General features: G+C 40.5%; 3 protein-coding genes across 5 annotated transcripts in view; 1 reads left to right on the top strand and 2 right to left on the bottom strand.

Moving 5' to 3' along the window:
* LOC147144129 (uncharacterized) overlaps positions 1-2267 on the bottom strand; it is an 8025-nt gene extending 5758 nt beyond the window's left edge. Inside the window, exons 1-2 of one of the 2 annotated variants that reach the window (XM_086039162.1) lie at positions 2015-2267; positions 1267-1351 (exon numbers count right to left, since the gene is read on the bottom strand). In XM_086039162.1, the coding sequence (XP_085895288.1) occupies positions 1267-1327 (61 nt within the window). In that variant the 5' untranslated portion in view covers positions 1328-1351; positions 2015-2267. Of the gene's footprint in view, positions 1-1266; positions 1352-1482; positions 1504-2014 lie in introns of those variants that run through there. The other variant, XM_086039163.1, reaches the window with a different exon arrangement.
* Positions 2268-8999: 6732 nt separating this feature from the next.
* On the top strand, positions 9000-29702 carry hpn (hepsin). Of its 2 annotated transcripts, XM_086038653.1 has the most exons (13): positions 9000-9391; positions 9846-9972; positions 14957-15064; positions 15176-15217; positions 15697-15826; positions 15891-16007; positions 16238-16278; positions 16398-16563; positions 24534-24724; positions 25219-25314; positions 25415-25557; positions 27531-27695; positions 27777-29702. In XM_086038653.1, exons 2-13 carry the CDS (start codon positions 9936-9938, stop codon positions 27819-27821), a joined length of 1281 nt encoding a protein of 426 aa, XP_085894779.1. In that variant the 5' UTR covers positions 9000-9391; positions 9846-9935; the 3' UTR covers positions 27822-29702. The 2 variants fall into 2 exon arrangements, with proteins under 2 accessions (XP_085894779.1, XP_085894780.1); XM_086038654.1 differs by lacking the exons at positions 9000-9391; positions 9846-9972 and adding an exon at positions 10052-10272.
* Positions 29703-32999: 3297 nt separating this feature from the next.
* LOC147144131 (B-cell receptor CD22) lies at positions 33000-52501 on the bottom strand. Its single transcript, XM_086038362.1, is given in 18 exon segments — positions 33000-33308; positions 33592-33758; positions 33796-33882; positions 34024-34072; positions 36876-36957; positions 41841-41972; positions 42084-42233; positions 43583-43746; positions 44014-44119; positions 46804-46950; positions 47452-47574; positions 48444-48580; positions 48685-48805; positions 48942-49087; positions 50062-50173; positions 51328-51426; positions 52290-52349; positions 52449-52501. Coding segments are annotated over 17 exon segments (1977 nt in total). The 5' UTR covers positions 52339-52349; positions 52449-52501; the 3' UTR covers positions 33000-33202.
* Between the last annotated feature and the right edge of the window lie 19588 nt (positions 52502-72089).

The following is a 72089-nucleotide window of genomic DNA, read 5'->3' on the forward strand; positions in this document are numbered from 1 at the left end:
GGCTAAAAAGGGATGAATTAACACTTATTCCACAAACGCAATATTTATCAGAATGCCCCGTTTCAAATAGTGGGCCTGCTGGGAATATATTCTTGAAAAAAATATGTTTGGGTTGACTTCTGCTTTAAAGCTAACTTACCATGCACGTGTGAAAAAGTACTTGCCCCCTTTTCCTTATTAAATCATCAATTTACTGTGGCTAATCAAATTTTTATTAGTTAATTCTCACTGAGCGCACCCGACCCTGGTTAACTTCAGGCCTGTTCAATGAAGAAATGACCTAAATAGAACCTGTCTGACAGAATGAAGTCGGCCAAAAGATCTCAAAAAGCTGCAACAAAATGCCTTGATCCAAAGAAACTCAGGGAAAAAAAGAGTAATTGACAGTTGTAAAAGTAAAAGTGAAAGTAATTGACAGCAATCAATCTTGAAAGTGTTATAAAAGTGATCCGTGAAGCTTTAGGACTCCAGCGAATCACGGTGAGAGCCACTATCCACAAATTGAGAAAGTTTGAAACAGTGGTGAACCTTCCCAGGCGTGGCCAGCCTATAGAAATGACCCCAAAAGCACAGCGACAACTCAGCCAGGCCACAAAAGAACCCAGGGCAATTAAAGAACTGCAGGCCTCCCTCGCCTCAGGTGAGTGCTCGTGACTCAACAATGAGGAAGAGGAAAGAGGCATCATGACAGCAGAGTTCCAAGGCGAAAACCACCGCTGATCAAAAGAACAATAAGGCTTGCCTTACTTTTGCAAAACAAATCTGAATTATTCCAAAGACTTTTGGGAGAATATCCTATGGGCTGGCAAAATGAAAGTCGAGCTTTTTGGAAGGGAGATGTTTCGTTACGTCTGGTGTAAATATAACACAGCATTTCAGAAAAAGAACGTCATCCCAAACAGTCAACCATGGTGGTGGTATTGTGATGCTCAGGGGATGCTTGACTATTTCAGGACCTGGATGACTTCCTGTGATTGATGGGATTAAAGCAATTCTGCAAGGAAGAGTGGGCCAAATGATCTCCACAGACATGTGAAAGACTCATTGCCAGTGATAGAAAGCGCTTGATTTCAGTTGCCCTATTTTAAAACGGCATTTTGTGATTACTTGTGTTGTCGTTGCTAAATATTTAAATTTTAATGATGGGAAATATTTAAGTGTAACAAACAGGCAAAACAATATGAAATCAGGAAATGGGGCAAATGCTTTTTCACATTACGGTAAAAACTCAAGCTTTGAAAGTAAAAAAAACAAACAAACACATACCTGATGAGGGTGTGAAGATTTGGATCAAGGTCAGCAGAAACACGGTGATGTTCTTCCTCATCCTTTGTGTATTTTAACTTTCGATCTGTTGAAATGTGGACATGGCAACTTCGGATTACAATGTCAACAACAGACAATATTACATAGTCCCGCCATGCAGTAATGTAAAAAAAAAAAAAAATCATGAAATAATGCAAAAGTGAAAATAAATGTTACCAGAATGATCTTTTTGCCCTGTACTGTCCATCCATGAAGCCATCCATTTGCAATACTTGTTCTGTTCTGTTCCTATCCCAGCTGACTTTGGGCAAAGGGCGGACTACACTCTGGACTACCCTCTGTATTTCATTGATTTATTTGTTTATTTATTTATTTATTTATTTATTTATTTATTTATTTATTTATGTAAGTAACGTTTTCTTAAGGCACCTGAGAACAACCATTGCTTTATAGAGCCACTCCTGAGTGTTTCAGCAATAGTATGTGAATATTATGGCTGGTGGAACCCTGAACACTTGCTTTGACCACATATTTACCCGCTGCTGCTTATGGAACTGGTCTTATTTATGCATATATTAAAGTTGCTTTCTGGTCATCAAGATGAACTATAAACAAAAACAGGTTTATTTCCACTTGAAGTAAGTTCCTTAGGAATTGATATTTTCAAATAAGAACTTTCCAGCCTAACTTCATGTAAACCTGTTCAAGATTAGGAAGAAAAGGAAGCATTTAATAAAACACAACCAACCTTTATTTTCCAGTCGAACACGTCTCAACTGATGATCCCTACACTGTTTCAGAAAAACATCAAAAATTCTTTCTAAAGCTGGAAATCTAATGAATAGGGAGAAATTATAAATTACTGTATATCAAACAACTTCATCCTCTTTCTTCTTCTTTCAGGTAAAGGACAGACGATGTCTGTGAGAAACGAAAGCCTCTGATTCAAATGAAGCAGTTCTGCAGTGGAGGGAAAAAAAAAGCAAACAGGTTGAGCTGCATGGCTTAAAGTGGCTGCTTATTGGTAGTGATTTAGATTCTTTTGCTTTTGAGAACCACTGCCCACACAGGCAATAACAATAGCGCGAGAGAGTGTAAACATGCAGTGGTGACTTTGGCATCATGACGTCTCATAATTCCTGTAGACAGCCCTTGCCAATTCTATTTCCTTTAAAGAGTTCTCGTTCTTTTTTTTAATTGGGCATAATTTCTTATGGTTACCCCAATTAATTTAAACATTTTATTTAGTTCTTAAAGACGCTCAGACTGCTAACACTGCAAGACCTCAAGTTGATAGATTGCAAAAAAAGGTCAAACAGCTATGCTGCCCCCTTGAGTTGGATCAACACATGCACATCATTTCTTTTAATTTTATTTATAGACACCTATTTGCGCACTAAATGATTTGTACATTTTGTGCATTTACAGATTTATTGAACCCTGGAGCCAAACCAAAAACCTTTGAGTGGGGTGGACAGGGTGACCCAAGGACTCACTGGGGTTGGGCGGCAAAAAGATGTAGACTGCACACCTCGCAACTCAGAGATTGTCACGCTAGAAGATGAACATGGCTGAGAGAGAAGTCCTTTATTATTTCATCCACAATCAGGGTTTAATGAAATAAAATGCACGCATATATGAACCTTGCCCAACTCGTTCGGAATACAAGCAGGAACAAATCTTAGTAAAAAGCAAAATTTAGCTGAGCTTAAGGGGAAATCAACCCAAACATATTTTTTTCAAGAATGTGTTCCCAGCAGGCCCACTAGTTGAAACACGACATTCTGATTACCGGTAATATTGCGTTTGTGGAATATGAGTTTAGCAGCAAAATCCACCCCTTTTTAGCCAAACAGGGGGCGGCCATTTTGTTACTTCTGCCGACTGAAAATGACATCACAACTGCTTAGGGCTCAGGTAATGACCAATCACGGCTCAGCTTTAGAAAACAGGTGAGCTATGATTGATCAAAGTGTAAGTAGTATTTCATGAAATCAGAAACTTTCTTCCTGATTTTGCAAAGTGAATTAAAATTGAAATCTTGAATAATGTTCAGATAACATTTTTGATCAGTGGCACTAACCTCAAGTGTAACTAAACTACTGTTCAATGCATTTTCTCTTTTGGTTTCTTAAAATATGGCACAGAGTGAAAAGCTGTATTCTTCTACAATAACTATACGCATCCACTCTCATCAAATGTCTTAGAGGAGGTAAAAATAGGAATGTTGAATGCTGAGAATGAAGTCTTGATGTCCAAAAGCATTTTGTAAACAAGTGTCCTGTTGTTGGGAGTCACTGTCCTTCTGGTTTTCATCCTCACTCTTGCTCTGCTCAGTATCTGTTGGTCGTGCCTTATCATAACTTGGGAACTTGAGAATTTACATCAACAAGACCCTGTTCTCTCACTGCTTGTTTAATTGGCTCTTTCCGGACATGATGAATACATAATACAGGGCCGGGCAATTTATATGCTGGAGGGGGCCACCATTTTTCATCAGTGCTACCGGAGGGCCATATAGGACCACGTTCTTCCTAACTAATGTATCATAAAAATGCTATTTTAAATATGGACAAAATACGTGGATAACATGCAAAATATGTTCTCTTCAATATATTAATGTTTTTCTTTTCTTTCTTTTTTAAAAATAATATATGGCCATATGATAATTTTTTTTATAAAAAGTCCATATGAAATGTATATGCTATATCCGAATTATATGTAGATCCTATATGCAGCAAAACAACCATATAAAAAATGCATAAAATGTATGTACTTTTAAAATGATGTATGCCATATATGCCCAATGCGATACCAAAAGTCTTTTTCATTTGCATTTTTCTCACATTTGTATTACAATACAATAAAATACAATTTGCTCTTAAAAATATATGCAGGATAGGTTCACAATATGACCAGATTCACAATTTATTGTAATCACATAGAGCCCTATTTTCATGCCAAAGCACAGTCTGTGCGCATGGGTGGAATGTTCTTTCTTCTAGTATTTTCCTAGTTTGTACTAATTTGCACAGGTAGAATTGGGTGTACTTAAAGCGGAAGTCAACGCAAACATTTTTTGCTTGACTTCCTCTTTAAGTGCAAGAACTCATTTTGTACACTTTCTCACAAAAATAACTCCCTCTAAATTTTAATACTATTGAGGTACTGCATATAATTCCAAACCAGCAAGAAAATATTAGGCCCACTCACTTTGTAGTACAGGGCAGTATAAGATCCAGTGAAAGCACAACTAAGACATGTTTGCCATCTAGTGGCGGTAGGTGATATTACTACTAAAGTACAGTCAACCCCTGTATATTCACAGTCGGTCACTCATGGATTTGCATTCACATTTTTTTCTGTGATTTTGCCCCCATTCTCTCCCCTGTTCCCCTTTTCCGCTTGTAAAACATATAATGAATCTTCATCGTTTTTTCTTTTTTTTTGGGAGGGGGGTTATTAAAAAAAAAAAGATAATAATCAAGGGGCCACTCAGAGTGTGGCTGCAAACAATATGAAAACTATCATTTATGGTCTCTTGTGAGGTTCTGCTGGAATTGGGAAGGTCTTGCAGAGTCCCCTGTCAGAGGGAGTTTTAATTCCCCCACGGTAGAACTTTACCATCTCCCGGAAAAGACCGGGGTAATGGAGTTTAAGTGGACCATGTTCCGTGCCTCCAATGTTGTGGTGGCCAACTGGAGCTGTGGCCGTAAGCTGGTTGATGGCAGTTGTGGCGGCAAACCTCCAAACCGTTTGTGGACACCAGCGGTAAGAGATGCAATCAAGCTGAAGAAGGATCGCTGGCCAAGTGGAACTCAGCTTTGGTGGCCTCCGTGACAAAAACTCGGGCATGGGAGGAGTTTGATGAGGCCGTGGAAAATGACTTCCGGATGGCATTGAGGAAATTCTTGTCCACCATCCGGTGTTTCAGGAGGTGGAGATGGGGGTGTTGCTAACCTTGACTCGGGAAGCTGTGAGTCAGTGGGCACAATACTTCGAAGACCTCCTCAATTCAAGTCTGGACACTCTGAGGTGAGTTCTCCTATCCATGGGGTTGACGTCACTGTGGTCGATAAAAAGCTTCTCGGCCCTGGTCCTGGTTGACACGTGGGGGTCCAGAGAGTGTGTTCCAATCACAGGAGGCCCACACTCCTCAGTCTCCCTAAGGTCTATTCAGGGGTGCTGGATGAAGGGTCTGTCGGAAAGTTGAATCTTAGATGCTGGGGGCTCATTGTGGTTTTTGTCCCGGCCGTGGAACAGTCGACCAGCTCTATACACTTGGCTCGAGGGTGCAGAGTTTGCCCAACCAGTCTATATATATTTTGTGGTCTTGGAGAAGGCGTTTGAGGGAGTTCTGTGGCGGATGTCACCAGTGTCAAAGTTGCTGGAAGAATTCTATTTATATATCTACATGCAGCCAATGCGCTGAGGGGATACAGTTATATGGCATCAGTATTGAACCCCTGCTTTTTGCAAATGATATGGTACTGTTGGCTTCATCAAGCCACAATCTCCAACTCTCAAAGCAGGAGTTGGGATCAAAATCAGCACCTCCAAATCTGGAACCATGGTCCTCAGTAAGACAATGGTGGACTGCCTTCACCAGGTCGGGGGAAAAGGTCCTGCTTCAACAGGTGGAGTCCAAGTATGTTGGGGTACTGTTCACGAGCGAGGAGAGGATGGAGTGGGAGCTCGATAGGCGTATCGCTGCAACGTCTGCTGTAATGTGCACTGTATCGGTCTGTCGTGGTGAAGAAGAAGCTGAGCTGAATGGTGAAGTTTTCTATTTCACTGGCCAATCTACAAAAACAACAAAAAACAAGCTGGTCTATACTTCTTTGTTTTTTGAGCAGGGTTCACAGTAAGAGCATCCTCCAAAATTTGATGTCACACACGTTGCATTCATACTGCCAAGGAACATTTTTTATTCATAAATATACAATTTATAAATATAAATTTATTCAAAAAATATGTTCCAAGCAGGCCCAGTAGTTGAAACACGGCATTGTGATTAATGTTGTTTTTGTGGAATATGAGTTAAGCAGCAAAATCCACCCCTTTTTAGCCATCTCAGGGGGTGGGGTGGGTGGTTGTATGTCCATTTTGTCACTTGTGTCAACTGAAAATGACATCACAACTGTTCAGGGCTCAGGTAACGACCAATCACAGCTCAGCTGCAGAAAACAGGTCAGCCGTGATTGGTCGTTACCTGAGCTCTGAGCGTTTGTTGATGTCATTTTCAGTTGACACAAGTGACGAAATAGCCACCCCCTGAGATGGCTGAAAAGGGGTGGATTAATTCTTATTCCACAAACGCAATATTTATCAGAATCCCTTGTTTCAACTAGTGGGCTTGCATAGAACATATTCTTGAAAAGTAATATGTTTGGGTTGATTTCCTCTTTAAATATAAACACAAAGAACAGAAAACATATACATATACTATATCCATCCTACAATGCTGTATTGTAATACAGTAGTCCTCTCACTGGTTGCTTTCACCCTCCCTATCCTGGCCACCATCATCATCTTCCTGGCCATAGACAGAGATGGGAAATCCAGGTCCAGAAAGTAAAGGCCCTGGTACAGTTTGGCTTGAGCCACAGGTGCTTCTAATCAACTGAGCTCGTTTACCTGCCGGTTGAGTAGAAGCAGCTGTAACTAAAGCCAAACTGTGGCAGAGTTTTTATTTTCTGGACCTGGATTTCCCATCTCTGGCCATAGATTTTGATCCACATTGCAGTGGATATTTTCCGTTGCAATGAAACAGTGCAAATGACTCAACCCATCTCCTACACTGATTCCCTGTGATGTCCCCGCCCGCAGCATACTTTGCATGGAGCAATACACTCTCCACCTGGAAGCGGGAAAAAAAAAAAATCCTCAATCGGATCGACTAAAGGAGAGTACGTTTGAAGTAACTCCATTCCATGAACATTTATCAAATGTTTCAAGGAATTCATATATGGTGTTCATGATATTAGGTTCTTGACTAATTTTGACAATTGAACAGACTATTGTGCATATGATCACTTACACAATGAAATCATGCTGACATGTTTCGGACAGCATTAGACTGAAAATCAACAAATACGTTTAGATCAGCAAGATGTTTTTTGGATTGAAAAATGTGCTAAACATGGGTTTATTGTACTAACTGTAGGGTACTTGTACATAACAATTTGCAAAGATGCACTGAGACACTTGAGACATATACAAAGACATTTGCAATTTGATTCAATTAATGAAAAATGTAATTCTGTTTTGAACAATTTCAAGGTGATTTGGGGATGTGTCCACCATGTTATCTTGAGAATGTCATTTCTGTTTCAAGAAATGTGCCAAACCAAGAAAAGAGAAAAACTGTAATTATATTTTCATTTCATTTCATATACTTTATGGTTAACCAAAGGGAAATGTGTCATGGACACTCAACAGTTTACAGTCACCAGCATAATCAGTTAGCTTAGTGGTTTACTAATCTTGAACCGCTGCTTCCCGGTTCTGAGGATTTGGGTTCACATCTTGGCTCGAGTTACCTATGTTGAGTTTCAATATCAATATTTATTTGCATCCATTTGGCTGGGTTCCCCCTAAAATTGGTTTAGTAAAATGTTTTTGTCATTTGTATTTACAGTATTTTGTATTAATTTTTTAAAGTAAATAATTATTTTATTCATAGTAATATACAGAAATTCATCCATCCATCCATCCATCCATCCATCCATCCATCCATCCATCCATTATCCTATCCGCTGGGAGCCCATCCCAGCCGTCTTTGGGGAGTAGACGGGGTACACCCTGAACTGGTTTCCAGCTAATTGCAGGGCATGCAAAGATAAACATACATCCACGCACACAATCATACCGAGGGACAATTTAGAGTGTTCAATCAACCTAACCATGCATGTTTTTGGAGTGTGGGAGGAAACCAGAGTCCCCGGATAAAACCCACGCAGGCACGGGGAGAACATGCAAACTCCACACACAGGAAGGCCGGGGCCGAATTTGAACCCACGACCTCATACTGTAAGGTGGACGTCGTTACGTCCAACAAGTCGACCACCGTGCTGCCTCTATACAGAAATTAATGATTAAAATATTAATAAAATAAATGATTTAACCCATGTATTTATTTTATGTACCTAATTCATGCTAATTAAAGGAATTATGCATATATGAATAAAACGTTATTGTTTAGTATTACTTCTATTGTTTTTCTCCTGTTTACTAAATTCATTGTTTGAGTTATACTTGTTACAACTATGTATGCAATATGTAATTTATTGTATCTAATTTACTGTATCTAATTGAAAAAATTGTAATTTTTTTTATTGTAAATAATAAAATAAATATTAAAATAAACACTTATTTTTAATAATACCTGTACATTAATAGTACAATAATAGTGCTATAATAATAATAATAATAATAATTGTTTAATTTTATATTACCATTCTTAAATTTCATTTTGTTGCATAATTAGTCAATTATGATCGTGACATTAATTCTAAAAAAAATCACTTAAAAACAAAGGAAAAAATGACTATAAACTAATACTCTAATATTAAAATAAACGATTTTCCATTTTTTACATCCACAAAGACCTAACTTCCGAACGAACTGGCCCATCCATCCGTTTTAAAACTCAAATGTGTTTCGGTTTATCCACTTGAGGTCTAGACGATCGTGTATGCACAATGCACTCAAGTCCAGTCACAACGTCACCTACGCCCCTCCTCTTCTCCCCCTCACAGGACGACCACTTAGCACGACAAAACTTCCACTAAATTCGTCCAAATCCCCTTTTCGTTGTATCTAGTCTTTCAGATGGTGTTGCACTTTATATTGATAGCTGACGCGGGTCGTTTCGGTTGATAGAAAGTGTAACAAACACCAGCAAAAACCCGACCAACAAAATATTTTATAAGCGCTTTGTTGGGGTCAGTAACCTGCGAAGAAACCCAAATGCACAAACTGAGGAAAAACTTTGCATACTGGGATTTATTGTGTTGACAACGCTAAAATATATATTTTTTTTCTTTTACACCATTGGACTAAGGCAAACTCCGGTTTAGTTCTGAAGGAACCTACCAGTACACCTGCTTTCATAACAGACAAGGTGAGCGTAAAAGATGGATTTTGATTTAATGAGCTGAGCTGTTTGTGAAGAAACAATTAACCAAGCGCTAGTGTTTGTTGAAGGTTTAGCCATTTTGTTCATTCCAAACGTAAATGTGTGTTAGTGTTGTCAGTTAAAATATTTTCTACAGTCCATAATGAAATGGCAAAGTATTTACAAATGCAGACATAATGCAGGAATATGTCTGTGTTGTGTGTAGCTAAATTCAACAACTATGATAATAATAGTAGAACTATCTATCTATCTATCTATCTATCTATCTATCTATCTATCTATCTATCTATCTATCTATCTATCTATCTATCTATCTATCTATCTATCTATCTATCTATCTATCTATCCATCCACATACACATGTATAAGTTGCAAAAATTGGATTGCTATGTATGGTTAAGTTTGCCACTTGTGACATCAGACCTATCTATCTTTTTAGTGGAGTTGGTGCCACAAGAAATCAAAGGAGTCAATAAGGAACACAGGAAAAGGACGTCTTTAGTTGTTTTCCCCATCCTATTTGACACAGATGTATGCTGAAAAAATTGTAAAAGAGGGGAAGATGGGTAAATGCAACACACACACACACACACACACACACACACACGCGCGCGCTCATATTAAAATGTGGTTATGGTCATGACTGCTGCATGTTGTCTGCTATGGACAGTGAGCAGACGTCGGTTCATTTGACTATTGTTAACTATTAACAGATTTGTTCCAAGCTGACTGCTTTACCTCTATTTGTCAATTCAACATCCCAGACAAGATAAATGATCTATTGCCATCTGTTTGGTCAATCCTCAAAGAATGGCAGGAAATCAGCATTTGTGGCCTTTCCATGCATTACTGAGGAGATGCTCAAAGTGAGTGCCACCTTTCAGTTTCTTGTGCAGTATTTGCAGTCGCAGCTTTGGGCAGTTCCCTATCTAGTTGAAAAGTGGTGCACAATCTGGGCCTTGCTGGTTGTTGTGCGTGAAAAGAATATTCAGCCACTGGGCTGTATTGTATGCAACCATGTTTCTATGCAATGTGAGCGCTGACATCGTCTCCTGCTGATTATTATTTTTCAAACCACTATCTTTGCTGTCAGGAAGCAAGCTGTCTTTAGTGCGGACACATCAGGGCCTCATTTCCTATTTAAACTGGAGTGAAGTTATGTTGAATTTATCTAAGCATTGTTTTTGGATAAGCTAAACCGAAAGAACACAAATGAATTAAAAAAGAGGATTTGGATTTCCAGTTTGTTTTAGAATCTGTTTCCCAAAGTGCAAATGTCAGTAACAGGTCAAAAGGATATTCACTGCTGTATTGTTTCTCATGAAACTGAATAAACATCAAGCTACCCTAAACTTTATGGCACATTTTCAGTGTCAAGAATGAAACTGATCATTGCTCACGTGATTATTGAAAAGAATTTCCCATGCCGTTGCATTTCTGTTAATTTTGGAAATGGCAATTCTGGCAGGGACACAAATACATCAAGTGGAATCATTTCAACATAACCCAGAATGTATCTATAGTATGGAAGCTCCAATAAAGCAGAAAATAACCTGGCAACTCAAAGAATTAATGGGTCCCTCATAAAAAAAAGACTCACAGAAGTGCTCTCAGGTAGAGCTGGACAATAGAGTCGTTGTTCTCACTAGGCTGTGATTGCTTAGAGAGATGCCCTGAGGGAAAGAAAGGGGAAAAGAATGTTTAGCATCACAGTCGTTTTTGTCCCTTTTGGACACCACTGAAGCGCTCAGGGGCAGAATAGCGAAGATGATACTCAGGGCCCATGAGTGACAGGGGCCCTCAAAAATAGTACGTTCAATATGAAATTTAAATTGTGGGGCTCGGAATGATGTGTTATTACTCTGACCCAAAGTCCTTGGGGCTCTGCCAAGCTGCCAAGCTGGAATTGGATAGTTATCTGGTCTCTTGCGACTATGCTATTTGCTTATGACCTTTCTACAAAGTTAAGTGGAAGCTGATAAAGTATTTTTTGTTAAAAACCCTGTAAAGTGATTTCAGTGACTTGTATCTAATGCTACGTTTACACCAAACGCGAATGAAGCGCTCCGAGTCGCTTGATTTGCTCACGTTTGACCCCGGGAAATTTGAAACCTGAAATGCTGCAGCCGCTCATTCGCTCACAGAGGCGAGGGGAGGGGCTTTGCTTGGTAGTAGACTACTACAGCATTTTTCAACATCACAATCAAATGCCCGACACACTATGCTAATGCTAACAATATTGCTGTCTTGGTAAAGTTCAAGAACTGTAAAAAAAAAAGCAGCCGAGTGGACAGGACGCCATTTGGCTGTGTGTGAGACGCAGTATGCCCGATGCTGATTGGCTGCCGCAGAATGCCCGATGCTGATTGGCTGTCGCAGTATCCCCGATGCTGATTGGCTGACGCAGTATGACCGATGCAGATTGGCTGCTGCGAGGCGGAGTGGCAAAAAAAGTTGACTTGATTGATACGCGACGAATGGGACAAATGGACGGATTTTTGGTGCTTCGCTCCGCGTCCCACCACTCCAAACGCATCATTCGCACTGCCCGGCGCGCAACCGCGCCCGCCCCCGCGAACTACATTGACTCCAACACAAACGCGCCGCCAGAAACGCATCATCCGCATTTGGTGTGAACGTAGCATAAGTGCATTAAATATGTTTGAAGTGCTGAAAACATGCGCAATGACTGAAAGCAATTTAGGACTGAATTGTTGTGCTATAGCGTTGAACTATTTTTCGCCATTTCAATTGTCTAGATTTTTTGGGGCGGGGCTAAAACGGGACCAAATATGCACTTTCTGGCTCTCTGGCATGAGTGGGCCTTCCCCCACTTCTTTAGGACTGAGCGAATTCATTCATCAGTGGCTGTCCTGCCCAATTGCAAATTACTTTGTAATAAAACAACTCATTTGTAATACTACAGCATGCCGTTAGCCATGCTAAAAAAGTGCATCTTACCTGAAATGTTATGTGTTTTATGTTAATTGGGCTACAATGCCTCTGTTGTGTGGACCACGCGTGGAGAAAAGAGCAAGGCGGTGGTGAATTGGACGGACCTACCGGGCCACGAGCCAGCTAGCCAGCTAGTGGTACTCATGTACTGGCAACGGGCCCATCCAATACTTACACTGATATAAAAATCAAGCTACGTTGATGTTTGATCCACGGCGCAGATGAGTTTGCCGATGAAAATATAGCCTCCAGTACTGTCAACTCATTGGAAGGAAAGTGACCATTTGTTGTTCTAAAAGTCACGTTGTCAAATGACAACATCACCTTAATACCGGTATAACTACATTTATGTTCATCGGGGGCAATTCTGCATTTGTGTCTAGCCAAAACAATTCAAACTTTGCTTGGTTTCGTCTTTCATAGGCTGTATTTGTCAAACATGCACAACTCGTGGCATGGTGAAAATCAACTGAGCATGATTTTACATGTGAATAATGTCATTACCAATATCACTGTTGCTCTATGTAGATAAAAATTCTGATAAAGATGAAGTGCCATGATATGAAACGAAATGAGGGATGCTGTATGCAATCATCAATTGGCGAAAGTGGTCAATATATTGTCAGCTAACATAAAATATTCAGCAAGGTTTGCACTTTTTCAGTAAAAAGTCCATGTCAGTAATGGCACAATATCTTTAAAGATGTTCCCAGCAGGCCCACTCGTTTCAAGTCATCTCTGTGGGCGGCCATTTTGTCACTTCTGTCGACTGAAAATGGCATCACAAATGCTCAGGGCTCAGTTAGCGACCAATCAGATCACCTGTTGTGTTAAATAGCGTTGTGTGGCTTAGGTTTTTTTTTGGCTTGTTTGTTTGTAGTATTTTTTCTCTGTGGGAGACGGTCCAAATGGCTCCAGTTGTTTAAAGGGACACTTGGAGGAGCTTAACATTGGCACTTATATATAGGTTTGCATGTAAAAATGACATCAGTACTAAAATGCCCACCTCAAAAGACTCTGTAGTGATTTAAGGGCTTTTTTTGTGATTAGGTTTACGACAAATTTCCCCGCCCCTTTTTGGGGCGTGGCATATGTTATGTTTTCGGTCTCAGCTGTCCACGTCACGGGAGGTAGCCAAGCGTGGTAATATTGCTCGCTTTGTCAGTTCTGTTGTCTAAAATGGTGACCGATCGCCACCAAAATGCAAATGCACATTACTACTCTTGTCCACTTCAACCTGTGAAAGTATAAAAGTGTTCTGCACAATAGTTTGGATTTATTGACATAAAACATGATCTCATCATAATCACCTCCACAAAATCAAAAATACTGCGACAATCGCTTCTCCACTTACACAGGCTGAAGCGGATAAGAGCATGAATGCGCACACGAACCCCGGCTGATTTATATTTCGGACATTTAGCGACGCTAAACTCGTGTCAACTCTCAGGAGGCAGACGGCGACCGGCACCGGGCAAGCAATCAGGCAAGCATGGATCTTTATTTCCCCTCCCCCACTTCCCTCTTCGGCTAACAGTAGAATAACGGTACAGCTAATAGCAACAATTAGCTTCAGGCCGTTAAAACAAAAGGCGTTAGCACAACAAAATTAGCTCCTTACTGTCCGCGCAGCGTGTGGAGGTGATCATGAGCCTGTGTCTTCATGTGGCGGGGTTGCCTCCCAAGCAGTCGCACGCGTTGTCCGACACCGCTTGCAGCCGCCAGCAAGCGTCAATGTTCAGCAAACAAAACGTTCCAGCAAGGAGGCTGACTGCACAGCCGAGTGTGGCCGCATTGGTGTTGTCGGTCGAAAAACTGTGGCCATTCCTCATCCAAATAAATGTGCACGTCCACTCATTCCCACTTCAGTCTCTGTAAATATCCTGACTGTTGTTCAATGCCTCGCTCGTCCTAACCGTGATCAGCAAAGAAGCTGTGTTTTTTTTTTTTTTAAACAAAAAGCAGTGTGCGCTCATCCCAGCATAAATCTATGTAGCTCATGCTCACTTCCACATTTCCTCATTCTCATAAATCAGCCACGGAGAGATTAATCCTTTTGATATGTTGAAGTGGTCATTAGTAAGGATGTCCACATAAATTTTGGTGCCAATTGATCACAGTTTTTGGAGGTTATAAGCAATGAATATACAATGATTTCCAATGGAGATTTTGTAATCGGTCCCTCCAGTGACTGCGACCGAACAAGGATAGATCGGTAGGGGGCGCGGACATTCTCCTCATTAACAAGAGGCGTTATTCATGGAGTCACTTATTTCCTAATTTCTCCCAAATTTTATTGATAAAATAGAAAATGAAGACTCTTTCCATTTTCCTGATCAAAAAAAATATAAAATGAACTTATACATCCCGGCCCAAACTTCATTTAAGGTGATTGAGCCCTGCTTTAGACTATTGATCATTTATTCTCACCATGTGCCAAAACTTAGCTTGTAGTCTCTTCCAGGTCTTCTGAATTCATTTCTAGTTCCACTAAAACTTGCATATTGGTGTATAATTACAACATTATTTCGAGTGTTTTTAGTTTAGTTTGCATCTCTGCTGGTCAGACGTACACTCATTGATGTGTGTGTGCAGGGAACAGGGGGATCTCTCTCACCTGCGTGTTAACCCCTTGCCGCCTGATCGGTGTGTGTATGATTCTAATGACCTTGGGAGCCGTTGGAGCAGCAATCTGGGTCATAGGTCAGATACGTACTCAAAAACGCACAGTATAAAATACTCACATAATCAACACATTTGAAAAACAAGATGCGCTTCTTCAATTAATATACGGTTTTCTTGTCTCCCCTGTAGTCACATATTGCACTGTGGTGGAAGACAAAGGATACTACGAGGGTAACTTTTTTCAAAACACACTGCTTTGCATGCCGTGACCACCTACAACATTTTGACCAATTCCACACTACAGGACATCCAGTACAAGAACTGTATCAAAAATTCTGCTCACTTTTGATTGGCAGACAGGGGTGTTCGTTTTGCAATGTTACAATGCTATTGTTGTTGTAGCGTTGTGCAGTACAGTTCTACACCACTTCAAACTAGAGCCACAATAATACACGTATTGTTGAATTAATACCGGTATTACAAAGTCCAACCTGAGCATTATTATGTTTGGGAAGGCCCAATTTTTAATACAGTTCTTGTATTGAAGAGCGTTATATTGTGCAAGTGGTCAAAATGTTGTGGCTGGTTGCATATGTTCATCATCACACACACACAAAAAATGCTTCAGACCAAATAAATTACATTTAAGGGCAAAAACCTTTGAGTATCACTGTCGAATCCGACTAAGATGTTGATCTAATCACAAACAGTCCAAGTAAATTCTGCTGACCAACATCTCCGAGTCTTCGACTCCACTCAGAAGAGATGGCGTCAAGTGTGTTCCTCCCCGGCCAATGAGCTTCTGGCTCGTGTCAGCTGTGAGGAAGTGGGCTTTGTCAGGTTAGACTTATCTTAAAAGGTCCATCGTATGACCAACACAAAAACTAATGTGTCTTTCTTACAGTGTGGTGAATTACTCCATCACGTCTGTGCAAGATGTCGGCAGTGATGGCGGGTTTTTCTGTGTCAGAACAGAAGAGCTGAGATATGGCAAGAAAATCAAAGACTCTTTGTTCCCATGGTAACTACACTGACGTTTCAATTTAATCATGCAAGATGTGTAAAAACAGTTAAAACTTTCACCATGTTCTTTCACCCATCGTGGTCAAACCTTTCTCATGATAGGTTGAATACATACACTCCGGCTGGTTGTCCTTTTGAAACAGTTTTCTCTTGACTTAGATTCCATTGTACTTTAAATTCTGATTAGCTAGGTTGTTCTTCTCTTATCAAGTGTCCCTTATGTTCCAGCGACTGTGAGAGCAAGGAGGTTCTCACATTGTTGTGCCAAGGTAGGATGTTATCTTTATCTTTCCACACTTACATTCACCTTTGTTTTCCTTTCACCATCAGTATGTTGAACTATCCCACAAACATTTCATCCAGAAATCAATTCCCTCTCCCTCACCAGACTGTGGCAGGCGTAGTTTTGCCGAAGACCGCATGGTCGGTGGCGTGGAAGCGAGGCAGGGCATGTGGCCTTGGCAGGTCAGCTTGCAGTACGATGGCGTTCATCAGTGTGGAGGTTCTATCATCTCAGACCGCTGGGTTGTCTCTGCAGCTCACTGCTTCCCCAAGTAAGAGCTTCATTTTATGCATGAAATTAAGATCAGCGCTTATTTGCACGGGTGGCAAAAGTTCTCACATTCTGTGCTTAAGAAGTAGCCTACACAAACTCAAATGACTGGCAAAAGTAGAAATACGAATTCAAGAGTTTCACTTAAGTAAACGTAAAACCAGGCGTAGATGAAATAGGGTTTGGTGGGTTGTGCAAACCCACGGGCCCTCTTGTGGTCAAACCTTTGAGTCGGGGGGATATGAGTGCACCTACCCAGTTTGAACTGATCCATGCGCCTATTGAATGTTCAGCTGCTCAGATGGCAACCGTTATTTTTTGGGGAAAAAGCAAAGTAGAGGACATTTACAAGTGCAAAGATAAAAGAAAAGAAAAAAGAAAAGACAGAAACCACCAGAAATGGACATGTGTGGTGCAGATAAACGGAGGGCAAACAAAAAGTTAATTGATGATACGGCCAAATGTACAAAACTGACACAGCCACAGCAGGAAAAAAGCACCTTCTGCCTCATAGAATTCAAACTGGGATGGTTACAATTTTCTTAAGGTTCTCTCTCTCTCGTGTGCTTGTTTGAAGCTGATACGACAAACGCCCTCGGAGGAGATAATGTTTGAAAACAAGCGACTTTTTTTTTTTAACCAAATGTAGGTTTTATGATATCCAAACCTACATTTAGGTATTTAGGCTTTTGTCTGTCCCTGTAATTGTCCCTAACTGGGTCCACGGAGCCGCCTGTATGCACAACACTGTAGAGCAGGGGTGTGAAACTCATTTTTGTCGCGGGCCACATTGTAGTCATAGATTCCCTCGGAGGGCAAAACTTTTCAAACCATATACATGTTTAATCACCTCCTCATTTTATTACATATACAGTACAAAATAAATTGATGGATAACTAGTTTTGAAATCCGAAGTCAAGAATAATAGTTTGTACAAGTCACTGTAACAACGTAACAAGAAAATGTTTGCAATATTTGTCATTATTTATTTGATCTGACAATTTTACATTTTGGAACAGATTTCATCAGGCGTTATGGAAGTTGATATGCTTTATTTGCTTTCGCGGGCCACATAAAAAGATGTGGCGGGCCAGATCTGGCCCCCGGGCCTTGAGTTCGACACCAGTGCTGTAGAGTCTTTTTTTTTTTTTTCCATGTGCGCTCCCTGCAGTACTCACAGGTATAGTCTGCCCTCTAGTGGTTCAACGCATGTAATACCATGGATTACGCCACTGGACGCCCATTTCACTGACGGTGGATCACAATTTTTTTTTTTGTTAACTGTTAACATTTAGTACACACCTTATCCCTTGACATGCAAAGTATGTCCTTGTCTGAGACATCTCTAGAAGACAATCTCTTCAAGCCATCATCCATGCTCATGCAAGTGCCGCCGTACACTTAAAGCTACGACCTGGAAGTGGAAGTCTTTCGTTCTCCTAAAATAATCTTGTGTTATTTTGCAAAACTTATTTTATTACAAAATAACGCAATGAAAACAAAAAACTTACAACCCAAAAGTTTTGCAATAAAACACAATAGTATTGCGTTATAAAGCAGACCTTATGTAAGGACGGAAGCACTTAAAAGGACGAGGACAGATGGCGTCGGAGGACTATTATTTTTAATAATAAGGACAGAGGGACGACGACGGAAGGGTGCCCAGGACGCGGACGTAGGACGGACCGGCAAATTAAAAGAAAGTGCCCATCTCTGCTAATTAGTGTGTGTAAATTGGTGAATCAAAGGCATTCATTTTGTGCACTTTGTAGGTTGTCATCTTTTAAAGTTGAGTGACATTGCCATGTATTAGTTTACGGGGGCGCTGCCACATCAAATATGGCAGACACTCTCACGATCAGAAAAGGACCCTATGTATGGACTCTATGCCAGAAAAGGACTCTGCTGTTGCTGAATCCTTGTGCTGTCAAAATGACAACTTTACAGGAAGTAAAAAAAAAAAAACACCAGCTTGTTTGAGTTCCCAGGCACCGCTTCGTTCAAGTTGTATTATACATTATATTGCTCTTGCATGCTCATGTCAACATCTAAAAGAATACATTCAATTGCTAATTTAATGCTGGTATTGATTAAGATACAAACACGAAGCTCGCGGCAGCCGGGTACTTCAAAGTCTGCAATCATGTGAAGCCCCCACCGTGCAAAAAGCCTTTGAAAATGTCACTTGAGCAAACGTCTGCCCTAAAACAGTTTCACTAAACGCCTTCTTAAAGGTCTAAAGCCATGAGTGATGCAAAAAATAAAACAATGAGCCAACTAGAAACCCTGTCTTTTAAGTGTATATTAAAATGAAACAGAGACCTCCACAATGGTTCTTCTGCAACGAAGCATCGCAGGGACCGATTTTAAACAAACAAGCCAACTTAATCCAGTGAACCTAAAAAAAAAAAAAAACACACCCAGATCTTTCTACCCTTATTAAAGCCTGGAGAGCGCATATGTCATTTTCTTTTTTTAAATCCAATTCTCTGTCTCTTAACCAATGAAATGCATCAGAATATACACGTGACGGTGTCGTGAGCCTACGGAGGATTCTCCGGAATTCTTTCGAGTCATTATGGCGGACGCCGTCGATCGCGGGAGCTCTGAAATGAGTAGCCTAACGACAGTGATACAGACGACACGCTTGTGGACTTTTAACCAGTAGGACCAGTCAAACGTGATATGTTGGTTAAAATATATGCTTGTAGACAATGACAATATTGACGTCTGTGTAACAGAATGGAGGATGGTAATTACCACTCGATTTTTTAAAATTAAAGATAGCGCTTCTCTTGCACTGACTTTATTTTTACATCTTCAATTGAAACAGTAAATAATAATAAACTCGGGCCTGTGTGAAAGCCACATGTCTAAGGTCTTAAATTCTTTTGGAATTATGTTTTTGTCTGCTACAGGGGCAGAGATATTCATTATTTTGTAGGTGTTGAATTTCTGGGAAAACCTTTCAAGGGTAAGTCCAAAGATGACCTTAGGTTTTGGGGAGCTGTTGAGACGGGCTTTTCATGCTTTAATCGGTTAAATAGAGGCGACAATTACGCAGCAAAAACACAGCAACCACAGAACGAGGGAACTGAAAAGTAGTTTTGCCACACTTGTGCAACCTTATCAAACATAAGTTGTGTTCAAGAGTGGCAGTGTGTTTGGATTTGTGTATTTGCTATTATCACCGCTTTAAATTGGCTAAAATTGCGTAAAAATTACAGACGACTGACCATTAGTTTTGATTTGTGATAAAAAAATTTAAAAAAAGAACTTGACCATAATTGTCCATACGAGGTTTCCGCCGGACAGCGACACTATGTATGGACTCAATGGGCCATATTTTGGTAGACTGGCAAGCGTCTGCTTGGCGTAAAAACAGGCGTAACTTGATTTGCGTGCCAGCGAAAATCAAGTCTATCTTGTTTTTGGCGCCTGTCTGGGCATTTTGCCGCACGAAGCAGCATTGCCTCTGATGCACGTGCTAATTTGGTGACAGAAAGTAGTCTGCACTTGGCATAAAAAGGTATGCATCTCTAATTGCACGTCACAAACATGGCAGACTATATCATCCGAAAGGTGACATATTACAGTTTACATGCCAATGTCAAGCACGAACTCCAGCTAGTCTAATTTCAGTGTCTTCAATGTCAACCATGGTGTACTCAGGCGTGCGCTCCGTACCGCCCTGATTTTTATGCAATTAGAGATGCAGCGAGGATTGGCAGGAAAAACACTACGTTCCACCCCACAATGGTGCACAAAGGTGCAAATGCCCCGTTACACCGATTTTTAACACCGCAGTCTAGCAAAATACCAAAACAACAAAAACTAAACTTGCACTAGACTTGCGCCCAGAACAAAAATAGGGCCCTATGTATCTATGCCTATCTTAAATAACGATCGCTCTTTTAAATGGTATAGTTCAAGATTACAGTCTCCATGGTGTATCACTTTATTAGCGTCTCAATTAAATGCAGAACCGACATCAAGTATTTGACCAGCTCTTGGTGAGTTAAACTGTCAAGCTAACCTAGTGAGCTTAGGTTCACAGACCTATCTTATATGCGTCAGATAGAGCTGGGGATTTTACCAAAAATTTGCGGTCCGTTTATCGCCTACCGCCTACAGCTGGGGTACCCTTCCGCTGTCCGTCTATCCGCCTTTTTGTCCGGTCGGAAAAAATAGTAATCGCCTATAGGCCGGCCGACCTATAATTTCAAACAGGTTTCTGTTAGCGTTTCTGACTACCAACTTCGACAAACTACCACTCCTTGAAACCAAAAATGTGTTGTGACTGGTTGTGACAATGTTTTGGGTTGGGTCCTTGACATGGTCATTTGCTATGGTCCTTTATGTGGTCGCTTTTATTTTGTCATATCCACCTTATTCCTGAGGGCTCTCATGGGCAAACGATTATGTGAGCGACTTCCAGTAAGAATCCCGGTGAAAAATTTAGCTATTTGTTACAGTGGGCTTTGTTTCACGGCGCAGTTTATTTGAACGTTTTTTCTCACCCCCTTTTCTAAGCGATCATAAGGCCCTATTGCTTTGAAAAATATCTTGCACGGCTTGGGAACTTGTTGTACTGTTGGTGATTGTATGAATAAGCAGAAGAAGTTGAATCTGTGACTACAAGTACAATGTTTTGAACTGGCTGCCCGGACGAGGACAAGAGAATGTTGTTGCGCTTAAGTTTCTAGCGCCTTCCCGGGGATGAGGATCACAGAAAATAATAGTGTGAAGTTTTCGTTTTAAAAGACCACACCACACACCACATCAACCTGTGCTCCTTTTCATTTTGTTGAGAAAGAGCAGAGCGCTGCAACAACAATAAACGAAGAGGAAAATAACGAATATCAAAAATAATTGGGAGGTAAGGGAAAAATGGGTTGTCTAATAGATGAGCGTGAGAAGGTATAAGAATGACTAGGAGTGTAGGTGGCAGACTTTATGAAGAGTACAAAGTTTGCTAGCATTCATTACAACATTTGTATGCACCAACCAGACTTACGTTTGATCAGAGGAGTCCCACGCGAGGAGCAGGTGGAAGGACCTTCACTCGTTTGCAGATGAAAAAAAGCGGAAAAAGGAAAAAGAAAAAGCAGGCAGCTGGAAGTGGGACATTGGTTGGGTTCTTGTGTGGCCCTACCGCTGCGCGGTCTCGGGCTCCACCAGGACCACCTGCAGAGCTCCCCAGAGGCGGATTTCGATTCGCCTGACACATATGCGTGGTGGTGGAGATTGAGAACCCAGGTTTATCCGCTTTTGCAGGTTGACCACTGGAGGTTTCTGGGCGGACTTGGCGTGCGTGGGAGCGCAATCAAAAATCCAGCCTAAAGATCAAAAAAATGTTGAAGGGATCGAGAGAGAGACTTGTTGAGTCGCCAGGAGAGGGTGAGCTGATGAGAGAGAGCGAGTTGGCAAAAGGCGACACATCTGATTCAAATGATCCGCACATCACCCAGCTTTGCACAAGCCTGATAACAATTGTGATCATTTGTATCAAATGTGTTCAAGTAGGGAGAGATGGAAAACGGGCTGGATAGAGGCTCTTGAGGACCGGACTTGAGCACCCCTGTGTTACAAGTGTTCTGAAGCATTTGACCCAAAGGTGACTTTGCTTCCTGCTTGCGTAGTGTGTAGACACATTGTTTAGCTCCTGCTTTGCTTGCATTCTTTTTGCTGATAACTGCTTTGTTTTTTGTCTCTCTGGACTTCTCCTGGATACTTTTTATATCTGCGTGGCTGTATTACGTTTTTGTTTTTAATACAGCTGGCGGGATTATTTTTACAACATTTTTCATTGCCTCTTCACGATAACGTCAGCACGGCCTGCTAATTAGAACAAGACTGCTAGTAGCAACAAGGCTAGAAGCAAGATGCCTCCTGTCTCCACAGAAGACTACCACAAACTTCTTCAGAAGATGGCAGTGCTGGAGGCAAAAATGCATCGCCTCGAAGTGTTTGTGGAGCGAATGGAAAATCAGGCAATGAGACCACGCTACCAGCCTGTCCAAACAGTGGACATGAGCATGCTAACAGACAGCTAGCTCCATCCACCAGCCCTCCCTGGAATTTGCAGGAAGCAAAGCCAAAAGTTGAGGAGTTTTTGCCCAACAGCCAGACCTGACCTCGAACAAATTGTTTTCATTCAAATGGTCGCATCAACACCAAGAAATCAGTCTTGGACTTCGGCAAGAAAAAGGAAAACCATCTTATGGACAATGAAAACAAAACGCAGGCATTGAACTGAGAAACAGGTTTGCCCTACTGTCATCTGACCAGCAAGCTTTGGTGGATCACAGCACCAATGAAAGGTACAAAAGTGGACCCTCTCACCATGAGAGATCAGCTACTGGGCCACAAACACTGATAATAGGCGACAAAGCCTTATTTGGCGTCAAATGACTATGCAGCAGAAAGCACACAAAGGTTCTGTGTTTTGCTAATGACATGGTTTCTGGTATTTCTGAAAAGGTCAAGAAGATTGCTGTAGAGCATTTGACTATCAGATTGGTCATAATTCACACAGGAGCATTTGATGTGCTGAAAAACCAATCAGAGATATTGAATCAAGACTTTGTTGATCTTCTACAAAAAATGCAATCTCTGAGCGCAGAAGTACTTTTAAGTGGATCCCTCCCTACAGTCCGGCAAGGGGATGAACGCTTCAGCCGGATAATGTCGCTGTTAAGATGGCTGAGAAGCATCTGTGCTTCTCATTCTGTGAATTTTATTGACAATTTTTCAACTTTTTTGGGTAACGCCATCATCTTTTCCAACGCAATGGGATCTATCTTAATAAGCAGGGGATCAAATTACTGACTTCCAACGTTGTCCAAAGTGTGCGTCACGGGGCGCCACGTTCCCAAAACAAAGGCCATGTTTATCCGCAACAACAGATAAGACGAGATTCTGCTTCGACTCCGAAGGACCCTCAAGCACACATTGAAGCTCAATCCCCCACACCCCTCCCTCCAGAACAGACTGATTTTAAGGCCACACCCACTGCTGGGCTCAACCCAAACTTTGGAGCCATCTTCACACTGCCAAACACCACTACTGGACTGACCCCTGCACAGTACATCGCCCCCGAATGGCGACTCAGCTCTGACTACCCAAAACCCGTTGTAAGCATGTCGCAAGTTCTAAAAATAGCAACCGATTCTCAGTCGAGTCAAGTCATATGACTTGAGTCCTCTATTTCCGGAAAGTATCTGTTTTCAAATGTAGGTAGTAAAAGTAAAGTAAAAGGCCATCAGAAAAATAAATGCTCAAGTAAAAATGTAGAACACAGATACAAGAAAAATCTCTCAAAGTGGAGATCAACACAAACACTTTTTTTTTCAACAATATGTTCCCAGCAGGCTCACTAGTTGAAACATGGCAAGATGTGAAAGATGAGTTAAGCAGCAGATTCCACCCGTTTTTAGCCATCCCACGGGGCGGCCATTTTGTCATTTCTGTCAACTGAAAATGACATCACAACTACTCAGCGCTCAGGTAACGACCAATCACGGCTCAGCTTCAGAAAACAGGTCAGCCGTGATTGGTCGTTACCTGAGCCCTGAGCAGATATCATTTTCAGTCGACAGAAGTAACAAAATGGCCGCCCCCAGAGATGGCCAAAACGGGTGGATTAACTCTTACGTAATATTTATCAGAATGCATTGTTTCAACTAATGGGCTTGCATAGAAAATATTGTTGTAAAAAATATGTTTGGGTTGACTTCCTCTTTAAGTAACATTTTTCTTTACTTAATTACTTTCCACCCCTTCTGAGATTTAATAAGAACGCATTCACCATCGTTACCAAAGAATGACAATGACAAAATAATCACTGTTCACAAGCAGAATTCTCCAACAACTATATGTTGGATCGCAAAGATTGTGTTAAGTGTTCTATAAAATACAAAACATTTTTTATTTGTAAATGTCTTTTTTTTGTCCCTCTCTTTTTACTAGGCGCAACGGCTTTATTCGTCACTGGCGTGTGCTGATGGGCTCCATCTACAACAAACCAGCCAATGCCAACGTGGCGGAAGTGAAAACCATCGTTTACCACGGCAACTACCTGCCCTTTGTGGTCAATAACATCGACGATTACAGCAGCGACATTGCTGTACTGGCCCTCGCTAAGCCTATCACCTTCAATGGTAGGACATAGTGTGGAAGAGAGGAGCCATGCAAGCATTGTCTTTCTCATAGACATGTCTGTTTCATAGGACAAGAGCGAGGTCAAGGAACAAAGGCACACACAATTACCATTAATCACTTAGTGTAGAATCATTTACAGTTTAAGTATTGGGCTCATAGAGTTGTCCCAGTCCCTTAGATAGAGCTATTAACCAGCACTCATTAAAAGCGGAAACCAAAACAGATTCATCTGTGTGGCACTGGTGAGTGTTTTGCTTGGCAGTTTAAAATTTTCCTCGTTTGTTGATCAGCATTGAAGCGTTTGTGTGCTCTCAAAACTGCATTTCAGCTTGATCGTTTGTCCCATCAAGTGTTCGCCTTTATAATGCCATTTTGATATGAGGGACAGAATGTAGGTGAATGTCCACAAACTGAACCTGCTTTATTCCATATTTACGTTGTGTGGCGTGCATGATAACATAAACACTATATGGTTTTTTTCTGCTATTTGTAGAATATATCCAACCCATTTGCCTGCCAGCGCACGGCCAAAGAATGAGAGACGGACAGATAGGCACGGTAATAGGCTGGGGGAGCTTAGGAGACTCTGGTGAGTTTTTGGGGTCACAGTATACTGTTTATGCTGATGTGAAAAAGTACATTATCATTGTGTTACTTATAATAAGACTCTATGCCTACTGTACTTCAAGGTCAACAAACAGACGTTCTGCATGAGGTGAATGTCCCCGTCATCAGTGACGCTATGTGTAATGCGCCTGATTATTACTACAACCAGATCAGCGGCACAATGTTCTGTGCCGGCTTTGAGAAAGGAGGTGCGGATGCCTGCCAGGTCAGTGTGTCCACTAATGTCTGTGTTCATGTGGCTATATTGTCGAGGTGCCGTTAGGGGCCAAAATTACCATACCAATAAACTTAACACACACCCAAAAATGTATCAGACTCACCAAAAAAACTAACACACAACACAAAACCTCTCACATCTACTGAAATATATCTCACATATAATAATAAAACTCTCTCCCACCTAAATAACTCTCACACTCTATAAAACCTCACATACACACACACACACACACACACACACTCATCGAAAAAGCATCTCACATGTAGCAAACTCTTTCAGGAACAAAAACCTCACACACACAAATCCTCTTAAGCTCACAAGAAAGAACAAACACATATGACAAAAAACACACTCACCAAAACCTCTCAAAAATTTCTCACACTCACGCACACAAGAAACCTCTCACTCTAACCAAAAACAACTCACACAAAAGAAAATCTGTGATGCTCACTAATAACTCTGACGAAAAAAAACCCAACTCAAACTCCCACATATTCTACCACGTTCCCCGACAAGCCTGTCACTCACCCCAAAAAACTCTCACAGGAAGCAAAATGACCTGTGATGCTCACTAATAACTCTGACAAAAAAAAAACCCAACTCAAACTCCCACATATTCTACCACGTTCCCCGACAAGCCTGTCACTCACCCCAAAAAACTCTCACAGGAAGCAAAATGACCTCTGACTGTTACAAAAAACCTCTCACGCACACAAAAACCCTCACACTCAAACTTGTCACAAAATCCTTCTCACTAACTGAAAACATCACACAAACCAATAAACCTCTCACACACACACAAACGCTCAAACATTGAAAAACTCACCTCACCCAAAAACTCCCACAAATCTCTCTCTTGCTCTCTCTCACACTCACAAATTACCAAAAATCTTACTAAAGCAAAAAAAGACAACCAAAAACTCCTCCAAAACTCCTGTGAGACCTCTTTTGTTTGTCTAACTTAGTATTTTTTATTTTTGTTTTTTATGTGTGTGGGAGTTTTTGGGTGCGCATGAGATGTTTTGCCATACATACTGTTGCATCATTCTTCTTGTCAGATATTCTGCATGCTATTGGCAGAGCTGGGCATTCTGCCTATGTGACGGACCAGTCCGCCTATCCTACTATGACTGACGCCAATTTTGTAGGCGATAAATAATAGACGGGAAACTAAAACAAAATAGTTGGACTAAGCATAGTCGGAAGCCCGTTTTTTCCCGTCTATGTAACTGTCTATTTTCTTCGTTGTTGGCGGCGGCATCAGCTTCTTCTTCGTTGTAGTCGTCTTCTCTTCTTTTTTAAGATGACGAAGAAGAAGATGCTCTGTCACTGGAAGTAACAATGGCAAGTGAAACTTTCGATTTCGACATCAACAAGGACCTTTGGATAAAATGCAACCTGGAATTCTAGTTAAAGTAAGCTGTTTGAAGACAAACTTTAACAAACACTAACATTTTATTTGCCGATGTTTCGTCGTCCCTGTGCTTAATCCGTCGTGCTTCTTGGGTGGCTTAGCGCACTTTGCTCACAACTTTTCAACACCGCTGTTTACTAGCCGCTATCCGGCTCGACTAACGTTGTTCAAAAATGCCATTCATTTATTAGTGTGGACGAGACTGGTGAGATACAGCAAGGGAAATGCCGGGTGACGTTGCAATGATGCAATAATGATAAATCCACCCATGCTGTCATTTGTCGACCTTGCACCGGGATCCGTTTTTTTGTTTTTTTTTTGTCAAAGTTGCTAGTTGGAAAAGGTAATGAAATTCCGTGTAAAATGATAGTTGGACCGGCCTATAGACAATTAAGATTTATCCTGCCGGACAAAATGGTGGCTAAACGGCGGAAGGCGATAAACGGACCGCAAATATTGAGTAAAATGCCCAGCTCTGGCTATTGGTTTTCCTCAATTGCTCAATGTTTTTCTATCAATGTGTCTATTCATTTGGTGGCGTCAGGGAGATAGTGGTGGCCCCTTTATGGCAGAGGACCGCATGTCCAAAACCAGCCGATACCGTTTGCTGGGGGTGGTGAGCTGGGGAATAGGATGTGCCACGGCGAAGAAGCCTGGCGTTTACACAACGGTGTCCCGATTTCTGCCATGGTTATCTAATGCCATGAGGGTAAGCTACCTTATATGTGGCCGGTTGAACTGTTTTGCACCCGATGCTCATATCTTGTTTTTGTTTTGTTTGGGCTTGCAGACCTATAACAACTCACCAGGGATTCACAAAATGGCACGGACATGACTTTTGCACCCATGTTTCTGTGCTCGCTTCTCTCACAAAAGAGTGATAGTAAATATGAGTGTTTTTGAAGTCCTCATCTTTGAGTTTCTGATTGTTTTTCCTTCTGAGTTTCTTGCTTCTTGTGCTCCTTTTTTCTGTATTCTGAATTTGTTTAGTGCAACAGCCAAAAGTACAAAGGCAGCCTGACAGAGAGGTATCCTCGGCTGCCATTGTCCAAGTGCACATCGATCATTATCCATCCAAGGATAATCCTCACGAGGGGCGCGGTCGTGCTGCGACCTATCCCAGCTGTCTCTGGGCAGCAGGTGGGGTACACCCCGAACTGGTTGCCAGCCAATCACAGACCTTGATTATTATGTTGATCGCAGTTTTAACTTTTAGTGACAGATGGTCATCAAACTGCATCTTTTTGTGATGAAAAGGGCTGTGAGTGGCTGTGAATTGATTTGTTATAAATCCGTATTTTCTTGGCCCTTTGTCAAGCTACGTGTTGGAGATCCTGGCTGCAGAGGCAATCATTTTTCATTTCATTTCATTTCTTATGTTCCGTGGAGTACACTGTAGATTGGGCTGATTTTCTGAAACTAGGATTGTTGATTGCTTGTGATAATCCCACAGAAGCATTTTTATGAGACCCTGCAGTAGCGTGATATCATATTAAAAAGAGGAAAAATGCAACATTTGTGATACACAAAGGCTCACATTCACTCTAAGAAATGAAGGTTCTACATCCAAATGCGGTTCTTTGACATGTATGCAAAAGGATATTAGCACTCATTCTCAGTGGTTCCATAAAGAACCAAACATTATTCAGGAGTTCTATACTTTATGGCACCAAATGAGAACGAAATGGTCCTTGAGTTCGAGTGCAAAACAAATACATGGTGCTAAGATTCATGCATGCTATATAGAACTATTCCCTTTGTAAACGACCAGTCATGATGAATCCTTTAATAAAAAAAATTCAAAAAACAGTGGTGCGCTATATTATAAGTTAAGTTAAGAAGGCCTTTATTGATCCCACAATGGGGAAATTTTCAGTGTTACAGCAGCAAAGATATAAGTCACACAGGGACGACGGCATAATGTAGCCATTAATGTATAACATTAACGGCAAACAAAAACCTCTGAAGTGCCTTTATTTTTTAGAGTGTTGTTTGACTTATTTTTGCGGTAAGCAAATGTAATTTTTAATTATGGCAATTACAGAATGTTCTTACCTCCTTCCTGAACTCTCTGATGAAATGTCTGAAAATTGAGGATAAACTGGTCATTGTGAAATCAATATATTGTGGTTTTGTAAATAATAGTTGATGTTTTGTGTATGTAGCTTGTTTTATTATTCATTATTTTATGGGTTTCCCAGTAATCTGTGGCTCTTTATGCCCAAAGCGTAATAAATCGTGTTCTCAGAGAATGTGCTTAGTTTTGCATGTAGAAGTATAATCACTACACACGTATAGTATTATATATTAGAGGTGCTAAACTCCTCTACAGATGAGAAATTTTATCCAGATTTCTTTCCCCATGTCCTTTTGTGATCATCCAATGACGCAACTAACACACACAAAAAAGCTACTACTATGAATTATTTTTCGTTTTTGAAAGAAAAATAATGCTGAAATATCTGCTGCATCAAAAGATGATTGTAGTTAATGGCTCTGCAGCTGCACTGTATGAAAATTGTTTATTTGAATATCATAAAAATAAATACCTTAATTGAAAGGAGCTTGAAGATGTGTAACTGGATACATGAAAATGTCTGAAATGTTGTTCATGTTCCTCACATGGAGTATTTTCTTGTTGTGTTTAATGTGTCAACACTTTTGAGCTACTGTACATGAATTGAGTTAAATGATGACTGCTTACTTTCTGAATTTACACTAGTGTTGGTGTATGACAACCTGACACAGGTCAGACTGATCTGACCCTGTGTGTTTTGTAACGTATCATTTATACCACACACACAAAAACGTTTTGCTGTAATCTCCATTTCATTGCTGAGTTTGCACAGTCTTGTGCTGATTAATTTAGTAATAGGGGGTGCCCCAAAGGTTTCCATAGGCCTACATATGAAAAATAAACATTTTTTTACCCCTATTTTGCTAATGCAATTCAATATGGGTCTCCACCTATGGAGAGGTAAAAAGTATGTTAATCGGAATGACAAAGGTGCCAGTAAATTGATTTTGTGGGCCACATATATATGTGTGTGTGTGTGTGTATATATGTTGTTTCAGCAAAATGAAGATCAATCTCATTGTGGTATTCATGTGGTCAAATCAGCAGTTTTCAGATGCTTGGATTGGTCAGCGTGGTCTTGCGTTGTGGCCTCCCAGATCCCCAGATCTCACCTCACTTGTCTTTAATCTTTGGTATGGTATGGTATGGTATGGTACAGTATACCATCCTTCAAATGATAGTCAGAATTTGGCATTTTGAAATTAGAGACAGCACAGCTTTGCTTTGTTCACATAATTATGATTACTCATGTTACAACACAGAAAAAAAGCAGCTGTATCTCTCACAAATATTGAATTTACAAGTGTAAACACAGTATGTGATACCCACACAAAATATAACTGTTTGTTTGCTTTTGTGTGTACATATATAGTGTATGTAACTACATAAGTCTTGTACAGTAGCAGTAAAAGAAGAGACAAATTGAATTTCTTCAATTAAGTTGACTGTGTATTAGAGTAAAAGCAACATCATTCATAATAAAACAGCCAGGCATTATGTGCATATTGAAGTGTTCCAGTCTAAAATGCAGCAGCAGGCTCAAATTGCACAGTGCAAGGAAAGTTGTTGTTTTTTGACCATACATAATTTCACATGACTTATTTTATGAAACGTTGAAAAGAACGTGGACTCCGTTTGTCAGCAGCAGAATCACAATATGGTTTGGTTTAGTCCGACAGTTAACGAATCAACAAATGATGAATCAGCATGTGTGTCCATGATCAAAAAACACGTGGAGCCCTATTTTTGCTCTATTGCGCTCAGTGTAATACCGAGCATAACTTACTTTTTTTGCCGGAGCAAGTCTAGCCCTTTCAAGCACAGTGGTCACTACAGTGGACAGCTATTTGAAAGTTGCTTTCGCCTATATTAATTCATCTAAAAAAAATCTTTGTATTATAAATCATATCAAATCATAATTCATGCATGAAAGGGTTAATCTACCGTGTTTGGGGCCGTGTCGCGCCTCTCATTCTGGCATGGCAATGGTCTAGTTCGGTGCATCTGTGAATTTAGTCATTTTGGGCGTACCGGTACCTTTACAAATTTTGTTCAAAAAGTAGACTAGATGTTAGACTTGAAAAAAAGCAGGTCTAACTTGAGGTGCAGGTGGTGTAACGCGATTTTAGTGTAGTTGATTGAGGAGCAGGCAGACAAATTCGGCGCTCCGTTGACATGCGTGGTGGAAGTTATCTGATTTCATTCATGAATATGACACCAACGTAGGACAATCCTTCTGAATCATTGTAGAACTCAATTCATTGAATGGATTATAATTATTAGCATCTTAAAAATAATGTCATACGTCACGATGACAGGGGGTGTCACACAGAGACGCACGATTGGGCGTCTCCAATTACACACGTCACATACATGGCCGACTACATCTTTGGCAAGGGGAGAGCTTGCGGTTTACCTGCTAATGTCATGCACGGACCCCAACGTGTCTATTTCTGCTTCCGCAGTGTCTAGCACGGCTAACTCGAGCGCACTTCACTTGGAACGCCCAGATTTTGATGCAAAAGAGGGATGCAGCGAGGATTGGCCCTACTTCCATCCCACAATGGTACACAAAGGTGAAAACGCCCCATTACGCCCAATTCTCCCTGTGCAAAGTCTAGCAAAATACCAAAACCAAACAAAAACTCCACCCATGCCCTCAGTTAGTGTGCGCTTTGCACAAGACCTGCGCTCGGCACAAAAATATGGCCCTTGGGGTCAATCAGTCAATTACAAGTGGTTGATCCACACCTGAAACACTGTTGGGAAAATTGCAGAACACCACCAGACATTTGCCAAACAGAATGAGGGAACTACTATTTAGTGCAACATATAGTGCAGGGCTGTCGTGAATGAGGGGAAATGAGATGGTGGATGTTCGGACACAGCCCAAGATCCCTTGCAGATAGAGCATGTGCAGAACACAAACCACTGTTCTGTTCAAAGGAGGTAACCTAATCCCCTTTATATGACCAAATATTCACATTATTAAAGGGGTAACCCAGAAGTCTTATTCGGGTTTTTAAAAACTTGAAAGGGTTATTGAATGCATAGTCATAATTGGCGTCTTGTGCACCGTTTCAAAGCAGTGAGCTTCCCTATCCAAAATTTGGACATAATTGTCCTCAATGGAACGTCACTCTTTATAAAATGACCTGTTGGCTTTAAACCCCAAATACCTGCTGTTGAGCCATGTGTTTGTGTAGGGGTATCTTATTTTCTCCAATATTGTGTTCATTTCACCCATCACTTAACTTCTCAGGAATTTCTATTTGGAGTGAACCAGCATTGGTAACAAACCCAGCAACACATAGCTGGCTGGAGCGCCATCACCTACTCATCTACTTACAACTATGTCATGGCATCTCTTCCCCAAAAATGGTGTCATTCCAAGAGAGTAGCCAGGAGGGAAGAGTGGGTACTTATGAGCTGTTAAGTGAGCTGGTGAACAGTGAACCGCATATCATCTCGTGGTTCACCAGACATGGCAGCAGCGGCAACAGCAGCAGCAACAACAACCCTATTGTGACCTCCCATCGTGCCATAAGACATACTGTAAATGGACTCCACACTTAGAAAATTTGAATTTAAGAAAATTTTGGGATTAAAAGTGAAGGTCTTCAACAGACAAACTGAGTCCAGTTGGCTCCATTCAACTTTTGTAGATTACCACGACATGAACGACTGAGAATCTACACAGATACAAAGACAAACAAACATTCACACCCACATTCACACCTATGGACAATTTGAGTCTTCAATGAGCCTAACATGGATGTTTTTTTATTTGAATGTGGAAGGAAGCCGGAGTGCCAGGAGAAAACCTACTTAAGCAGGGTAAGAACATGCAAACTCCACACAGGAGGGCCTGAGCTGAGAAATCAAAGTCAAACTTCCACACTGTGAAGCGCACATGCTAACTAGAATCAATAAAGCAAAAATAAATTGAAAGAAAACAATTGCTCTTACAAAGACCACGTTTACAATAGTACACTGCATGTATATTTGTCAATTTTTGACACTCATCTGTGAGATAAGTAGATGTGTAGGTGAACCTAATGTTGTCATCAAAACCGCATTAAACTCCGCACTTCCGTTTACCCAAAAATGTACATTAGAGCTGAACTGCTTTCCTCCGGTCAGTGGTGAGAATGGTGTGGCAGAAGACTGTAAACAACTTAAGTGGACTCCTATGGTTTCCTGTCGCCCTCAAGTGGCGGGTCTTGGACTCGTACTTGCTCTCCCCTGAATCAACATCAGCAGCAAAAGGCAACCATGTGAGCTCATGAGCACATCTGAATCCCATCATCATTACCACATGCTGCACTTTTGCCTTTCAACAACAGAAGAAGAAAGAAAGCAGAGAACAATGAGATGAGGTCGTTGAAATATAAACGTGTCTACAGTTCTGCTGTCAACACTTTGGGTGGGAGTCATGTTCTTCAGTTGACAAATGAAGGAGTAAGAAAGACAGCAAAAATAGAAAAGATGTGAGGAGCATATCAGATAAGGCTAGTTGAGCTAACACCTTGGCAGTCTGGAGTAATGGACTGTAATGGATTTGGAGGCGGGGCTGTATGTTTCCGCTCCTGTGATTGGAGGAGCATCCTGAAGAGGAACAATTGCAGGATGGGAGCTGTCACTCAAGTCTTCAGGTTCCTCCTGCACAAGAGAGTGGGTGCCTTAATGCCTTTTCTATGATGCAGGATTTTAGTATATTAGTTCCGCCTACTGGTATGTCAGACATTAAGGTCTCTCTCACTGGCATCATCGGTTGGGCCATCTCAAAGAACATGGTGTCAGCTGTAACTGAGGGCCGCTGAAACACACACATTCTAGTCGTGCAATGATCCCGAATGGCATGGTACACGATGCAAAGGTAAAGTGAAATCATTGTATTCTGAAAAGGTGTTTGCATGTACAATTTATCATAAATTTTATTCAAAAGAAAAGACCATACCTTGGTTGCTGCTCCAACTGATTCCATGTCAACTGTGTGCATGTTCTTACTGTGAACAATAAACAAAAGATCACTAAATCACATCCCCCATGAAGATACCAATACCTAGCTTAGTGTACCTAGCCAAAGTGTAGCTTTTCAAACAATTCAAAGTTTTGATTGAAATGATTATATTAGATTAATGACACAGTGTCATTAGTACAGACTCAGCCCTATGTTACAAATGAAGGCTTGAAATATTTGCTTATAATTTACCCAACAGCACTCCAGTTCATTATAGCTCTTTGTGTGAAGAGAAAGCGATAAAAAGTATGGTGTTGTTAATTACAACACATTGAAATTGGTCATTTAAGAGAGATGGCAAAAGTACTCACTTTAAACTTAAGCAGAAGCGCAAATACTTGTGTAAAAAGGCTCTGATAAAAGTAGAAGTAGACAAAGTAGAACTGAGTCAAACCTATACTTGAGTAAATGTAAAAAAAAAATTACAGTCCCTGCAACGTATTCAACTGTAAGCGCAAAGGACAGTTTCTCTTTTATTAACTTGCTCATGCTAAAAGAAGAAATTACGCTATATATCTCATCTTGTTAAGAGCCAGCTAGCATTGGCGCAGCTTTCACGCTATCAAAACAACGCGTTCACACAGCTTTGAGTTGTGAATGTGACGTGAGTAACAATTTTTCTAGCTAATGATATAAACTGAAAAAATACACCTTACTTGTATTTTTCAAAATTACACAAATTATTTTGAATACCAGAAGCTAGTGTTTTTTAGGCTGTCACAAGACAATGCCTTCACCACAAATCATTCTCATAACAATTCTCTTTAAGGGGAGGTCAAGTAAAAAAAAAAGTATTTACAATAATATGTTGTATGTGCTTCCACTAGTCTTAAACACGGCATTCTGATTAACATTGTGTTTGTGGAATATGAGTTAAGTCCTGTATGGTGTTTAGGTCACTGGGAGCCGTTTTCAGTTTTTATCAAAATAAAAATGACAAGGCATATCTGAAACCTTCTCCTCATGGTTATAACACACTGTTATGGGATTTACTTGTTTTTTTTGCACATTTTATTTAAAAAAACAAAACAATGGATAGAGTAGCACATTAATTCATAAATGTGATCTAACAAAGGTAAAGGGCAAATATTAACACTGTTTGCTGTTCGTAGGACTTGAAATTGGCATGTAGTAAACATCTGAGTACATCTTGAGTATTTGAACCGAAAATTATTTGATTGTGTTGTTTTGAAAACCCAAAACTCAAGCGGGTCCACCAGACCCATGAACACTGGCTGAGAAACAAAAATACAAACACCACAGAAGGGTTAAGCAACAAAATCCAGGGAGCGGCCATTTTGAACAGTTGCTCAGCGCTCAAGTAACAACCAATCACGGCTCATAGGCTGCATAGAACATATTAGCGTAAAGTAATTTTGAGTTGCCTCCCCTCTTTAAGGAAGAATATATTGCTTCTACATGTCACTGTTGTGTCCGCAAGAAATCAAGAAATCAGGATCTCAACCGGGATTGACTACCTTTTTCTATTTACATCTTTTTGACATGGTGTCATCATCTACTGAGGTTGAAAAAAGTCACTAAAATATTTTGACAAAAATTAGGAATCTGTTTTTTAAGGTAGGGGGAATTAGTAAAAAGTCATCAAAAAATACATAACGTACAGAAACCTGATAAGTCACTTAAAGGGAAGTCAACCCGTCCAAAATTCTTTTCACGAATGTGTTCTATGCGCCTCCACTAAACACGGCATTCTGATTAATATTGCGTTTGTGGAATACGAGTTAAGCAAGAAAATCCACCTGTTTTTAGCCATCTCCGGAGGCGGCCATTTTGCCACTTTCACTCAACTGAAAATCACAGCTCACGTGTTTTCTGAAGCTGACGCATGATCAGTCGTTACCCGAGCCCTGAGCAAACTATGATGTCATCTTCAGTCGACAGAAGCGACAAAATGGCCGCCGCCAGAGATGTTTCCAAAACAGGTGGATTTTACTTCTTAACTCATATTCCACAAACACTCTATCAATCAGAATACCATGTTTTGACTAGTGGAGGTTCGTTGAACAAATTTTTGTAAAGACATTTTTGGGGGTTGACCTCCACTTTAAGTACAGTAACAAAGTACAAATTTCCACCACTGTTTTTTAATTACAAATTTACAACATACAACACATATTGATACATAAATGAACATACAATATGCTGAAAATTTGAGCGATATATACTTGAATAAACCTAGTAAAGTTTCACTTAGAAATTCAAAGTAAAGGACAGTTTATGAGTACATTCTACTCATATAGTTATAGCTTATTTCAAGAAAAAAACAAAAATAGAGTCACTCAAGGGTTGAAGCCATGACCTTCAGATTGGAAGATGACCACTTTGCGACCTGAATCATGCCGCTACTACTGTGGTTTGACATACAGTATAGCTGGTATCAGGCGCAATACTCATATCTCCAAAAGCACATTTTTTGGGTCTCCTTGTGGGAGACACCAATAATATATTAACATAAATAGGAGTGCCATGGCTTAGGTGGTAGAGTGGCCGTCTCCCAATTTGTTGCTCAACCCAGAGTGACCTTTTTTTTCTTCTAAATAAACTAAGTAAAATTTATTCAAAAGCTCTCCTTGTAAAATTTACTTGGGATTTTTGAGTGAAAAATCTTTACTAGGTTTTTTCAAGTAAATCAACCACTCCAAGTTTTTTTCAGTGTATGTTTTAATTTAGGTAGGTTTCCTAATGTTCGGGTAAAATGGTGCAATTGTCACACACCATGATGAAATATCTTTGAATACAAATAGTTTTAGTAAAGGTGGTAGTGTCACCTAATCATAATGGCCACTGTCAGAGTGATGAGACCAGCAGACACGCCCACTGCCGATGCCAAAGCAATAACCTTTAGTCGTCCTGGGGATGGAGATGGAGAGAAAAGGTGCAAAATAACTGTGGTAGAAATAGTTCAGCAGACATCAAAATAGAAAGAGAGAGATATGGAAAAAGAGCTGTGCGCCATTTTGCCAATGTCTAGACTGAATTCTCGTGTTTCCAGTTGTGATTTCCAAAGCCAGCTCCCCTTCTTCAGCTGTCTAGCCTCATATAGTCATTTTCCACAACACCTCATCTCCTCTTCCTCCTCCCTCATAAGTACGACGGCTTTACATGACTCACTATGACTCACAGAAACAGATGCAACATAGTCCAGAGAGGAATTGGAAGCTTTCCTTGCACTCATCCTCTCAAATGCAATGAAATTAATCATAATATATTTTCATTTCTGTTCTATATTTATTGTGTGGATCAGAACGTCTTGGTGACACCGTCATTTTGTTTTCCGTCTAAAAGTGTTTGTGGAATGTGTCACAATTCAGGGATAAGTACAATGGCTTCCAGACTGGAAGTGAACATGACTCACACCATCACTAAATTCAGCTGCAACAATTTGTCTCACAGTTAACAGCATGGAGCCTCCTTACTTTCCATGCCGCTGTCAAAAACATGTCTTTATACTGAGTATAACCTCTTTATAAATGTTTCTGCTGTAATGTGTTGCTTCAACATGAATATGTATAGCTGAATACGCATCATGTGAAATATATTATAAAAACCCAGCAAATAAACCGTTGCCGTAACCATATGTAGCCATATGTAATTATCATCCATTTGCTGCGTCATTTTGTTCACAGGGCTCAATCATAACCCCAAAGGCCCATGTAAAAAAGGCAAATGTCAGTCGCTATCACATGAGGAGCAGAATTTGGACCCAGATGCTGAAAGAGGTGCCAAAAGTATTCACGTTCATCACTCTGGTAGAAGTATAAATATTGGGATTTAAAAAGACTTTAGAAGTTGTAGTACCAATTCCTTAAAGGGAAATCAACCCAAATAAATTTTTTTCAAGAATATGGTCTATGCAGGCCCACTAGTTATTTAAACAGGGCATTCTGATTAATATTGCGTTTGTGGAATAAGAGTTAATCCACCCGTTTTTAGCCATCTCAGGGGGCGGCTATTTTGTCACTTCTGTCGACTGAAAATGACATCACAACTGCTCAGAGCTCAGGTAATGACCAATCACTGCTTAGCTTCAGAAAACCGGTCAGGCTTTTGTCATCTAGTGGAAGAACATTTGATTGTTTTGCCTGTTACTGTTACGTAACATTCATTCATTCATTATCCATACCGCTTATCCTCACAAGGGTCGCGGGCGTGCTGGAGCCTATCCCAGCTGTCTTTGGGCAGTAGGCAGGGGACACCCTGAATTGGTTGCCAGCCAATCGCAGGGCACACAGAGACAAACATCCGCACTCACAATCACACCTAGGGGCAATTTAGACAGTCCAATCAACTTACCATGCATGTTTTTGGAATGTGGGAGGAAACCGGAGTACCCGGAGGAAACCCACGCAGGCACGGGGAGAACATGCAAACTCCACACAAGGAGGCCGGAGCCAGGATCGAACCCACGACCTCTGAACTGTGAGGCGGACGTACTAACCAGTCGACCACCGTGCCGCCGTTACGTAACATACGTGGCATAAATAAATTAACAAAACCATTTTTTATTCGTAAATTTTTTTGGGGTGAAAACAATTGACATTGGATAATTTCCCGTGGCACACGTGATGATTTCTGACACTAATGTGCCACAGTACGCTGGTTGAGAATCACTGCTGTACTGTACTGTACTTTACTGTAACGCCACTGCCTATTCGTTCTACTTTTGTGCACTTTCTCATGCATATACATATACATTTTGTGGACGGAGGATGAGAAGTCTTTTTTAAAAGGATGGACTAAGCAAGGGCGGAAGTGGGATTTCGTCCGTCCCTCTAATCGTCCCTAACCGGGTCAAGTACCGACTGAACGCGTTGTGTTGTGTTCTTTTAAAAAAGAAAGACCAATGCATGTTCTTTTCATTAAATGACCCGGAAGTGGAAATCTTTGTTTCCTCTTAAAATAACCTTGTGTTATTTTGCAATAATTCTTTTATCAAAACTGAAAATGTGTTGCTTTAAAACGCAAACAACGTTTTGTGTTGCAGCTAAATGCTAACTTGGTTGAACAGTTGTAAACAATTTAATCCACAATTCAATTCAACAACGGAAATACTCCGCTAAGTGGATGTGCATAGGCCAGCTAATGCTATTAAATAATGTTTTTTTTTTGTTTTTTTGGGGGGGCGGCGGGGGTTGGATTGACGGAATGTGAGGACGGAGGCGTTGTAAAAGGACGAGAACAGACAGGATCGGAGGACGATTGTTTTTATGAATAAGGACTAAGGGAATAAGGGATGAGGACGGGAGGGTACCCAGGTCACGGATGGAGGACGGACCGGCAAAAAAGGGTAAAGTGCCCAGCTCTGATTCACGTATTTGTCGACCCTCTGCTTGGTTTCGCTGTTGTTGATTTAAGTCTGAATTGTTTTTTTTTGACACTGTATATAATTAATTTGTTTATTTTTTATTGCGACACAATGAGGTATTTATTCATGTACACCAAAGGTGTCAAACTGAAGGCCACATCCGGGCCGCAATATCATTTTATGTGGCCCGCGAAGGCAAATCATATGTATTGATTTGACATGTTCCTTTCAAACTGTTTTCACTTTTAACACTACATATGAGATATTGCAAACATGTGTTACCAATCCCTCCTTTAAAATAAATTGAAGAGTTGAACAAATGATTTACTGGCTTCTGATTTCAAAACTAGTTATTCATCAATTTGTTGTGTATATGCAGGGGTGCACATAACTGGTAGGCAGGTACGCATGCGCACTGATGCATACCGCCATTTGCGTCACGACGCACATTTGCGTACCTGTACACACTAGTGGTGCACTGCAACGAATCATCTTTGACCCGTCATCGGTAAGGATCAAGCATCACAGTTTAGGATGGGCACAATCTATCGAATGGTTGGTGAAAAAAACTGCGTGCGTTGACATTAAGCCAACGTGATTAGTCTGCATTCAGCAAAGGAAGTTGAAAAACCTCAAAAGAACACGTAACTCGCATGTACGAGAGCGTTTTGCAAACATAATCAATGAACACACCGCCTCCACAAAGGCTAACTTCAAAATAAAGTACATTGAGTCATTGATACCAATGCCTTAGTGGACTTTTACTTTGAAATTGGTCCGCGTGGTGACGGCTAACATGACTTCCATTTCCGATATCGAATTCGTTACGGCAGTTGACACGTGTGACACCAACACTAATGCAATGCCGTCATGAAATATATTCATATTCAGTCCCTAATTTAGGACGTGAACAAACATGCTGGTTAATTACGCTGTCATTGTATGATACGGTACAAGTCTGTGGCGTTAGTAGCTGGCTAGCAGCTATTATCATTAGCTGATAGTCCAACAGCTGTTCCTTGGCTTACTTACTTTTTTTTAAACTTCTTTCTGTATTCTGGACCTAGATTACTTTGTAATGCGCTGCCCATGTTGAAAGGAAAGTGCCTTAAATTGCATTTCAAGTTTTTTATCATTATGAAAAAAAAAAAATCTAACTTTGTCTTCATTTATTTTATAAAAAGACTTTTGCTCAATAAATAATTCTAAGAAAACATTCAGCTCAAAATGTCAGGCAGGATACCTTGGAATTTATACACTGTACCAATAAGAGTGTATCCTGTCTTATATTGCGTTAAGTTGTGTTCTTAAATCCTAAATGGCCATTTTAGACATTAGGAGTTGATTTTTTATTTTTTTTATAGGCAAAAAGAGTCTTATAAAATAAATGAAGACAAAATTCTTTTTATCCTTTTTTTTTCTGATCCAAAAACGATCCGATACGTGACTCAAAATCCGTGACCGATCCGAACTGCGACTTATGTGATCCATTGTACCACTAGTGAGTACCAAAGGCAATCTCCTGGTACTCATGTGAGTACCCCATGAAAAAAATTATGTGCACCTCTGTGTATATATGATAATATAAGGCAATCATTCATTTCCATGGGTTCACAGTCGCAACGGCCCTCCGAGGGACACCATGACTACGATGTGACCCGCGACAAAAATGAGTTTGACACCCCTGTTGTACACTTTGCCTTTCACATCTGCATACATAATTAATTATTATTCATATACAGTTACCTAGACTGCCCTACTTTTTTATTGTTGGATATTATTAATTGTCTACTTAAGTGCTGTAGAACTCTAACTTCATCACTGCAGGACCAATAAAGCTTATTCTCAGAGGTGGGCATTCCGTCAGATGTAATCCGCCCATGAACCACTCCCGCTGACTATTTTTACAGTTCAATAGATTGTCAAATAAATGTATGTGAAATGTATTTGAGTGGATATGTGTGTGTATGTACAGCTCTTTGGGCAGACCCGCATGAAGCACAGCAGATACACTGATAGACTATTTAGCATTTTAATCACATTGGATTTTTCATCTGTTGGACTGTGACGCGTTTTTTTTGGGGGGGGGGTGTAGGTACGGATTGACGGACTAACTGACGGGACTAACTGGAACTAACTGTCGGACTCGCGGACCTGTGAAATTTACAGATGGAAGCGATGACAGAAGCGCGATGGAAAGATTCCAGTTTGCTTTGGCTTTAAAAAAATGACGGACTGACTGTGGCGGACGAGTACCCAGGCCGCTGACAGGTGACAAATGACGGACTGGCAACATTTTGAACAATGCCTACCTCTGCTTATTCTATTCTGTATTGTACATAAAACAAACAAGAAAACACCATCTGGCAGTGCCCCTAATGCAAAGCGGTGCCATGTGTTCAACCCAAATACTGTACTACTTTTGTACCTCTGACTTGCACTGTAAGGACAGGAGAGCTGTGGACTCCGATGCGGTTTCTAGCCTCACAGTAGTACTGGCCACTTTCTCCAGGCCCGACCTCTGAGAATGTGAACACAGGACCAGTCCGGCTGCCCCACGCTGCATTAGGGAATGCAGAGAGGGAGACAGAATGAATAGCACTTTTTTTTTTTCATGTTCTTGTACTTTAGTTTAACTTGAACGAAAACTCTTTGTTATAATGCCACTAACATTGTACTGATGCTCCGTTGTGTGTTAAACGATGCCAAGTGAAGTTGTCCACTGCTGGGTTGGCCTGACTGCTGCAGGTCAGAGTCAAAGGCCGGCCAGCATCTACCACACTGGAAGGACGAGCCAGCACTGAAGTGTTCTTGGGAGGGTCTGCATGAAAGTAGACATGACATAATAAAGCCATTTGTAGTTGTTGTGGGCCGAAACTGACTAACAACTTGTCTTAGCTTTGTCCTGCTTTAAACATTCAGGGCTCTATTTTCATGCCCAGATCAAGTTTATCTATCAAAGTGCAGTCTAACGCATGGATGAAATTTTTATTTTAATCTTTGGCCTGCGTACCATTGTTTAGCGGCCTGCGCCATGTACTAAAAATAACATTTGACATGGCCCGCACTGCTATTTAGAAAAGGTTGTGGGGGTGTTGGAAATGTGACTGTCGAAAAAGTGGGGGGACGTGCGTGATGGGGATTACCACTATTTATTTTAAGAACACTTGTTTAGATATGCAAAGACACAATTACATTTACAGCTAAACAGCACAGATTTTCTGTGGAGGATAAAGATAAATTCCGTTTCAGAAATAAAAAAGGTTTCTGCCACTTTTTGCGTTGTCAAGGTACGATTTGTGAACATATCACATCAATCAACAATCATCCTCAAGTATAGTCATCTTACAGCTCACCTGTTTTCTGAAGCTGAGCCATAATTGGTCGTTATCTGAGCCCTGAGCAATTGTGATGTCATTTTCAATCGATGGAAGTGACAAAAGGGTCGCCCCCTGAGATGGCTAAAAATGGGTGGATTGTGTTGCTTAACTCATATTCCACAAACACAATATTAATCAGAATGCCTTGTTTTAGCTAGTGGACGTGCATAGAACAAATTCTTGAAAAAAAATTGTTTGCGTTGGCATTTTTTGGGAATATGGGAGGAAGCTGGAGTATCTGCAGAAAACCCACACAAGCACATGGAGAACATGCAAACTCCACAAACTAAACTGGATCCAACGAATATCCAATTGCATACATCCCAATTCTACCTCTTGTGTATCTGCAGAAATTGGTGATGAGCTGATCATTTCAATCAGGTGTGTTGCAGGTGGGAAACTTCTAAAACATGCAGAAAGTGGCCCTCGAGGACCAGACTTTGAAACCCCTGCTCTAAATGTTTTACAATTTTCACTACCTGTACTCCAGACATACAATCTTGTCATTATGGTATATTAACATCCATCCATTTTCCCAAATAAATCAAGTGGATTAAAAAAAAAAGAAAGAACCAAACAATGTTTGTTTGGGAAGGTAGAGGACTGAACAATGCCAGCAGACAGTGAGAAGAGGCTGTTGAACAGACAAAGGGAGCGAGAGACTTTGATCGAGGAGAGGAGGCACATACACAATCTGACAGGTGACACATAATTCCCAGGCTTGTCTCTGAATGATGTTCCCTCAGTAAACAAGCATGGTTCCAATCCAACACCCATAAACACAACTTACACAGCACAGTGAGAGCGGTGGTATGAGAGGCTTGGTGTCCTAATCGGTTCCATGCCATGCAGTAGTACTGACCGGCGTGGTGAGCACGCACTGAGGGGAACGTCAAGTTCTGGACGCTTCCTTTTGCTAACACCTGGTCTCCCAGGATGCGATACCAAGCATGCCTAAAGGAGGATGAGGATGATCACGATAAAAGTCATTGGTAGGACTGAGCAATAACTCATTGGTAAAGCCAGAGTTACTTTTCATTTCAACTCCTTACATTTGAAAAATGCCCAATCTAAATTCATCCATATTACTCAGCCCTAATTAAAGACAAAAAAACAAAGACTTGACAACTACGACATTAAAATGCAAATGACACAATAAAAGACAGAACAAATGACAGCAATACAATGAGCATTTGGTGGATAATGATAGTGAAATACCACCTGCTGGTAGGGGGGTGGGCACGGCTAACACAGCTGAGGTTCACATAGGAGCCTTCTCGAATGTCACCAGGCGGTGTTATCAGCACACGGGTGTTTTTGGGTGGGACTGAAAAGAGACAAAGAACACTATGTGACTTTGAACCAGCCTATAGTACGTTTTATAGCTAGCTAGCTAGCTACAAAACTAGCCATAAAAATAAAGGTAGCTAGCTAGCTAGCTGGATAGATAGATTAGATAGATAGATGGATAGATAGATAGATAGATAGATAGATAGATGGACAGATGGATAGATGGATAGATGGATAGATAAGATAAGATTTTTTCTATATCCCAACCAATATTTTCTTGATATACCTCTGATGCAGCAATGACAGCCCCAATTTGAGGCCACAAGCTCGGCACACTTTGGACATTTTTGACCATTCCTGTTTGCAGCACCTCTTGGTGGGGAGTGACTGTGCACAGCCATTTACGGATTTATCCAGAGCTGTCTAGTATGATTTAAGTCTGGGCTCTGGCTGGACCACTCAACCACACTCAAAGATTTGACCGGAAGCCCTTCCTTTGATGTCTTGGCAGTATGTCTCAGCTGTATGCTTAGAATTGTTATCCTGCTGAAAAATTAACCATCGCCCCAGTCTGAAGTCAAGAGCACTCTGGAGCAGGTTTTCATCCAAGATGTCCCTGTACATTCTTGCATTCATCTTTCTCTCAATCCTGACTTGTCTCCTTTTTTCTGCTGATGATAAACATCCTCACTCACAGCATGATGTGGCCATCACCAATCTTCACTGTATGGATGGTATGGTCATGTCATGAGTGATCTCTGGTTTGATTCAAACGTGATGGGTGATATTCAAGCCAAAGAGTACAATATTTGTTTGATCAGACCAAATAATTTAGTCTCTCATGGTTTGAGATCTCTTCGGCTGTCTTTGGTCCAACTCCAGGCATGCTGTCAGGTGCCTTTTAGTGAGGAGTGGCTTCCAACTGGTGACTCTACAATATAGGTCTAATTGGTGGATTGCTCTCAAGTTGGTTGTCAGTCTTGGTCACCCCGCTAACCAAGGCTCCCCATCGCTCAGATTAGACAGATGGACAGACAGACAGCTCTAAGGAGGAGTCTCTGAAGCTCTTCCATTTGCACATAATAGAGGCCACTGTGCTCAAAACAATGCATTTTCAGTACTCTTCCCCAGCTCTGTTCCTCGAGATAGTGCTGTCTTGGAGGTCTACAAACAATTCCTGTGTCTTCTTGTTATTGTGCTCAAACATACATTGCAACTTCATCCAGTCAGGTGTGTTCCTTCAAAGTCACGTCCAATCAACTAAATGTACCGCAGTTGGACTACCAGGATGTCCATCCATCCATTATCTGTACCGCTTCTCCTCACAAGGGTCGCGGGGCGTGCTGGAGCCTATCCCAGCTGTCTTTGGGCAGTAGGCGGGGGACACCCTGAACTGGTTGCCAGCCAATCGCAGGGCACACAGAGACAAACATCCGCACCCACAATCACACCTAGGGGCAATTTAGAGTATCCAATCAACTTACCATGCATGTTTTTGGAATGTGGGAGGAAACCGGAGTGCCCGGAGAAAACCCATGCAGGCACGGGGAGAACATGCAAACTCCACACAGGGAGGCCGGAGCCGGGATCGAACCCACGACCTCTGAACTGTGAGGCGGACGTGCTAACCAGTCGACCACCGTGCCGCCCCCTACCAGGATGTACTTCAGCTAAATTATGAGATCATGGCAAAATTTGGGAATTTGTATGTAGGTTATATAGTATGCGGTTGTGTATTTTTATTGATTGATTTTTTCCCCTAAAACGTTTAAAAACAATTTTCCCGTTAGGGGGTTTAAATATTAAAGGTCCAATGCCATGTCATGTCATCTTCCAAACCGCTTATCCTATACAGGGTCGCGGGGAGTTGCTGGAGCCTATCCCAGCCGTCAATGGGCAAAGGCAGACTACACCCCGAACTGGTCGCCAGCCAGTCGCAGGGCGCACTGTCACTGACCGGGAATCGATCCCACGCTGCCCTCACACAACTCAGGCGTGTGTACCACTACACTAATAGGGACTAGGTCCAATGCCATCAAAATGCATTTTCCCCACTGTTTTATGCATAACAGGTCATCAGTCTTGTGTCTGGGTTAAAATTCAACATCTATGCGGTCTGTGGATTGTATACAATTGCGGTTTGAAATGCAAAAGGAAGCAAAGCGAGCCAATCAGATTTAGGTGTCGTTGTGACGTAGATACACTAGTGCTCATTATTCAAGTATTTGCCCACTTTGTGGTTGGTTCAGCAAAAATGTAATATAGACATATGAATGTATAGTTTTTGGCCATGTGTAGAGTAGAGAAAATCCAGTATTTCAAATTCTTTTTTTCTTTTTTTTAATCTTCTCATGAATCACTCCCCAAAAGAATGACTCAAATAGATAATTACAATTCCAAAATGAATTTGATATTCATGTCCATAATGAGTGTATGTTAAACCTCTGACTGACATTGGAGCTACATCTTGTAGCTTTAGAAGCCCAACTCCTTTATGCCGGTGATGGCATTGAATTTTGTTGGCCTTTGGATTGACTTGGTACTTTACAATTTCTTATTAGCAGGGTTAATGTACAAGTCAACAACAACAAAAACCTGATTTGTATAAACATACTATCGTAATTTAGTCTTCTAAAGTAAACATTTCTTTGAGTTGTTTAAACATTGAGACAATGACTGCCATGCTCCCAATACTTGGTGATGAATAAAGTGAGCATGTACATGTCACGTTGAGAAGAAACGGTTTGGACCGTTCGGTTCCGAGGGAGTTCCGCGCCACGCAGAAATACTCTCCCCCGTCTGTATATTTGAGGCGAGAAAGGTGGAGTTGAGGCCCAAAATTGTCTGTGATGCTGCCAGTCTCCATGTCTGTGGAGGAAACGCCCATGTTAGACACATCATACATCATTTGCTGTATCAAAAATACATCTTTTGAAGTTTTGACTGACACTGTAAAAGAAGGAATGAGAGGTTCTTCCTTTCTTTCCCTTATTGTTGTTTTAGTTCACAGTGGGTTAGACAATTCAACAAAATTATTTTGAGAGGTCATCATGTGTCATCTTCCAAACCGCTTATCCTATACAGGGACGCGGGGAGTTGCTGGAGCCTATCCCAGCCGTCAACGGGTGAAGGCAGACTACACCCCGAACTGGTCGCCAGCCAGTCGCAGGGCACACACAGACACCGCCACTGAGCGGGAATCGATCCCACGCTGCCCGCACACAACTCTGGCGTGTGTACCACTACACTATCAGTGACCCTTATTTTGAGAGGTGTTTTTAACATTTTGGTTACTGTTCATGACAAGGTGAACTGCAACAGGAACAGCTCTCTCCGTGATGCAGTGCAGTTCTACAGCATCAGCAATACCTTTGAACCAGGCAAAGCTCTCTACCGGCGGAGCTGCTTCACTACGGCACGACAGAGTGACCGACCCACCCTCTGACACCACCCCTAAAGGAGAAACTTGGATGGAGGTAGAATGAGGAGCATCTGATGGAAAGAAACAAAAGAAGGTGGTTACATGATAAAAAAAAATGTCATCCATTCGTTTTTTTTATAGCAGGTGTTTCAGGTGAGCTGCAGCCTAACACAACTGACTTAAGGCGATCACACAAACAACCATTAACACTCGCATTCACACCTGTGTATAATTTAGGCTTAAATTAACCTAGCATTGAAATGTGGGAGAAAGCTAGCCCACCCAGAGAAAACCTTCGCACATTGAGAAGAACATACAAACTGATAAGACTGAAGCTGAGATTCAAACCCAGAACCTCAGAACTGTGAGGCAGACATGCAAACCTAGTTACTGCTAAAATCTGTATATGTGTTCATGATCAGTCAGCATTTTTCTCTATATTGTGTATACTGTTTGTTCAAGCCTGTACAACATGTCTGTAAATAACGCTGATTAACAAACACTAGGTCACCGCGCTACCACGTTTTATCAAATATATTCAAAATGAATGACTGCGTTTGCAGTACCGAACGTTCACATATTTTGTAAGCTTTAGGTTTATGGGGTTATGCAACATTTGTATTGATTTATAGTGACGTTTTGTTCATTCTGGAAACACCAAAGTGCACTCGGTGTAAAAAAACCCCACAATAGTTCCTTAAAATCAGATTCTCCAAGGCCTCAACTTGGATCACGCCTCTCTCTAGCACACAACCTAAAACAACAACAACAAAAATGTCATAACAAAGATGTTTACATCCAATAAAGGCATGATGTGTAATCATGCAAACCTGCAAATAAAAGAAAACAAACATCACACCAAAGTTTCACAGTCAAGTTATACAACAAGCAAGCAAAAAGAAAGTTGGTGTGGTGTGAACTTTTGTCTGCAATTACTTACGACCGAGATCCAGAGAGAGGGGAGGGGACTGCACATTCTGTGGCGGGATTGGTCGACAGATATACACTCCAACGTGCACTCGGTCGAAGCGTTTGATAATCATCCATTTGTCATAGGAACCCAGGTTTAGACCATTCCTGTGTTCAAAGCATGTCATGAGATGCTTTGAATTGTTTTGTTTTTTCCCCCAGCTTTTGATAACCACATTTGATGAGCTAGTTGCACACTCGCACACATTCACCTGTACAATGCGAGGCTCCTTCCTGGGGCAGCACATCCTGTGGCCTGGCAGCCTACAAATACAGTCTCCGCAAAGCCAAACATGTTGGCTGGCCTGCTTGGATGCAGCTGGACCTGGAGGTCTAACACATGCACACATTCACACAAAGCCACAGTGAACGTCTGGCGAGAAAAGCGCTGCTCGGACAGACTTCTTGAATTTCATCCGTAGTATCCGTCACAGCTGATTCAGCACTTTTAGCTGGCAAAAAAAACAACCTGTTACGTCTAGAGTGATGGTGTCTGGAGAGGTCCATCTTCCCAGTGGTTGGTCTGTTTCGAACCTGAAGTGGTACTGGCCTGCATCGCTCAGCTTGACAGCACGAATTTGGACTGAACAGCTTGAGTAGCTTCCGCCGATGTAGCTGCAATGCAGAGTAAATGTGTTAAACATTCAGACTGTAGATTAAGGAGCCGATATTCATTTTCAGCAAAAAGGCAAATATTGGCGTCAAATTCTAAAAAAAAAAAGAAAACTCTTATCTTTGTTGAAACATCTTTAAGCATGTTTATTGAACAATTATTCAGATTTGCATAATGTTGATTTAATATCAATATTACAAATGTTTGCCAATATACATGTTTGCTGTAAAATTCTAACAAAAAGGGAGGTCTCAGGATCATCAGCATGTCTTCAAAATTTAAATGAAAACGCAAACAATAGCTCCATATAGTTTTCTACAGTAAGTAAAGTCCTCAAAAATGAAAAAATTACAGAAATTTAAACATTTCACTTATCTTTGTGTTGATTTCAAACAAAAAGTGCAGCATTTTCCCAGGGTCAATAGAATCTCTTTTAAAGTTAGCCGAAAAATTAAATATATAGCTCCTTGACGTTAACACAGTTTTAAATTGATTTATTGTCGGCCATCAGATTTTAAAAAAAGGCACATATTCGTCAAAATACTGAATATTGGAGCCGATAACCTGTCTATCCCTATTAGGCACCATCTGAATTGTGACCCTGAACAAGAAAAGCAGTTTTTAAAAAAAAGGACACGACTGCTTCCTCTGTCTTACTTTGCAGAAAACTTTACATGATTTCAGAGTGTGTGTGAAGGTGTGACTCATAATCTCTTTTTGCTATTAGAAAAGGTGTTTGATAATGTCAGTATCAAGTTCTTCCATACCCAACTCTAACAATGCCTTTATTAACCTTCCCCAAAGGGTTCAACAAAGTTAAGCATCCAGCCCACAAAATATTGTCTTGGCAAGTTCTAAGAATGAAGATTTGTGAGCAACTAAGTGGTATGGCCCAAACCCTTATCTGATTCATTAGTTAACAAGTGCGTGTTAATACTTTTGCTAATATAGCACCTCTGCTTTCAAATGCCCTTACCGTGTGCGTCCGCGATAAGACAGGCTGATTTGCTTTGGGTCCGTGTGATGGGTGAACTCCCTTCGACCATCTGCTGATACACGAAACCACATAACCTGCTTCACTGTGTGACCTATCAAGGTGATGAAAAAAAAAGACAAAATCAATCAAGTGTAATATAGAGCTTCAGGAGAAGGTGCGCAATGACGATGTACAGAAATGATAAAGACTTTAAGATGCTCTGAGATGCCACAACATCCTTACCACTTGTACAACATAATGATACCCAATACAAGAGCTGCCCAATTTTGGTCACCTCAGTTACACGAGAGTGTTCTTAAAGTGGAAATCTCAAACTCAAACACATTTTTTCCAAGAATATGTGCCCAGCAGGCCTACGAGTTGAAACACGGCATTCTGATTAATAGTGCGTTTGTGGAATATGAGTTAAGCAGCAAAATCAACCCCTTTTTAGCCATCTCAGGGGGCGGCCATTTTGTCATTTCTGTCGACTGAAAATGACATCACAACTACCCAGGGCTCAGGGAACGACCAATCACAGCTCGCCTGTTTTCTAAAGCTGAGCCCTCTCTGTGAATTTACATATGAAATCCGATTGATGACGATTGGCACTGGGACCAGGTGCTTGCACCAGGTGCAAGCAATCAGCAGCGGCATATGTCAGCTGGTCCCAAACATCGCCAGATCAACTCTCAAATTAGAGTTTGTGCATCCAGTCATTATCTTGAGCAAGTAGCCTAATTCCAGACTTTTGGACCCTGCTTTGTTTATGAATTTTCCGATTACCTTGCACCCTGCCTGCCAACCCCGTGCTGTGAACTCCACCAACTCCTGGATTCACTCTCCATACTGCAACTGGACAATTCAACCTTGCACAACTGAACGTTCACTATCTTTGACTCAATAAACTCACCATTGTATTTCCCAAGTTGTCTACAGTCTATGCAATTGGACCCTCCACATGCCCAGATCCTTGACAAGGGGGAGTTTGTAATCTAAAAAGCCCGACATTTTTTTGTCCTATTTGAAAATGTTGCAATCCTACATCAGTAAAATGTTCTCTTAAAAAAAAAAAAACAGGCCTCACTGACTTCAACTGTTACCACTAATTTGATTTTTAAGAAACCACCCAAACAATCAGAGATTGCACAGATATGCTGTAAAAACAAAAAACAAAAACACCCAATAACATAGCTGGTTCACTATAGCTAATTTATCCATGTCGAGTCCAGCAAGGTGATAATATGAAAACAATTGCTGAGATACCTGATGGATAGTCATAGCGACAGGGCAGTGTGACAGTTGTCCCTGCCCACACACAGATCTCTCTTCGGGAAAAGGACACACTCCACCTGCTTTGGCCCCCTGCAGCACAATCATGCACTTTGTCAACATCAGCATGCGCAATCATAATAATTGCTGTGCACAAGGTCACCAATAGATTTGGCCTTTTACTAATGCTCTATCAGCTGGCATAACCTGAACAAGGACATACATGTGCTATAGAAAATGGATAAATGTATTGCGTATAGAAAAGTCACTATTAATTCATGCACATGCATTAACAAGAACAAACATCATTCAGAAATTGCCTTTTAAAAAGCATCATGCCAGCTGACACACCAAGGAGAGTAATAAAGAAGATCATAACCCACTATTGTCATTGCCTGTTCTTGTCTTCTTCAAGGATGACAATATAAGAGTGGACACATTTTTTTTCTTCACATGAGAAATGGGCTTTGGGAGCTTTCTGGTTTGGAATACATACTTCAAGACGAAACAGTGTACTCCATTCCAAAACACACAAGTGAAAATATGTCTCCTTGGAGGAAAAAAAGTGTCAAACAGCATCAAATCAAATAGAAGCATTGAGATTCATGGTGACATTCTGTGCTGCTTGCAGCCTGCAGGGGTGACTAGCTTGCACAAAGAGGCAATCAATACTTATAAATAACCTGAGTGTAAAGGCAAGGGCACCTGGCTGCAAGTCAATACTAAACCTATATGTCAAACTTCAATTATTGCTTCATTTCTGATTAACTGTGTTGTACAAGGCCAAGGCCAAATGGTTTATTACATCATTTCAATGCACACATATAGAATTTAATATCTGTCAATCAAAACACACCTCACATCCCCAGACATGATGCCCCCTCCAAATGAAATCATAATGTCATCATTACTAATTAAGTTCTGAAATCTGATATATTACGGATATTTTCACCTACTTGGTAAAGTTGCAAGGATTGTGCCCAGAAGTAATGCACCTGCCAACATCTCCGCGGACTCTGTAATGTCACAGAAGAAGAAAACACATCAAAAGATGAAACAGCAGAAAACACCACAATAAACTGCGTCATGCAAGTTTCAGATTAAAAATCACTCACCCCTTAAAGTACAATATCTTCATTCAGCTCTATTCAACTTGAACAGAGATGGGGATATTTTCAGAGCAATGAGAGTAGCTTGATGATGTGAATCGTTTGAGGAAGAGGAGAGAAGGAGGGGAGGAGGGCGCAGAGGGAGGGAGAGGAGGATAAAGACAATTTGCTATCCCATTACTTTTGTAGTTTTGGGGGGGTTATTCATTTTCAAGGGTATAAAAGAGTGCATTAAAAGTGATTTTTAATACTTGAGGCAAAGTACACTGGTGTTAAACTGGTTGTGAAAGACTATAAGCGAACTAAAGGACCTGAACTAGTTTTGTTTCTTTTTACCATTCATTCATAACATGAACTTTTTAAGACTTGAAGAGGTGATTGTCCTGTGGAAGAATGCCGTCCACTGAATTTCTCTCATAAAATAGCTTCTCTGTGACTGTACATATCTCTACTATTTGAAAATGATCTTTAAGATAAAGACGCATGCAGTTACCGTATGTTGTTAAGTACTGAATACCATTTTTGTTGGAGTTACTGTACACAGCCAACTTTCTGAGCTGTCATCTGTTATGTGTCAAAGCATTTCTTTTGTTTTTAACCCCCCTGACTGTTGAGGAAGCCCCGAGTGTAAATCAGGGATTAAGTTTTCTATCTGCATGGGTTGGTTTTCTTGGAGCTGCACGGCAGGCTATTAACTTTGACATATTATCAGCTTTTATTCACTTTAACGCATCCACAGAGTAACATTAGCATCCAGCTGAAGTGGTGTTTCTGGCCATCTGATATAGACACAAATCAAAAGTTCGCTCTACATTAAGCTCTATTTTGCACCTTTTCCAATTGGCTCCACAGGGAAATATTTAATATTTTACACAATAGAATTGGAAAAAAAAAAAGCTTAACACGCAGAAATTCAGTTTAAATTCTCAAGACTCCTTTGAGAAAAGTACTCACACAATAGTTGTTCATAATGATTGCCATTTTACATAGATAAAAAGTGCAAATTGCAAACAATAAAAGCTGATCTTTTAATTATATGACCTATTCAAGATAAAGTGTTATTTAAAAAACAAAACAGCCATAAATATTTTAAAAGATCTACTAATAGATGTTCAATCTTAAATGAAGCTCTGACCATATTTTCCCCCACAGTTTTGACCTTTTCATTACAGATTAAAAAAAAAATCCAAGCCAATGAATCTTCAGCGTGTGATAAACATGAAAGAAATGCAAACTATGCATGAGCTGCTCATTTTAGAGAGCGTCAAAGTTTGGACAAGCACTGCACAAATGCTCGCGCAAATACAACATGCATCTTTTTCAACATTTCTTTAAATTGAAGGTCATATTCATACATATTGTTCCTTTAATATAAACACTCCAAGCAAGCGTCTGATGAGTCCTCTCATCCCCTTGCTAAATTTGGAGAAATCTATCCCAAAGCAGACGTGAGGAGGTGGAAAGACCTTTCAGTCAACCGTGTCCACTTAGTCTGATGAGTCTAAATGACTTTAACATCCAGCTCTGCTAAATCGTGGCCAATAGATGTCATCTTAGCGTCATGATTGGCCTCTCTAAGTCCATCATTAACCCAAACAGCGATCGGTTCAACATTCAATCCATTCAAGCTGCATAGAAAGCTGGACTGAATTTTATTTAGAAATTATATTGCGATCAACATCTGGAAATGGAAGCCCTTTGTTTGATGTGTGCATTATACCATATTAGTGTTTTAATGAGGGTAATGGTATTAAATAAATGCTTATCCATTCCTCGTTTGGGTCCTAAAATAGTGGTACTTTGTAAGTGACATCTGCATGATGTTTAGTGAATGAGAGCTGAGCTTGACTTTGAAATGTTACCCTAATAAGGAACAGAAATTCTTTGGTTGGGAACGTTACCTTAGAAAAATAATAAAAATCCTCAGGATATGAGGTTAAATGAACAATTTATTCCAGTTCACAGATTGCTAGGTTGGATTATGGGTTGGGACCCAAAATGGGTCGCAGGCAGCCACTCTTCTTGTGAGACTCCACATGACAGAAACGTTTGTATGATTTAATGTTACTGGGTCCCCAAAGGGGGAAAAAAGTCATTTTGTTCTAGGATTGAACATTTTAAGAACCTACTGCATTTTCCCTCCTCAGAGTACAGCATTGCATGAAGCTTTGAGCTTAACCTGTAACCACAGAATGACTTCAAAAGGATCACAACACACTAATAGGTCAAAGCCTGATGTAATCTTAATCAAAAGCAGACCTGGCTAAACGAATGAAGAGAAACAGATGGATGGAGCTCGATTAAGTGTGAGTGACCACAAACAGGGAGGAAAGACTGAATCTGAAGTGGAGAAAAAAGAGATGATGAGGTAGGGTAGAGGTAGGGTAGGAAGTTGAATAGTAGTCAGTAGAGTGATAATATACCAAGTGCAGAGTGATAATTTGGCCGTTCTATTATTCTAGTCTGGTTTATGGTATGGGGGTTGGGGCGGACTTCCATTTGAACTTAATTGGCCCAAAAAAAGCATGTCACGATAGTTGTGGGGATATAGCTTTAGTTTTCTTAAAAGTGGCTAAAATGGCACACTTTGGAGTTCGGCGTTAGTCGCCCCTCCTGCACCATATAAGAACTTGAGTGCCTATGTTCACATCAGCAATTGTCCAACACAATTGTGACTTGCAGTTAGCGAGCTAGCTAGGATAGTTCATTGGCGTGGCAGCTTTAGAGTGCCTTGTTGTCGCCCGTGAGTGTGAAAGAAGAAGAAGAAGAAGAAGAAGAAGAAGAAGAAGAAGAGCGAGGGGAAAAGAAACATCTGACTTGGACAACAAGTGTATTGACCTGGGTTTTGGGCTGGAGTGGCTACATTTAGAGTGCCTTGTTGGTTATTGTGAGCCTACGCATGACACTGAGAAAGTAGCATTTTCAGGTCAAAGAAGTGGTTTTGATTTACAGTTGACAATTAAACGTGAAAAGTGATGTGCCCACATGGTTTGAGAGTGGACTCACTAGCTTGATTCTTTGTGATATGGCAAAACACACTTATAGACTTGTTTTTTTTCAAACATTCAATTTGGAAGTGTTGCTATCAGGGGTGGGAGTAAGTCACATATGTGCAAGTCACAAGGAAGTCTCAAGTCATAACCTTCAAGTCTGAATTTATGTGGGAAAAAAAAATCAAGCCAGTCAAGTCGAAACACCACCAAATTTCAAGCAAGTCGAGTCAAGTCATTGCACAGTTTAACCCATTAAGGCCTAAAGCGCCTGGCTCAACATCCCCCCAAAACCTAAGGGCCACTATCGTATCACCCTCTTAACCCTGAGGTTCTCCCAGAAATTTAACACCTACACAATAATTGATGGCGGCACGGTGGCCGACTGGTTAGCACGTCCGCCTCACAGTTCAGAGGTCGTGGGTTCGATCCCGGCTCCGGCCTCCCTGTGTGGAGTTTGCATGTTCTCCCCGTGCCTGCGTGGGTTTTCTCCGGGTACTCCGGTTTCCTCCCACATTCCAAAAACATGCATGGTAAGTTGATTGGATACTCGAAATTGCCCCTAGGTGTGATTGTGAGTGTCTCTGTGTTTGTCTCTGTGTGCCCTGCGATTGGCTGGCAACCAATTCAGGGTGTCCCCCGCCTACTGCCCAAAGACAGCTGGGATAGGCTCCAGCACGCCCCGCGACCCTTGTGAGGAGAAGCGGTACAGATAATGGATGGATGGACAATAATTGATATCACAGCCCCTGTAGCCGCTAGAAACATAATTCCAAAAGAATTTGAGAGCTTAGACATGTGGCTTTCACACGGGTCGGAGTTTATTATGTACTGTTTTTAATGCTAAGTACAGTATCTTATGTTTTTATTTTAATTTATTTTCGTTTTTTTATACAAAGTATTTGAACGTAAATTTTGACTTTAACGGTGAAATCCGACATACGCCGAAATTCAGGTTACATCGCCAGCGTAGGAACAGAACTAGTTCGTAAAATGAGGACTCTCTGTACAGTAAATCACGTTCGACTGGTTCCACTGGTTCACGGTCAACAAGCGTGTCATCTGTTTCACTGCCGTTACTTATTTCAGAGCTCCCGCGAATGTCTGCATCCTCTATTATGCTCAAAAAAAAAATTCAGGGACATCCTACAGGGCTCTCGAGGCCGTCACGTGTATATTCTCATGCATTTCATTGACTAAGAAACCGAGAATTGGATTAAAAACAGAAAATTATGTATACGCTCTCTCAGCTTTAAAGGTAGAAAGACACAACAGCGCTCCTGGCTCTAGTGGTCCGGCCTTAATGGGTTAAGCACGTCATAAGTCAACTCATACAATCTTGCTTAGCCTCAACAGATATTGGATGATATATTTTTTTTATTCACTTCACAACACTGAAAAAAGTAATAGTAAAAGTAATTTATAGCACTGAAAATTAAATGTAAACAGAAAAAGTAAAGTTACATCTCTACAATTTGAACAATTTAAGAGAATAAAATTCATTTGTGTATACTTATTTAGAAGACTTTTTTTTCACAATTCTCTTGAGTGTTTACAGCTACAAATGTATTTAACACTGTTACTGTGATGATAAATATTGACGCTATATACTGCATATGGGAGTAAACGCGCATTGTAGTAATCAGATTTAGAAACTGCATATACATGTTGTTTTTTGGTGTCAATCTATTTCCCATATCTGTAGGAGTGTGTAAATAAGTGAATGAGAGACAGTAACTTTGTGCACTTTGTAGGTTGTCGCTTTATAAAGTTCAGTCAAGTTGATGTGCTTTAGTTTACGTGGGTGCTGCCACATCAAATATGGCCGTCAGGCTGACGCCCAGAAAAGCAACACAAAGTTCAATTTATGTATACATTTCTGTGCTTAAACTGCAATAGCTTTTTTTGTGGTAGCATTTCAAAATAATGTCTAAAAAAGGGTTATAAATGAAAACAGAATGACTTATCAAGTCATTGAGTTCAAGCCAAAGTCAAGTTAGGTTACCGGTTTCAGGAATGCCAAGTGAAAGTCAAGTCGAATCTGTCAAGTTTTTGCAAACAAGTCGCAAGTCATAAAGTTAGCAGCTCAAGTCGAGTCCAAATCATATGACTCAAGTCCCCCATCTCTGGTCGGTATCAACTCTCTGTGCTTTGGTTTGTGAAATGTATGTAGTCATTTATTTTCACTTTACATGGACTTTAACATCTTAACACATTTTTTTAAAACGTAAGAGACCCCACACATAATGACAGAAAGTGAATGTTCTTACAATATGTACGTGCTGTAAACAACCAATTGCTTATGTCCTAATTGGCTATTGTTATGTTCCACATCACATGTTGGCCCAGCCCGTTTTCCGAGCAGATTGGGGACGGGAAAAAAAAATTCCTTTTAACACACATGGTAAACGGTCAGAATATATCTTTCCAAGACATAATCAGGCTTTTTTGCTGACTTTGTCATCCAGTATGTGGCAAGGAGAGTGGTTCCTTTTTAATTCAAACAGCGAAAACAGAAAATAAATCACTGCATGTTCATGTCCTTTTTAGTTATAGGTTCTTGCTTGACACATTTGACACCTCTCTCCAGTTTCAACAAAAAACAACAATCCAAGAAAATCTGATCAAATCCTTCGCTTGTCATTGTGCTTGGCGGAGGAAATAAGTACATTGAGAAAGAGAAGAGCAGAGAGGGGACTGTGATTGTCAGACGCACAAGAAAGAGGAAGAAAAATCCACAAAAATGTGAGAGGAAAGAAACAGGGGGAGTAATGGACAAATGTATGACAGCGTATCCAACGTTTATGGTGGGGAAGGTATCCATCTCCTCACCACAGATGAAGTGTGACCGTCTGGTGGTCAGAGTGGACCTGAAGATTTTCCACTGTTGCAAAACACTTCCTGCCTGCAGTTTGCATGTAATGTGACCACTCGTAGTTTGCTCCGCTGCCGTTCTTTACGTTGTGTAATATATTATTTGCATGTTATTCCAGTGCCCACAGATTAGACTCTAAGCGCCCCAGGATCTCCGCCATTGGAAGGAGTCCACACAAGCATAGAACGCCTGTCCAACATGTGTTAGTCTTCATGCTGAGTGTACTTCTCCATGGGGGGAGTCTGGGCAAGAATGATGAGGATCAGAGTTACAATCATTTCTGACAAGGTGATATGTTGTTTTTGTGCTGCCTTTTAGGCTCTCTACGCGATGATTTGATGAGTGGGCCTGTGGCCAAGAAAATCACTGCAGCAAGTTGGGAATAAGACTGGACTTTGGAGGGGTGGGGTGGGGTGGGGTGGGGGGCGGTAAGTGAGAAAGGAGCTTCATCTAAATGAAAGTTTGGTATCTTATCAGTAATATGCGTACACCCCCTTCACACTACAATAAATAAGCCAAACCAGAAACTTTTATTGCACAATTGTAAGAACATTCAGAATTTTGAAGTTGTTGTAGCTCTATGAAATTATTCAAATCCCATTCACAAACTGTGCAGTCATTTAAGCGTCTGCCAGAGACCTGTCTGTGGCTGCTGTGGCGTTCTATGCTGAATGAGTCACGTCTGCTGGTTATTATGGGTAGGAGCATTTGACTGCCCGCACCCCACCCACTTCTATTACTCCCTCTAGTGGCAACAGGAAAAATTAAATCCCCCCCATTTATTTGCGTCTCATCCAAGCACCTTTACTAAGATCAAGTTCTATTTAACCAGGACAGATGAATGAAGTGCATATTTTTGGTTGATGTAAGAAAATGCTCAATTTTATCGCAAGTCAAGAGTATCTACATTCGAGTGAGTAAATATCCTCAATACACCAATCATGCCTGATTGGATGCAGAAACAAAAGAAAGGGCTTTCTTTATGTGGTCATAATTTTCATTTATCTTGTCACAGTTAATCATAAGGGTTTCTAAACTAACACAGTGGGATTTTTATTTTTTTTTAAATGAAATAAAAATGAACAAGCTGATATAAGCTTATATTTTAATTTTTTGGAAAGTTTTACCTGGGGTGGCAGGAGTTTGAATAGGTAGGGCAAAGGTTATATACTTCCAATTATATAAAAATCATACTGCTAACTACTATTTCACATAAGTTGTCACACTTGACAGACCATTTGAACATTTAAACATAGACTAGAGCCACATAATAATAATAATAATAATAATAATAATAATAATAATAATAATAGAATAATGATAATAATAATAATAATAATAATAATAATAATAATAATAATAATAATAATAATAATAATAATATAGTCACTCTGTGGTCATCCGGGGATGGTCAAGTTCAAATGCATTTGACTTTTTCCTTAATTGGTGGTGCCGGTAGGATGCAAACATTTCTTGTTGAAATGGAGGGTCGGAGTGACAGAAAATTCTGAACACACTTTTTATACACACTATGTGGAGACAATACAAGGAACATTTATAAAACAATTTTGAATTCGGTAATGATAGACTCATTGCCGATGGTAGGGGTATGGCGTTAGATTGATGCCACAATTATGTCAGCGTAATGTCAAATACCGCGCACAAAAATGTGTTTCGGGTTTATGTGATGTGAAATACCGCATCCAAAAGCATGTTTTGTGCGTTCAAAAATGTGTTTCACGTGTACAAAATCGTCCACACGCACGGAAAGGCACATCTGTTTTGCTCGGAATTGTCAGGTTTTCTGGTTATTTCCTTTTTACGTAGTGTACCATATGCTAGTGTGTTAATGTACCCTGATTGGCCTGAATGCTTTCTAGGACTGTGCTAATAAGATAAGCTAGCTAAGTATATTCTAACTTTTGATGAAGTGGTAGCAGTGTAGTGCTCAAGGTACGATTAAGAGAAACTTCACAAAGCTTATCGTCGCTGTCCTGTGAAAAACACTTCTCTCCAATTTTGGAAACTTTTTTAATTTTCACATTAATGCGATGTCTGTAACGCAGAAACACCATTTATGTAAAAATAAGAAAATGAAAAAAAAAATGGATATAAGTGTTTTTCACATGACAGCGACGTTATGCTACATTGTTGAGGATTTAAAAATAAGAAACCATACAATACTGTACATCCTTTCGTAATAAGAGCTGGTTAAACATTTCATATATTTGAAGTTAAAGACATACTAAAATCACAGAGAAGAGTGTTGTAAACGACATCACCACACATGAATGATTAAAAACATTGTCATCTATATAGAACGAAGCTTCAAAATTATGAAAAATCAAGCCAAAAATCAAGCCATTTTCTGATCTAAAACTATGTGTGTGTGTTGGCTACGATCAAAAACATTAAAAGCTATGACTCTAATAATGCGTACAAAACGGAAGTTAAAAGTCAATTTTCATCATCGCTATATTATATTGTTTGGAGACAATTAGATTCCCTTTCTCATCGCCATCCATCCTTCACAAAGCCACTGGAAACAGAAATGCAATTCAGTCCAACTGCAGGCGAGCGAGAGCTCAGGATTTCACTATAGTTCTTCGTCTTTGCACGTTTTCAGCAATTATCTTAAAACATGTACAGTACTGTATATGTATTTAGAAACAAATCTACGATTCCACTTAGCAGGGACTTGAATATATTATGCCTGATCTGCTGGATTGAAGTGTGTTCAATTATATATTGTTGTTCCTTGCTGAAATGTTGACACCTCTTTCAAGAATAGCCTGCATTTAATTCTTGTCTGCTGTAAAATGCCCTCGCGTATTCTACTGTACTGTACAGTAATCTGATTTTCCCAAAGTTTGCTTGCTTTTTCACAGACGTTTTTCTCTTCTAAAAATGGTTTCGTTTCTCGGGTCACACATAGAAGTGAGTGTAGCATAGTAGGGATCTGTACACGCGCATAGCTTCAAGAGTTCCTATAGGCTCTCAAGGAGAAACGATTATAAGCACAACTTGCTGATAGACACTTCCGGTAAGAATTTTTCTACTTCTTACGGCGGGTTTCATTTCACAGAGCGATTTATTTGAATTGAAGGCTACGTCCAACCTCTTTTAACAAGATGCAACCAACTTTATTACTGTGTAGGCACTGATATGCCTCAGAACTTGTGAGATTGCTCATTGCCTCACGTCTGAAGCAAGTTCGGAAAGTAGTTAAACGTGATTTTACTCTGTCGCTGGCTTCTTTTTTTGATTGGATTGAAATGTTTTCTTTTCTAAGATGCAACAACCGCTGTTAATGCATTGTTAAAGTCTGTAATTGTCATAGAAAGTGGTCTCGCGCAAACAGATTCCATGTAATTGAAACACTGTTTTTGATATATCGGAAGTCGTGCACCTAATTCACGCAAAGGCTCATGGGGCGTAGGAGTAAAGTGGATGAAAGGGATAACTAACTTTTCACTTTATCAAATAACAGGATCAAAAAATATGTAAGTCATACTCAATAGAGATGCTGATTACTATATGTAATCATGTGTGCAGATAGCTACACATGTGTTATGCTAGTCAAACTTGGCTCACGCTGACCAACCAATCAGAGTAAAAATGCTCACATCATTTTACATCTGATGGGGTAAAGAGACCAGCACGACTTATTGTGAAGACATTGTGCAGATTCGATTGACATTGCAGGCTGTTGGCAGATGGGAATGAATGAACACAATTTTATGGAACAAATATTAGAGGTTGGTTAGGTTGTGAATGTGGGTCATTGCTACTGATAGTGGTAAAACCAGCACAGTGGTGGCCCTGACCGTCACCAATTGACACAATTACTTTTTCTTTTTTAATCACAAGGATTTATTTGTTTGGCGGTATTAACGCCATGCTTCTCCATGTGTGAGAGATTAAGTCAGGTTGCGCAAGATACATGATCTGAAAGTAAAAAAAAGCAGTGAAAACTTGGTAAACATCCCCAGCATTTGATGTTTTTTTTCTTCTGTGCATGTGACTTAGACAAGCTTTCATTGTAAAAGATACACGCTGTCATCTTTTCATTCCTTATGTTGCATAATCGACGCAATCTGGTCCCTTTATCAGAGCATTTGCAAACAATCACGTGGAAAACCAATCCGTCTGTTTGGTGCAAACAGAGTTTTGTTCATCAAAAGTCATGCTGTCTTTTACAGTTCTCAAATTGACACGTGCGCGATGCCCCGCACGTTCTCCACATCACTGGGCATTCAGGGTCAAGTTCTTTATACTGCAGTGGATCCTTCCAGTCACGAGGGCCTACTTTCCTAACATCCAGGATATGGTGGTAAATGTATTAAATATTTTCCTGCTTTGACAGTGGAGACTTGGATTCATTCCTACTGCCTTGCTGAGATTTGTGTCGTTTGCTTTCCCCCACATATTAGCCAAATATGGTCCATGCGTTTTCAGCAGCACAAAAAACAGAGCAGTTTGTGAGTCAGACATTTTGGTGTACCTTTTTAATAAACATAATTTGGATCAAGAGACCGTTAGTGTTCCTCATGAGATTTGTATTGGTTACCTATTTTATCAGTTTTCCGTACAAATACATTTAGCGGGCTAAAGAGAAATTTTAATTGGCTTTGGATTATAGCAACTGACTGCACCAATAGTTTGATGAGAAATTGAAAGAGCTCAGAAGAGCTGTTCCGACTGCCAGATGTGAATATGGTCAGGTGACCCTCATGAGAGCAGTGTGGTCCACATTTCGGGATCTTCTAACCAGGTGGAGATGTTGAATCATGCCTAATTAGGATGATCGTAATGTTTGATCTATAGATGCTTGTGGGGGTCTTGGAAGACATCCTGAACGTCCTGAGCCTTCTCGGGGAAGACAGTCAATCAGTGTTGTTCCTTCTCAATTATTGGGTCAGTCTGTCTGGGCCAGTTGAGGTCATTTTCATGAACGGGAATCAATAAAAGTCGCCTTTCCACTAGAAGTCTGACGTGTGTGTCAATCATCATTCCCTGCATCCCTCAATCAAGTCAATGGTTTTGCAGATGTTGAAAACGCAGGTATTGTCCTGAGTATAACCTCGACTGTGTGGGCCGGTCTCATCATCTAATTATCCGAAATTAGATCTGTGGTGAATGTGCTGAACGTGCTGCCTCTGTGTGGGGACTACAGAGGTGTTCCTGGTGAAGTCAGTGGATGTGAGGCTACCCATCATCCCACCTGGAATCTGCTCCACAGGAAGTCTAGGATCCAGTTGCAAAGGGAGGAGTTAAGTCCCAGGGTCCACAGCTTAAGAATATGCTTGGCAGGAACTCTGATATTAAATGCTGAGCTGAAGTCAATAAACATCACTCTCACATCCAGTAGGTGTTAGCCAAGTCCAGGTGGGAGAGGGCGGTGTACGGTGAGTGTGGAAACCCTAGACACACTTTGTCTCCATGTGCGCGGGTGTTAGTTCCATTTCAACGGATTCTTACAACTTCATACTGCAGCGCTACACTCATTTAACTGTCAGTGAGCAGCCTCTTTGGAGTGGTTTCAAAATCGCTGCCAAAGCATCACATGACAGGAAGATCAGGGGAACTTGCCAGCACACCTTGTTCTGTTCTAACTGTCCACATTCTCCCAGCTGGTCTAGATCTTCAAGGCTGCAGTGGCACAAATTATTTACAGAGAGCCAAACGCCCCTGTGCCCGTCCCCCCACTCTATTTCTTGTGTTTTCAAATAGAAGTAAAAACCATTTCCTGATTGAGACCAAGAGAGGCCATGTGTGTCGTCTGTGTGTGTAAGTCTGTGGGAGTTGGTGTGTTCTGAGTGCCTGTGATGGTTTTACCATGTGTGGAGTCCCTCGATGGGACTGAATAAAGTCGGATATGAAGGAACCTGTCAGGTCTGGGCTACTGTCGGAAACCCCATTACATCCTCCTCCACTTCCCCCCTTTTTCCTTCTTCATTTCAACATCTAACTTCAGAGGATTCTGACAATTGACAAGTATTGCGAAAACCTATATCCATCCTTTTTCTATACAATGGATCCTTCTTAGGGTCACGGGTAAGAAGGAGCCTATCCCAGCAGACTCTGGGCGACAGGCACACCCCGGACTTATCACCAGCCAATCGCAGGCATTTACTGTATCTTATACATGGGATCCTCAATTAAAAAGAGGGATGGAGTTCTGTTCCTACCACGCAATTTTGTACTCGAAGTCAGAACACAGTCTCTACAAATATCCAATGCCAACATAATAGCAGTGGCATAATTATAATAAAATAATAATCACAGAAAATATTTGTAAGAAACACTTGATAAATACCGGTAATAAAGTATCAAATTTAAAACATTAAGAACATTTCCTTACCTTTACCTGTGTGGTCAGCTCGCACACTGGAACTCGTTCATTGCCTCGTTCACGGGCCTTTCGTAACCACAAAAAGTCTTAGGTCAAAATTTGGACTGAATGATTTTGAAAAATAATCTAATTGTGATTTATTTTCCCCTCTATATTGCGAGTGTGGTTTATTATGCAATTATTTTTATCCAGGTCCTATTCCCATGTATATTTTTTACAAACACAAGCAATAAATTAATCTGAATCAGTGATTCTCAACCTTGTTTGAGCCAAGCCACATATCCATCCATCCATCCATTATCGATACCGCTTATCCACACAAGGGTCGCGGGGCGTGCCGGAGCCTATTCCAGCTGTCTACGGGCAATAGGCGGGGGACACCCTGAATTGGTAGCCAGCCAATCGAAACCTGCCATGCATGTTTTTGGAATGTGGGAGGAAACCGGAGAATCCGGAGAAAACCCACGCAGGCACGGGGAGAACATGCAAACTCCACACAGGGAGGCTGGAGCCAGGATCGAACCCGCGACCTCTGAACTATGAGGCGGACGTGCTAACCAGTCGACCACCGTGCCACCCGCCAAGGCACACATTATATTTTAAATCGGAAACATTTCAAGGCACATCACCAAACATAAATGTCACAAAAAGTGAATAGACTTGTCATTTACATGCTTTCTGCCATCTAAAAGAAGATAATTTATTTGTTCTGCCTGTCTTTATAAGTCACTGGCATAGATGGATGAACAAAGATATGTTATTTGTCATAATCTAAATGTTGTAATAAATACTATTTTGGCCAATTAAGTGAAATTTGACAATTTCCTGCGGCACACCTTAAGAGCTCTCACAGCACACTAGTTGAGAATCACTGATCTGAAATACAATATCAGATTCATGAAACAGAAATGCTTTGGTTTTATAGGTTAGGCCTATAGTAAAATAAAACAAACAATCACCATAAATTAATATGAACTACAGTTTGTTGATATAATCCAATTAGAGTTGGTAATTTACTAAACACTTAAATTTGCTGTCTTATAAGCGTTCACTACGACAACGTCAGAAAATGCTACTAAACAAGTGTGGCATAAACAAAATTCAGTATATATGTGTTTTATATATATATATATATATATATATATATATATATATATCTATATATATATATATATATATATATATATATATGTATATATATATATATATATATATATATATATATACATACAATCTATATATGTCAGATTAGAACAATCATGCAAACAAATCTGCGGATTTATTACTTCAACTTTTCATGTTTTATGCAACAATTATATGTAAATTATTGAAAAATAAAATTCTTCTTGTAATGTGGAAAGAGAAATTGAATCCTCACAGCAGTGAAAAAGAATACAGGCCCATGATTACAGCTGACATGAATTTATATGCAGTGTAGAAATGAATGCACAAAAGCAATATGAACCTCGTCATAAATTATTGTTAAGGGTCTTTCATTTGCGGCATCTGGGATATAAAGAACAGCGTGGTTCATATGATACATTTTAACCATTTGAAATTGGATGATTCTCTTACCATTTATTTCCTTGGCTTGCAACTTGATGATGACCACCAAAATGAGTCTAGGGGGTTAGACTGGCTTTAGTTGAAGGCCCTAACTCAAGGCAAAGCGTATCAACATGGTTATAAATATATGACGTACGCATTCTCCATGGAGGACTCTTGTCAGTCAGGGGTCCCCAACCGCCGAGCGTGGTCCATTACCAGGCCTTGTATTATTTGGTACCAGACTGCAGAGGAAGGAGAGATTTTTTCTTTCATAACTTCATATATATGCAGCACATCCACTGACAGAAATTGTCACTTCTACATAAAGGTCTTTCCTATACTTTATTCATACTAATAGGTTTTTTTTCATTACCCAGTAAGCCGTTTTGGCTAGAGAACTGCCTAACAAAACAAAAAAAACAGCATTTATGCTTTGTGACTTTCAACATAAAGAATGCTGCATTTAAGACGAGAGTACCAAGAGTGTTGATCATGACAGGTGATTCACTTGTTCCGTCTGCTCTAATGTGGTAACCAGCTTCTGGTGACTTTGTAGTGTGTGGCTCCTCCTGGAACTATTTTAGAGCACAAATGACTGTTATCAGATATATTTAGCACCAGAAAGATAAATACAATGTTTATGCAGCGTTGACTGAATAAACATAAACACAATCTTTATACATGGCTGTATGCTGTAGATTTGATGTTGTGACCATTGATGTCGGTAAAAAGTGGTCAATAAATTTTGCCGGCCCATCACTCGTCATTCGCCTGCGGCCGGCCCGGCAATCCATTATGATCAGTCCGTCATTATTTCAGGCTGGCCCAGTCCGTCAGTCATCAGTCTGTCACTCCGTCATAGTTGTTTTAAACTGGCTTCCATCATCGCTAAACTACAGTTCGTCACCACTATTTTGGAACCATCAGTAAAAAACTGTTTACAAAGCACAGAATTGTATTCAGTTAAAAATAGTTTGAACAACTTTACACACAAAAATATGTCAATCCTCGTGCTATTACTTCTCCTCCTCAAACTGCCCCTTGTAGCATGTGCCCCTTGAGGAACATCAGTTTCCGGAAGTTGGCGCTGGCCAGGGTGGCCCTCTTCTGCCTTACGAGAGGCAGCGGAGATACTAAGGAGGTGGGTGTACTTGATGAACAAGCTGACTCATGTACGTCTAGCTGTACTGGAAGAGGGCCCAGGAGAGGGCTTCCAGTCCTGGATGCTGGTCCTCAGCACCGCAGAAACGGAGAGCAAACAACAGACAACCTTTCATTACGAAAGCCAGCAGGATACTCATATGGCACAGCGCGGTCACGCAAAAAATTCTGCAGTGTAGGCGGGGCTAACGTGCCAAATGTGCTGCAAAACATTGTATGACATATTCTCCCAGGTGCTTAAGTAAGAAAAGGCACACTGCTACGCTGTTTTGGGCCTGTGTAGATCCTTCCACCGACTTAATTGTGTCAGTTCTGCAATTTCATGAAATGTACGCACTCTGGGTGAAGTGACAATGAGGGCATTCTTTGTCAAATCTAGTGGTGCATGTATTCTCCCAGAAACCTAAGCATCTTTCCTCCTGCACGCTCAGGAATCTGTATTAAGGACTAGCGCCTCTTGAGGATGAAATATCATATTGCAGGTTTCGATTCAAAACATCAATTTTTTTTTTAATATTGCATTTATGAAATACAGAATGCAAATATACATGCTCCTTCAAAGTAGCCCAGGAGATGAGCCGCGCACAACAGTGGGGGCAATCCATACGCAAGTCAATTTCACATTTAAAGTTTGACATACGGTAAATTCCAAATGGATCTCTCTGGAATTCATGTCTCAGGAAAACTCCTCAATCCAAGACTTGCAGGTATCGTCAGATTTCAGTGGGTCGCACCTCTTTGATGGCTGTGCGAGTTTTCACTGGTGGGTGCGTCAGTGGCCTAAATGGGAGAATTGCTGCGCCTTTGAAGTGGTTAAGAAAGACGTGTAAGTAATTGACTTAAAGCGGAAGTCAACCCAAACATATTTTTTTCAAGAATATGTTCCATGCAAGCCCAGTAGTTGAAACAAGGCATTCTGATAAATATTGCGTTTGTGGAATAAGAGTTCTCTGGAGGCGGCCATTTTGTCACTTCTGTCGACTGAAAATGACATCACAACTACTCAGGGCTCAGATAACGACCAATCTCGGCTGACCTGTTTTCTGAAGCTAAGTGAGTTGGAGTGGAGTGAAGCTGGAGTGAAGCTGTTTCATCAGATATTTCGAGCTTTCGGGATGAACTACCCGCTTTCACTGGATGTTTGTACTCACTGGATGCCTAAGAGGTAATTAAACTTGTCTGGTTATGTTAAAAATAAACTATTACTGCCTGTTTGGTTTATATTAGCATTTTAGCCTAGCTACTACTGTGTGGTTAGTCTAATGATACAGAGTTGAGAGACAACTTCCCACTAGTTCAGAACGAAATAGTATATGGCCTTGTAGCTCAGTACTGTCCTGTTAATTCAGGAGCAGTCGTGGTCGTTTGTGAGCAGTCAGGGGCATACTCTGCTGGACTTCAGGAGAGCCCGTTTCCTGCTACTTGCTTGGACTGAGGACTAGTTCACGCCGTGGCTCGCATTCTCCATTCGTGCTGATGAGTGGAGCGCAACCCCCTCATCTCTGCCTCTTTTATATGATAACACCTTTATCCGATACTTTTTTATTGGATACTCTATTTGCTAATCTTTTCTTTGCTACGCTTCAGAATTCTCTTTTACCTTCTTTTCCCTCTGTGAATTTCTACACCCATCTCCGTCCCTCACCGGAACTGTGAATACGCAATCCATACAATTTGTGCATGAAGAGCATCAGGCCTGCAATGTGCGTTGGACTGTGGTACTAGTACTCACTACCTTGAGTGTGTGTGAGTGAGTGTGGGCCCATATTTTCTTTATGTGATATTTTTGAGCTTGTTGCCATACTTAGGGTTGACTACAGTCCTTGTATTACGACGTAGGCAACCTACAACGTTTCGATTTTACGACGCCCGTGCCTCCTCCTCCATTTTATCCCCAGCGCCATAATGACTATGTTTTCATGCAGTCAATATTCTGGTTAAAATCAAAATTCCGATTTCTGAAACATTCTGAATATCCCGTTTACATGATTGAGCGGACAGAGTTACTCCGGCATTTGAATAACCCACTGTGTACAGCGACACACAGCGTCATGACTCAAATGGACGTCATTTCCGCTTGTTACTTTCAACCGTCCATCCATCATCTACACACACCGAAATAAGTTTCTGTTGAATATTTACCCAATTTTAATTCTTCAACGTGGTTGCATGAGATATAATCATCTGAATCCAGATAATTTTTTTAAATAGACTATACATCTTGTTAAATAATGTGTCTGACTCCAGATTATTTTATTTTGTGCAACCACCTGACGAAATATAATTGAGTACATTTTTTTCTTTGTACCCCCATGAGGTTATAGCGAAGTCTTAACTGTTCGAACAATGTTTTTATATTTTATCAGCTGTTAAGTGTGCTTCTCCCCCGCGAGATTGCACCTAAATGAAATACATTCATAGGCAGAAGCAAGTACTTTTCCTCTATTATATTATTGTGATTGCAAAGGACTTGAAACTTCCACAGCAATGTTCTCCCACACCCCTGCCTCGTTGCCATGATGACTCGGGGAATCGAGGCTCCATTCATGCTGTTTTTTCATAGTTGTGGTGCACGCGCTTAACTCAAGGTGAAGGTACTCTGAGTTAAACCGATTCAAATCAGCTGAGACTCAGAGTTTCCTATCTCGGAGTAGATCAACTCAGCCTTCAGGATTAGACTCAGAGTTTGATGAACCTGCTTTGTGAAATGGACCCCTGGAAATACAGGCACTATTTCGAGTTTGTATCAACTACAAACAAAAATACTGTATTAAGGTTTATCGCGCACTCTGTGCTTTCGACAGAGTGTTATCTAGCTTCAATAACTTAACTTAATAACCTAAAATAAACAATGGATCCCAGCACAGTATGCATTCAAACTTAAAGATGAAGTCCCACCAGATTGTGTGACTAAAGGAGGTCCCCAAATGTAATTGATATATTTATAAACAATGAACATTATAAATGTTGAGTTTTGCCAGTACAACATTAATATGTTAACTATAATAAATTAATTATATTTCAAGTAAAAAAGACTGCCTTTATTATCATTTTTTAAAATTATTAATGTTACGTGAAATCCAGAAGACTTATTATTTTCTAAAATAAAATTGATTATCGTAAGTCAAAAAGGTTGTCTTTATCTTATTTTTGATAAAAACAAGCTTTAGTCTTAAATGTCACATAAAAATACACTTCCAATTAAGTGGCAAAACTGGTTGTCATTTATATGTTACGCAGAGTTGTCGATATCTGCTGAATGTAACTACTAAAGTAACTTGGAATCTTACTTAGTTACTTTCCAAACTAAAAAAAAAAAAACAGCAAAGTAACTAATTTAATTTTTAGGAAAGCTAGTCGAGATTCAAAGCCTCAATCGAAGAACTGTGATGCAGTCATGCTAACCACTTGGAAACTGTGCTGCCTGAATCGACCCATGTTAAGTCAAAATAATCAGAAAGTGAGGGTTTTCATCAGTAATAGTAGTATTTACAGTCGATGTAATGTTATTAGCAAAAAAACAAAAAAAACAATGGCCGAGGATGGTGAAGTTAAATGACCAGATTTTCCTTAAACAATTTCCTTACAGCTCATCACTAATTCTTTTGCAAGGACTGACACTCTGTAGGCTCCAATAGTTTTCCAGTAGTTTCCAATTTTGGTCAAATGTGTGCCCCAGAGAGATGATTCAGCCAAAAGGAAATCATTTATGCGCTCAGTTGTTCTATTAATAACAAAAAAGTATCTTCAAAGATGATGCAATATTCTGAGTCAAAAGTCTGAATATCCAAATATATACTTTGGGGTAGCTGAGAGGCAGCATTTAGATTTGGAGCGTGTTCACTGAGTTGCAACCCCTGCTTTCACGTTGTCCACATGGAACAACTCAATTTTGGACTTTCCTGCAATCCCAAACCCAATTCTAACCTTAACCCAAACCCTGTAATTAGTTTTTCTGGAGGGAAAACAGTCCACACAAGTCATTTTCTGGTAATTGACTGCAAGTAGAGTTTAAATGGTCACAGACACATGTACAAACACATACTGGCACTCATATACACACACAGTGGACCCATAAACACACAGTCAGTGGCGGTACAGCTGCGGTGTGTGTGATAATGAGACAATCCTTGGAGGGGCTCATCTGGAGTGTGTTATATCATCTCCCTGGAAACAGTCCACAACCCCAAAATTGGTGAGTTTGGTCCTAGTCAGCTGCAGCATGATGTCATCCAATATAATTCCTACAATCAAGGGGTGTGTGTGTGTGGGTGGGTGTGGGTGTTCGTGAGGTTGGGGGGATGACGATACCAAATGATACGAGTGTTTTGCAAATAGTGGTTTGCTTGAAAAAACAAAGATAGATTTTCTTTGTCTGTGTGTCTGTTATTTCATTGTTCACAAAGATGTAGGAGAAGATATGAAAGTTGTCCTATTCTGTTCAACTAAGAAGCACAAGAATTTCCCCGGTGAAGAAATATTTGATCTTGGAAACAAAATAATATGAAAACATGAATAGCTTAAAACGTATCATTTCACAGGGTCATCCATGCGTTCCCTAATTTCTTTTTTTTTTGTATTCTCACTCATTGAGCCTTGTCGGGTTTTACAGTAGAACAATTGTATATAATGGCTGGAAATCAGTCTGTGAGTTTAAACAGTATCCTGGGTGGAATTAGAAACTGTCTGTCAAACTGTCAACATTGTAAAACCTTTAA

Source organism: Filicampus tigris, chromosome 8 (assembly GCF_054856515.1).
Source record: "Filicampus tigris isolate MCC_2025a chromosome 8, RoL_Ftig_1.0, whole genome shotgun sequence".
Lineage (NCBI taxonomy): Eukaryota > Metazoa > Chordata > Actinopteri > Syngnathiformes > Syngnathidae > Filicampus > Filicampus tigris.

Excerpts from the sequence above, each read along its gene's own strand:
- hpn (XM_086038653.1), top strand. The coding sequence starts at position 9,936 with ATGTATGCTGAAAAAATTGTAAAAGAGGGGAAGATGG. Across the intron at positions 9,973-14,956 it reads TGTAAAAGAGGGGAAGATGG|GGAACAGGGGGATCTCTCTC; the intron begins GTAAATGCAACA and ends GTGTGTGTGCAG. Across the intron at positions 25,315-25,414 it reads GGGGAGCTTAGGAGACTCTG|GTCAACAAACAGACGTTCTG; the intron begins GTGAGTTTTTGG and ends CTGTACTTCAAG.